The sequence below is a fragment of the Zingiber officinale genome, chromosome 7A (assembly GCF_018446385.1).
Source record: "Zingiber officinale cultivar Zhangliang chromosome 7A, Zo_v1.1, whole genome shotgun sequence".
Classification (NCBI taxonomy): Eukaryota; Viridiplantae; Streptophyta; class Magnoliopsida; order Zingiberales; family Zingiberaceae; genus Zingiber; species Zingiber officinale.
This window is the reverse complement of record NC_055998.1, coordinates 64755960-64828048: the sequence shown is the minus strand read 5'-3', so window position 1 is coordinate 64828048 and position 72089 is coordinate 64755960. Positions and strand designations below refer to the sequence as shown.

The window sequence follows — 72089 nt, the reverse complement described above, 5'->3', positions numbered from 1 at the left end:
CGAAAGATCTATCATATCAGCAAGAGGTCTCATATCTAAACTTACATCTTTCCGCAGCAAGAGGTCTCATATCTAAATGGCAGGCATACCTACGTCTAACATGGTGTACCATTGACTCTTTCCTAACTTGATTTCGATCCTATCCTTATCGTCTACCCTTCCTTTAGTCCACGTCGCTGTCGCTCGTCCCTGGTTTTAGCTATGAACGAAACACATTTGCTGATAGAGAGAGAGTGTGTTGTTAGGAACCACGTTTCTTTATGTGATAACGAGTGGAGCTACGAGTACTAGAGCCAGAGGGCAGGGAGTAGATCTTTCTCCGTTTTGAATAGCCATGAACTACAGTTGCTGCGGTGATAGATGCATGCACTCAATTCTTTCATGACATGGTCAAAAGGAACAACAAGCGAATGGTCTCGCGGGTCTCAGATACCCTAAAGAGGCTGAATTCGTTGCCTATTACAGGGTTCGGCTACAGCATGTGTGCAGATTGAAGAGGGAGAATATCCCTCATCCTAAATCCAATCAGATTTTTGCCTAAGGGGTGTAAGGGATATAGGGATCATTTCCATTCTCACTAGCAAAAGAAATTTGATCTTTCCCTCCGACACTTTCTTTCGATCCCTCAAATACTTTTCACAATCACTCGGCCCAGCAACACTCTCCCGGAAAGAAATTTGTAGTGCGTCCCATCGTTATCACTCTACCACTCTCCCGTATATTAGATTCTCGGTCTCCACGTCGTAGTCTACACGTCTACCGTCGTTACACTCGTAGCACTCCTTGGGTTTCTTTCATTTTGAGCACGTCGCGATGCTCCTTCCTTCATTCACTCTTTTCTCACTTTTCTTAGTTAGACTGAAGCTTGGGTTTTAGGAACCACTCTTTCACGTATGAGTTTGAAGACTCTTTTTAAGGAATGGGACGACTTCAATGGAGTGCTGACTCGGGAGACACTTTTCTTCACCTATAATGAAGCTGCTGCAGCCGAAAGAAATGAGTAGGCTACCCTCTTCCGCTCTTGGACTGTACCTTGATTCAACTACTGCTGCAACTGGAAGGACAAAAGCCACCCTCAATAAGTCGCTCGAGTACATAATTCCGGTTCGGTTCCGAACGAAGACTTCAACATTTATCTTGTGCCGTAAGAGTCTTATGCAGCTGTTAGATCCCGTGCCCTTCCAAAGATCAATCTTTGCTTTTCCTTATGAAAGGAGTTTAGGGCGCCCGTCGAATACAAGACTTTAGAACTCGCTCCTCTCTCTCCCGTACGGTCGCTCCCCTCGTGACACTCGGCCCTAACATTACTGTTCGATCCCGTCGTTGCACTTGGCCCGATCTATTTCGCTTCTCTCTGAATGGCATGCGAGTGAGCTGACCGGTACTTTCACTAATTCAGAACATGAGGAGAGCGAGGGAAGGTTGGATCCACCCGAGCGTGTCGTGTTGTAGCGAGATAAGAGGTGCGTAAGGACGCGAAGGTTTCTTGCTCCCTTAGGAGGGGCTAACTGTGCGAGACGGTTTCAATGGGAAAGCGATCCAATCATTCCATCTCCCTTGGCGTCGCTTTCGCTCGTTCCTTATTTTGCTTAGACGGCTGCGTTTGCTTTCTTTCCGTTGCTGCTCCAGAGTGCGTACTTGAATTTAATTGAATTAAGGTCCCATTTTACGTTACGTTAGATAATATGGATCATAGATCATTCCTCTACATGAGTTCACTTTGATCTTTCATTCAATACGATCTCCACGTCGTTGCACTCGTCCCAATAGTGCTTCGCAATAGTGGAATTTAAGTTAAGTAATTTCCCGCCTCTTAGGTCTCCGGGGCATCTTGAATGAAAGAGAAAAAGCACATTTGGAATAAAACAAGATCCCTTTCGCTTAACACATGCATCAACTTCAAGACATGCATCAACGAACTCATTCTTTGCTTTGTCCCTTTAGCAACGAAGAGAAAAAGAAAGCATTTAGCTTATCCAACTCCAAAAAGAAGATAAAAAGAACTCGATCGAACTTAAGATCTCGTACCGAACGAGAGAAATAAGAAATAGAAGTGCGTAACACATGCAACTCGAACTCAAGAATGATTTAGAATCATAATGCTTTGCGTAAGACATGCATCAACGAACTCATTCTTTGCTTTGTCCCTTTAGCAACGAAATAGAGAAATAAGAAATAGAAGTGCGTAACACATGCAACTCGAACTTCAGAATGATTTTCAAAACGAGTAATAGTAATAAAAGAAGTTAATCGGGGAAGAGATTTTCTTATTACATAGCTTCCGAGAGAAGAGAGGGGAAGAGGGTTTGCAGAAGCCAAATAACAAATGCAATTTGGAGGGCACCAGGCAAAAGTTTGCCGAAGTGATCTTCCGATGTAAGAGAATAGAAGAAGAATAACGAACTCAAGATCCCGAACGAGAGAATGCATTTAAGGGCGAGTGAGAATATCAAATATGAGACGCTACGGGTATAAAATTGCTCGACCATAGCATAGGTGCGAGTGAGTTAGACGAGCGAATTCGCTGTATTTGTCGCGATCTACCCCCGTTATAAAGAATCCCTTCGAAATAAGCACAAGCGAAACGAGACCTAGCTGGGAAACGCTTAGATTGGATAGTTGTACTCATTCTATTTTCTTCTCTATGGGCGTCTTCAGGCTTTATGATTTGACCTCATTCCTTTCTACCTTAGGTTAAGGTTTTTGATTCTTTATTGTTCAGGTTTTTCGATTCTTTATTCAAAGACAATTAATGTTATCTAGTGAAGAAAATAGGTGCTAGCCCTTATATTACAGTTTCCCTGTCTTTGTTTTGTTAGAGTGTATACTAAAAGCCTAGCTTTTGGTATAAACATTTATCTAGAAATAAGAATCACATTGGTCAGATGTCTACATTTATGATAAATGTAGTTGTTCAATTAATTTATATTGTAGATAACATGGTGTGTGGTGTCACACACAGAGGATCATGTTATCAGTACCTTATAAATTATAAACAGTAGCTCACGACCATGATGGAAAGGAACAAACCATTGGAAGGTCGTAGTGTAATTAGGTATTAGTTTATCTTAACTATATAATTACACTAGTACACTTAGAGTGTATTGAGTAGGACCATTAGAGGTCGTTTCTTTTATACTGACTTTATAAAGGAATAAAGACGTCAGTTATTATGGAAGTGTGTGCTCTTAATCCTAATATAATAACAAGCACATATATTTGATATTTATTTCTTTAATTTATCAATGGGTGAGATTTAGTTCGATGAATTAATAAGCCCGATAGGTTGGGAAATGATATCACTTATAATGTGTGTTGTTGATTATAGAAGGAAATTGTGTCCTAGTAATCTAGGTTGAGAATGTCCCCAAGAGGAGCTCATAAGGATTGTCATGTTAAACCCTGCAGGTGGACTTAGTCCGACATGACAATAAGGTTGAGTGATACTACTCTTGGAGCTAGATATTAATTAAGTGAGTTGTCAGTAACTTACTTAATTAGTGGACATTTGTTATCTTAAACACAGGGAGACTGACACACTCATAATAAGAAGGAGCCCAAAATGTAATTTGGGATTGGTGCGGTAGTTCAATAATAGTTCTCTAGTGGAATGAATTATTATTGATAAAATTAAGTTGTGTGTTCGGGGCGAACACGGGATGCTTAATTTTATCGGGAGACCAAAACCAATTCCTCCTCTCGGTCCCTATCGTAGCCTCTTAATTATAGAGTACTATACCCACCTATACCCACCTTCTTACCCATCCCATAAGGGGTCGGCCAAGCTAGCTTGGAGACCAAACTAGGGCCGGCCAAAGTTTGGTTCATGGGTGCTTCAAGGTGGCCGACCCTAGCTTGGGTTCAAGCTTGGTGTGGCCGGCCCAAATTAAAATAAAAAGGTTTTTCATTTTTTAAAAGTTTTCTTATGTGGATAACATGTTTTAAAAGAGAGTTTAAAAATTTAAATCTTTCCTTTTATAAGATTCTACAAAAGATTAAGAGAAGAGCTAAATCTCTTTCCTTATTTGTAGATTAAAAGGTTGATTTTAATTTTGGTAAAAACTTTCCTTTTTAACCATGTTCATGATTTAAAAGAAATTTTAAAAAATTAATAATTCTCTTTTATTAGTTTCTACAAAAGATTAAGAAAAGATTTGATATCTTTCCTTATTTGTAGATTAAAAGAGATTTTAATTTTTAGAGATAATTTTCTTCTTATCCACATGTTTAAAAGAAAGATTTTAATTTATTAAATTTCCTTTTTATAAACCAATCATGAAGGGATTAAATTATTGGAGAAATTTTTATAAATTTCCGAAAATAAATTAGGAAGTTTTAATTCTTGTTGTAATTAAAACTTTCCTTGATTTGGGGCTTGAGGTGGCCGGCCATTGTATTTGAAAAAGAAAATTATTTTTAATTAAATAATTTTTCTTTTCAATGGAAAAAGAATTAAGGAAATTTTTATTAAATTTTCCTTATTTACCAAGACCAAGGATTATAAAAGAGGGGGTAGAGGAGGCTTCAAGGTGAACGACTCTATTCTATTTTTCTTCCTCTTTTCCTTGGTGGTGTGGCCGGCCCTTCCTTCTTCTCTTCTTCTTCTCTTTGTGGCCGAATCTCTTCATGCTTATGGAGTTTTAATTGGTGGCCGGATCTAGCTTGAGGAAGAAGGAGAGAAAGCCTACATCCCTTGGAGCTTGGTTGGTGGAAAAGATCTTCATCTTTTGGAAGCTTTGTGCTTGGCCGAAATTTGAAGAAAGGAGAAGGTGCTTTGGTGGTTTCTCATCTCGGAAGATCGTTGCCCACACAACGTCCGAGGTTAGAAGAGGAATACGGTAGAAGATCAAGAGGTTTTTCTAAAAGGTATAACTAGTATTTTTTCTTTCCGCATCATACTAGTTATTTTTGGAAATAATACTAAATACAAGAGGCATACGATTCTAGAGTTTCGAATTTGTTTTCGATATAGTGTTCTTTTGTTTTTCTTTTCCTTGTGATTTGATTGTTCTTTTCGGTTAAGCTAAAGTTATTTTAGGAAATTAAATATTAGCTTTCCATAAAAGGTTTTGTCTAGTCGGTGGTGGTTGCTCCCATATCCAAGAAGGCCATGTGCCTCGCCACGTCAGTACTGGGAACCAATTATGGAAATTAATATTTAATGGAATTAATAACTTAAGGTGGCTTGGGTCGAACGTGTTAAGTTCCGCAGGAGATCCAAGTCAAAACCTAAAAGAAGAAATAGATTAAGTTTTGGATCAAATGTGTTAAGTTCCGTAGGCGATCCAAAATTTAATTTAAAAAAACACATAGTAGCTAGGAAAAGGTTCAGACCTTTGTACAAAATTTTTATACAGTGGAACCTCTAGATTTTCTGAGTAGCAACCAACACGTTTCTGCTTTCATTCTTGATTAAGATCTTACAGCAACCGAAGCATAAGCTAAGGTGGTATTTCTTTCGCGGGGGCCTCAACTATTGTGAAGCACTATTCTATTGTAGGTGCCTTTTCGTCCTTCAAACTCAGATTGAAGCAAGCAAGACAGAATCATATCTTAAGAGAGAGGAGACCTTCTGAAGAGAGACCGCACTCTTCATTGAGAGAGAAGAGACCTTCTGAAGAGAGACCGCGCATCAGACTTCTTCATTAGACTTGAACTTCCTGAGCTAAGTTAATTGAGAGCACTTCGAAATCATACTTAAAGGCACCATCCGGTGATATCAAGCCCGGCTGTGGAGTGATGAGAAAGAACCCTCCGAGCACGTGAGCGCAGAGCGATCTGTCTCCGTAGCTTTGCTAGGAGCACACTGGTTGGTTGCTTACTTGAGTCAGTAAGAAAATAAGCGCAACTCTCAACGCGACCTTGATTAAGTTCAAATACTCGCTGATGAATACGCCACCCCTTGATCAAAGAAGTTCTCTCTCATTTAGGAGAGGGCTGACCACAGCATAGTTTTGGGGATATATGCAATTATATTTATGTATGGCATTGTTCACAGACATTCTTTATGCTTTGCCTCAGTTCGCTTTTCGCCGTGTCTTTTAACGGTAGATTTGTGTTAAGAATTGACTTAGTCGCCGCAGGGCATTACACCTTTGTGCTATCTCTCCACCTAGCCCGTTGTATCATTCGACTTGTTCGAAAGTCAGGTCTATTGTTCACCGCATTGTATCTGAAGGAGTGTGCTGTGACGCTCCAACGGGTCTATGCTAAGTCAACATTTCTGTAAAACCTTCAGTTATGGTATCTTTATCCCGGGGAGGTCTTCCTACTATCATTCCTTTTCATCATAGGCATCTAATTTGATTAAGAAATGAGCGGTCGGATAGTCTGGTGAAGATATACCTCTCATTTCGCTATGTAGGATTATTAGACTTGCACCTAAGGTCTACATTTAAATGTATCATAGCAAAGCCAGAGAGTCACTCCAGTATGCATAGTTTATGGTTCTTTTTAGATTTGATCTTTAATGATCTCATCAACATGTATATGCCTTGGATTAAAGAGATCGTATTAGTGAAGGGAGCTCACTCATTCCTAACTTGGAAGTCTTTACGACGATAGACGGCTAAAAACCTTCCCTCACGCGAAGGCAAAAGAGTTCACCTCGTTTCGATACGAACTGGCAGCTTTTGCCAGAATCGTTCGTCAGCTAAGGATACTCCTTTCAGGTATTGACTGGAAAGTTAGGGGCGTTATGGCGTACTCAGACCTCTACGCTATGAGGAAAATGATTTGCTCCTAAGTGCTGATATGCATAAGTTTAACACTAATACTAATGATCAAAGATTCTTTTACCATTTCATTATAGTCCTTTCAGCCTTTCCACAGGCAGGATAACGAGTGTCAGCCGGAAAGCGTCGGTTCTTCATCATAGGTAACTATGTCGTTCAGCTTGTACCCATTCCATGATTGGGCTATGCCCGTTTTAAAGCGCTTGCCTCAAGACGGGACATTTGATCAATTAAGGCCTATAGCGAGTCGAATGAGACCATATCGAGTTTTCTCGCTCAGTTCAGCGACAGATCGCTGGCCGGTTCATTTCATTTTTCGGGTTGTAGAACATCTGTTCGGGCCCCTTACTGGAAGTTGGTCAGTGTTAGGCACACTCAGTGCTAGTGTATTTTCAGTGTACCGACCGTTGATCAAGTCGGGAACTAAACTGATTTACTTGACTACTGGGAAGCCCTTGGGTTACTATGGTTCTTGGGCACTATTTAGCCTTTTTTCCATATACTGGTTTGGATGGCGGCTAGGCTTGAGTATCCTAGGTCAAAGAAGCCTTTCAGGAGCTATGCTCTTCTAGGCGATGATATTGTAATCTCTGATGAGAGAGTCGCCCTCAGGTATAAAAGTTTTGTTCATAGGCTGGGTGTCAATATATCAGAGTCAAAGTCTTTAGACTCCTCTATTGGCGCTTTGGAGTTTGCAAAGCAGTTTTGGGTAAATAGGGTCTCAAAGGACCTGACCCCCGTCTCCTTGCTGCGGACTCCTTTCTATCTTTAGTACAGATAAGATAGATCAACCATCTTTAAATACATTTCTCAGGCTGTGCGGGGCGGGCTATAGAGTTCGATCTCGGCTGGCTAAACCTAGCAAAAAGCAAAAAGATGGCAAAGGATGTTAGTCGTCGGCGATCGGGCCCTATCGTATCGTTATCTTCCATTAGAATTTAGAGGTTTGATTTTCATTATCTTAGAGGTTTGATTTTGAACCCTTATCTTAAAGGTCTAATTGTAGAGAAAGTGCTATCGCGGATGAAGCCCAAGCAATTGGAACTTGTACCCGATGAGTACTGTAAGGGTGATAACTATCCTCGTATTATTAATGAGTATACTCTTGTACACAATTGGCTTAAAGAGTGGTTACGCTTAAAGAGTGGTTGGAATGGCTGGTATTAGAATATGTTATTTCTCTTTTGATCCTAGTATTGATGATCTCTCCTCCTATCGTCCACACTTCTTGGAGAAGTCCATTAGATAAAAAGAATGAACTTTCAATTTCTGGTCTTCTTTGGGAATGTTGGGACATGGGAGAAGGTTGGGATCTTCAGCGTCTTCCTCCTTTTAGGACTACGGGAAACTAGAAATGTATACCTGGGTAGACATTTATACGGAGGGACGGATGAGAGATAGTATATGTGACGTAAAAAGGTCACTGCTGCTTTGTTTATAAGTTCATACTTGAACTTACTGAGGTAAGGTAATTGAGAACACTTCGAAATCATACTTGAACTTCCTTTTGATATTTATATTGAATACTTGACTTGCTATTTCCTAACGCTCAAGGTAGGAATGAAAGGGCTCGTTTGGTCCGAGCGAGTTAGACGGGAAGATAGCTAAGTGGGATCGCACTACCAAATATGACGGGAGAGAGAGTGCGACAGTGTCTTTGTTGCTGAGCGAGTGTACAGTATTTGACGCGCGAAGTTTGAAAGTGCCGGGACGAAGGGATCGACCGTGCCGGGAGAGGACAGAGTATAACGACGTAGCGCACCCAGAACTGATTCAACTGCTAACATTCGCTACGGGAAGCTAGAAAACCGGATCGGACTCAGCAAAGAGCAGTCGGAATGAAAGGCACGAAAGTGCGAAGACTGATAAGGGAATTTGAGGAACGAGGGCCGAACGAAGTGACGGGAAGTCTCGACTAGGGCCCTTTCCATCAGCATTGTCGAGTAGTTTTTCATAAAGGGCCCAAAGGAAAAGGCCATGTTAGACTCAATATTCAGTTCGCCATTCACGACAAAATACTGTTGATGGGGGGGAGGGCAGAGTGCTCAAATATTCGACGGGAGAGAGTCTTGTAATAGAGATCTAGTTTTTTCTATGATAAAATATTCGACGAACGAGTGATAACAACGTAGCTCGATTAGAAGTTTGTGCAAACTCTCAAAAGTTGGAATTTGTATTTGGTTTCAGTCTGAACCGCAGCAGATTACAGTATTGCGTGAATGAAGGTACGAGCAAACCGACAAGCCATCAACGTGGCGACGGGGCAAAGAATGCAAGGGGCGAAGCGGCAAGAAAATTCTTATAGCGAGATCCAATTTCAACCGTCTCTTTGAATTTCTCCCTTAGGGTTTCATTTTGAGATATCAATTTTGACTCAAAGCATCGAAGATTTTATTAAAGAAAATAAGTGAGATCAAATGCTATTTTATCTAATGAATTGAAACACATTGAAAATCTAAAATCATTTAGAGTTTGAGAGCATTATGACCATTTGAACAGGAAAACAAAGTTGAAATGCAATTGAATTAAAGAAAGGGAACCCTTCTGAAGCCAAGAAAGAGATTCACACTATTGAAAACCTAATATCAAATCTGAACCCAAAAGCCAGAACACAGCTAGACAAGGGAATCACCAACCTGAAGTAAGGTATCGACCGATCAATTAGTCTATTCAGATTATATATATATATAATGATCACTAGCAAGAGTCGTTAATGGCATTCAAAACGTAGATACGCTTTCTGCGTCGAAATATGCCTATCTGTCGATTAAGGTCGAGCCTATCTTACTCCTCTCTCTAACTCTAACAATGATCTCGATCTCGCTATAGCTAGATCCCACTTCGCTCCTTCCTTTAGTTTCGGTCGATCCCTCGAAGACTTTGATTCCGAACTCGCTCCTTTGGTCGGCCGGTCGAGACTCTTTGTTCTCAGCAACTTAACTTAAGGAAAAGTCAGTGAATGGTGAGAAGCGCTCTTTCGCGGGAGAGTCTGAAGTTCATTCCTATAAGTAAGAGTGAGCGGGACTAGAAAGAGTTTCTTTTCCCCGTTCAAGTGAATGGTTCATTACAATGAGTACTCGGGATCAAACCTTTGAGCTTCTGGCTGCGGCACCTTAAGAAAGGAGAGTGAATGTCCGAGTAAGGACTAGTAAATGGAGGGTGATCAATCTCTTTCTTATTTAGTAAGAAAGATTCTTATGCCTTTAAGAAATCAGATTATGAGTTTACCAACTTTATTGAACGTCTGCCTCAGGCATCCTGGCGCCGCGTGTTTGAACACGTGGGACGGTTGAGAGGATTCGTGATGAGGATCTTTCTTCTTGGCCTTTTCCGGTAGTCGATCTGCAGAAGGAGCTATTTGCTCGTTGGTCTTTGCTAGAAAAGTCATGGTAACCTATTGTTTGTTTCATTTGAAACAGTGTAGTGTAGTGTCCATCAAGACTATGCTGGATCAGTCAGTGATCGGGGTAAGTTTCCTATCTATGTGTCATTGAGCCGGTCAGGGATCCCTACTATAATTCCTCCCCACCACCGGAAGTGTATTCGCAACCGGGGGGCTCGGGGTGATGTCCGACTATACCTTTCTTTAGTATCTGTAGTATTATTAAGTTGGCTGCGCAGATACGCATTGAGTTCTATTGTGACTGTCCCAACTGATATAGCAGGAGTTAAGGAGTAGTAGCCTTATCAAAAGTGCTTTTAGCTCAATAGAACCTCTCTATCTTCCCTGGTTTAGCTCAATAGAACCTCTCTATCTTCCCTGGATCTCACGGGTTCCTTTGAATAAAGGGTTCTCCTGGGTTCCTACCTGGAAGTCCATCCCCAACGATGATGGCCAATTCGCTGGGCGTAAGGCTGTACCTAAGATATTGACCAATATGAGATCCTTTGCCTTCGATATTCGTGTGATTCATGGTTTTCAAGACGGTGTCTTCTCCCCGGCTGTGGACCTCAAGGACGGCCCTTGGACCGCCAGTATACTACACGGGAGACCTATGGTTCTACGAATTCTTTGTGGGACTGGTATTCGATGAGCTGATCCTTCGAGAGTCTTTTCTTGCGACCAGGACGGTTGGCTTGTTCGAGCTGGTAAGAGACCTATATTTGCTATAGGTATGCATATGCGGCAGCGTCTCTTCTTTCCTGTGCATGATTGGGCGATGCGGGTCTTTCCTGTGCATGATTGGGCGATGCGGGTCTTATCCCGCCTACCCTGTGATGGTACCTTTCGAAGGTCCTATACATCGGCTCTCACAGAAGCCTCCACTGGAGGTTGACTCCTTTGACTTGTCTTCTGCGACTGATCGGTGGCCAGTGCCCGTGATTCACGATGTAATAGCGTGTCTCTTTGGGCCGGCTTCATGCATTGTCAATGGCTCGTTAGCGTTGTGTGTCGGCCCCCCATTGGTTGGGAAGTTCCGAACAATCTGTACGTTTTCAACAGGACAGCCATTAGGCTATTACGGCTCTTGGGTTCAGTCTATCACATCATTATCATTATATGGTGCGGCTTGGCTGGCAGCATGGTTGGTTGACAGAGGGAGAACCTCCCCTTTAACGGATTATGCTTTGTTGGGTGATGATATCCTCATTGCCCATAAGTGGCTCAAGAGTCTCGTGAGCTTCTTAAGATGACGTTTCAATCTCTGAGGCTAAATCCCTTCAGTCTCAGACGGGAGCGTTAGAGTTTGCTAAACAGTTATGGGTAGATCGGGTTCAAGTTAACCTGACTCCAGTGTCTGCCAAGGCACTCTTAGGTGCAACGACATTAATATGTCTCTGTCAGCTGGCAGAGAAGTATGGTCTTTCGAGAACATCACTGTTCTCTTTAGCGGGTGCTGGGTACCGAGTCCGTGCGCGGCTTCTTTCGCACCATCTTAGTCGACGGTGGAAGCGTCTGAGGGCGGATAAGTCCTTGACGTATCTTCGACTACCTCTCGATTTGTGGCTTAAGCCTACCAACCCTTATCTAAAGGGCATCATAGTTGAGAAAGTGCGCAGGGTGTCCCAAGCAATTGGTCTTATCCCTCGATAACGAGAACATCTTCTGGGGAGAGGGAGAACGGGATAACTTAGAGTTTACCCAGCTACTGAACTCGCAACGGTTATGGTTGCGGTGGTTGTTTTGGTATTACCCAGCTACTGAACTCGCAACGGTTATGGTTGCGGTGGTTGTTTTGGTATTTTCACGTTCCCCTTGGTGGCGATCCTAGTTTCAAAGATCTTTTCCGACCTCTGATTTCGGTGCATAGTTGGAAAGGGAGCACCTTTGATAAAGATGTGAAAATGTATGGTGTTCTGTGGAAGTGCTGGGATCTTGGAGAGAATTGGTCTATCGAGACTACTCCAGTTGGTTGGAGAGAGTTGTCACCCCTACGTGTCAATTTAGAAGAATGCAGAGCCTCTTGGACTCCCGTACGAGTCTGTTGCTTATGCTTAAGTAGGATCCTCTACTGAACCCTAGAGTGAATGGAAAGATCTTTATACGTTTTCTAGAACGACGTAGGTATCCGTTTGGATAGTAGTCAATTGCCCCAATGGGACGAACTGAACATTACATTAGTGACGGGGCTCTCGCTCGGCCCGGAATGAACGACTGCTGCCCACGGAGCGGTACGAGCGACAACTACTACTACTAGCGACGTCGACGGGCTATAGCTTGACTGAGAAGGTAAGAGTAAATGGCCTAAAGCCAACAAATACTGCTGATGGGTTTTTAAAGTGGTCGAGGAGACATAAACTCTACTAGAGTAGACCTCGACCAAAACCCATCATAGGTATTTAAGAATAAATGAACTTATTTGTACACGACTTATTTGACCAATTTCTTTATATTTAAATAAATTCAAAAGTTTTGTTTTTATCTATTCGAGTTCGATTTGCATGTGTTAAGCATAACGCATCTGATTCTCTTAAAATACTGCTGATGGGTAAAGAAAAACGAATTCAAAGTGCATCAGAGTATTTTACGCGTCAAATTCGAGTATGGATTGTTCACAGCAGCCGGATTGCCGGCCGAGCATGGTCATGCACTATGCATTGTGACCTATGGTGCCCAGCCTAATGGGTCCCGCCCCTACTAGACCCATACTTGAATTCAATTCACGAAGGCGTACTCATTGAGAATTTCTTCGACTCTTATAACCAGTCGAATTCAAAAAGAAGAAAAAAACAAAAAGTTTTGGGCCTCAAAACCCATCAGTAGTCTTTTAATGAAAACTCAAATATCTTTAAATACCTATGATGGGTTTTTAGGTCAGTAGTATTTTGAATTTAAAAAGTGTTTGATTTTGGTTTTGGCTCAATTCAAACTGTATTTTCTTTCTCAAAATATAAGAAATCTGTTAGCAATAGTTAAGTATTAAAAGGAAGAATTGAGTTTTTCTAATTTTTCTTCTCTTAGGCAGCTATTGAATTCGCTCGTCCTCTCTTTCCTGTAAAGGACGTGAATCAGTAGCTGTTGTTGGTCTTTCCGTAACCGGTGCTTGATGAGGACTGCTATTGAATCAGCTGTGGCACTTTCATTTGATCGAAGGCCTTCTTTCGCCCTTTAGGTCTTTATCGCGTCTTGCCGGGCGTCAGGAATATATAGATTCTGTAATTGTCAATATAAGAGAGGAAGGTCTCGAGTTATCGCTACGCCCCCAAGCCATCTGATCCAATAGCTGCTTATCTCTCAGAAGAAGTTTCTTGCTTGCATCCGTTGGACAGTTACTAGATTCTCTCTCAGGGCTGACGCGCCTTGATTCTTGATTGAAGCAGCTAGACAGTAAAATGAACTTGCAAAGAGAAGAACCTATTCGATAACAGCCGATTTGTTCACATGAAGAATAGACCCTTTGCCATAGACCAATTGCCAGAGATTGGCTAGCATGAGGACAGATATGCTAAAGAGAGGTTAGACCTAGTTGATTCTGAGGAATCATCTAGAGACGGGAAGCCAAGCGACGAAGAATCACGGTAGAGAGAGTCTTGTCTTGCACAAGCTAGCAAGCCACTTGGGTGGGAATGGAGCAAAAGAAAGCAAAGCCAGAGCGTAAGGGAAAGCAATTTCTTGGCGTGAGCGGATAAAAAGTGATTTAGTGACCCGGAAGCAGCGTCATTCCCATTTGGTTAGCAGCTGTTTGGGAAGATGTTTGAAGTGAACGGAAGGAATGTCAGGGAACAAGGCGCATAGTCATTTAGTAACCTTCGTGCTACCGATTCGTATTTCTGTATAACAGTGTTGGGGTTGTCTCCCGACATGCTTTCTGTATCCATCCATGTAAGAACACTACAAGAAAAAAGCCTAACAACAACGGTTTTTCACCGTTGTCGTAGCCTTTTTCGGACTGTTGTTAAAGGCCGTGTTGTTAAAAGGGGTGCCCAAAGACAACAGTTTTTAACCGTTGTCTTTGAAGGCAAAGATAACAGTTTTACAACGGTGAAAAATCGTTGTCTTTTCCTTTAAAGACAACAGTTTTTCACCATTGTCTTTGAGCGTCTACCTTTAATAACAGGATCTTCAACAACAGTTTTAAACTATCTACGACAACGGTGAAAAACCGTTGTCTTTTTTAGATAAAAAATAAAAAAAATTAATACACAATTTTCCAATATTATAAATCATTCAAAATACTAAATTTCAAAATAAAATTTAATATACAATTTTCTAACATTCAAAAATAATATCTATAACATTCTGAAGAAATTTCATAAGCAACCAACAAAATTTCATAAGCAACCAACAAAATGATAACACTATTAAAACAAAGGTAGAACAATATAACACGAGATTTTCTAATCTGTTTTGACTGTTGAACTTTTGCTCCTAATCTTTTTCAAGGACCACAGCGCTGCTACGGTGCTCTTCATGTATAAGCTCTGCATATATTTAATCTCCTCCAACTCCGGAACCCTCCCACCTGATTGTGCCGGCTTTGGCACTCCATTTTGTCCGTCGCATTCTGCTGAAATTGACAGGTTGTTGCTGGGGAAGAGGTGGTCGAGCATAGCCACACACTCCTTCACAAGTTTGTATAGGAGATCAGTTGTAAAGAATGGCTGCTGCAGCACCTTTTCGATGAAGGGCTACCTGATAAGTGCTCCTGTTCTCTTGTCATACTTCTTCAGTATTTTCACTAGACCTGAATTCATCACAACAAGATTAATAAACCATCTAAATGAGTGCACAAATTTAAAAAAAAAAAGAACCAGAAGAAAGGACAGAACAGTTAATCAATAACACTCAGATAATTGTAAACTATAATTAGGCTTTGATCATGACTATGCTAACATGAGTTTCCTTGTTAACAAATTGAGAAATAATGGATTGGAGAAATTAACAAACAAGAAAAGTAATATCTAAAACAAATGGGAGAGTTTGATACCTAAATAAAATCAACCTTGTTCAGTCAATGTAAAATCAGTTAAACTACATTGGTAGTAGGCAAATAACATAAAATTTTCTGTTGTGGAAGTTATAATGAGAGTGGATTGATTGTTTCACCAATGAAAAGAGAAATATTACTGTGTGATTTGAAGAATAAATCCAAACATCTATTCTGCTGAATGCTAATTTATCATAACCTAGCAAAACAAATTTACCAAGCTACTCCAACGCCCTTCTTAATCAATCCGATCAATTAGTAAACGCCCTTCTTTTACACTGGATTGTAAAAGAAGAAAGAGGAAGAGATACAATTAGTCAGAGAAGCAAGGGCTACAGGGTCGTCCTCGTATCCAACTGCGTGTTTGCCGCTGAGCTTAGAAGCGAAACAGCCTATCAGACTGACAACCGAGTATGAAGATATGTCAAGAAGTAGCTCTGTTCAGCTGAGCCAACTCCTGAGAAATAACACAGAGAACACGATCACACACATGTGATATGATAGTGTCATAGTTAACAAAATGAAATTGTTTTAACTGAACCCACTAAAGTAAAAAAACTGAACCATTCCATATGCAAACACATGATTTAATCATCATATTTATCAACAGTAAAAGAAAATTTAAGATATTATGCAGCCTTCAAATTGCAGAAGAAAAAATATCCAAGTGTCAGCTATTTCAACTTTTTGCCATCGTTCTTCACCTATACCTTCTTATCTTCTATTTTCTGTTTTCTTTGATTAGATAGTGTTGACTGAAGTGATCTGTCTGCAATCAATTCTTCAAGACACCTACCAAACTTAGCTATTTTATTTTCCTATATGGATTTTCTTTCTGTCAGATCGTTTGGGCAAATCTTGTGTTTACATGATTCATCTGATGTGTTTTTGCCTCCCCGCAATCGGGCACTTCAATTTGTCAAGCTATTTATTTTCTTAAAGGCATAATTGCACCCACTTCCATAATTTTCTAGCTCCCTCACTATCCAACAGTTTCATATACAGATCTAAAAGTGGCAGTACAATTTTAGGCCAAAAACCCCAAGTTCATATACAGATCTATTCGACTCTCGCCCCAAACATTATATACCAGATACAACTGGCGATCTCAGGATCGCCACGCGATGCCATCACCTCGGATCTAACTCCTGATAATAACAATAGCATTCAAGAAAAAAAAAGAGTACTAAATACCCCAAAAGATCGGTATTTGAATCTTCGAGTTCGTGTCCAACGCGGACTTCGATCTAAACCTGCTAAACAAAAAATCGATTCCTCCAGAACGAACAAGAAGAAGGAAGCAGATAATTTAAATTTAGATCTAGGGTTCAAACCCCTCTTAACCGGAGATCCACCAATGCAGGGTCGGCGACTCTAGGAGAAGAGAAATCTCCGGATGGACTCCAGTGATCAGTGGAGAAGAGCCTTAGCCGGCGGTGGACGCTTGGTGCTAGCGCGATCGATTTCCTCGTGGCTCCGGCATCGGGGAAGAGTTAGGGCTCGGCGACGGCAGCTATGGCGTTGATTGAAGCAAGGCATGACTCAATGAGGCTTCAGCTGGCGTTGAGTAACACTTGGCTGGTGGTTATGTATGCGGGGAGAAGAAGTATCGCGGCGTCGATAGGCGGCGAGGATCAGCGTCGGGTTGGGAAGGAGGGGAAAGGGGAATCGGCAGTGGTGACCTAGCCTCACGCGAACAAAAAAACTCTTTGTTCGTGAGTTTTTTTTCGTGAAATTAAAAAAACTATTATTTTTTTGGGATTCAACAAGATTCAAAAGACAACAGTTTAATAAAACTGTTGTATATTATCATGTAAGCAACGCTAAAAGACAACAATTTTTTAAAACCGTTGTCTTTGACATACATTAGACAACAGTTTTTTAAAAATCGTTGTCTTTGACATACATTAGACAACAGTTTTTTAAAAACCGTTGTCATTTAAAAAAAATTATGGTGAACAACAACGGTTTTCAATAAAACCGTTGTTAAATGGCAAAAAGACAACAGTTTCTCGAAAAACTGTTGTCTATTAGGTGTGGTTAAATCTAAAATTTCTTATAGTGGAAAAAGCAATCTCTGAATCTTGAGCCGTGAATAACCCATCGCATCTCTGCCTGTACTTTCATGATTTCTTTCTTCTTATTAAATAACTCCATGCCTAGTGATGTGCAGCTGTCCCTATGACTTTCGCTCTTAGCTGCAGCCTTCTCAGGTATCAACGTTTTTAGCTTCTTTCTTCTGCCCCTATAGCGATGTCTAAGCGGGGGCAGTTGGTATCTTATATAAGATTAAGGCCGCTTTTCAAAGTGCTCTCTCGAAAAAGAATAAGAGAGGAAAGCTGATAGCAGAGAGTGGAGAAGTTCCATACCTTCGTAGTAGGTTGATCGAGTTCAGTCTACTTCTTCTCATCAAGATTGGCTTAGTCTTCAGTGTACTAGGTACAAGATCGAAAAGAATGCATTGGATTCCAATGTAATGTGAGAAAGTGTGCAAGGACCAATCCGAATAAGGATAAAGGGAAGAAGCGGGGGACAAAGAAAAAGATAGGGAATAGATTACCTCATTCAGTCGGATGATATAGCAAGTGTGCCGGGGAAGGATGTGCATTGCCCTTGTCAGAAAAAAAACATTTTCTGTTCAAGGGGGGACTTGGACAAACGATCTGGTCCGACCGCATCTAATGCTATCGTTATATAGGATCACGGCTGCATGACGAAACGATCTGTTCATCCAAAAATCAATATCGTAAGAGAAGAAAAAGTGTGAGAGTCAACTATAGTTTTTCCAACACTTTCCTACAGAAAGGGTAATCCTCCTACGGGCGGCGGGTAAGGATTACAGACATTACATACAGGACTCAACGAGAACTGATTTTGGCCAACAACCAACCACACTTTTCCTTTCGTTATCAAAAAATCAGTCTCTCCCCTTTTTGGGGGTAGCGGAGAATGACAAGAATGAAAGAAAGCAAATAATGAAAATGAAATAAAATAAGAATAAGATGTTCAATAAAATAAGAAGAATATGATAGTCTTCTTATTGCCCCTGCTCGGTAGTGGAGTAGCAGGTTTTTTCGGACCTTTTCTAGGATCAGAAGGAACCGCTATCATGCTAAGAGGAAGAAATATACTACTTTTTGTTGGGGGAATGCTGATTTTTGGCTTGATCTTTTTATTTCGTCTTTTTTGTATGAAAAAGAAGAAAAGGTCTCGCTTTCTACTTGTATTTTTTTATTTATTAATCTTATTCTTAATATCTTTTTATTGCTATCAGCTACGAGTCTACCTTCTTTCTTGGTTCGGTCTCTGCCTTAGTGGTCTTTTTTTGGTTTTTTGTGTTTCGGATGGGGAAAGAATTCCCTATTTTGACCCAGAAAACTCCTCATCGGAGGATGAATTCGGTCTCCAAGTCCTGGCGGAGCCTTGGCCAATTGTTCATAATGTGGCCTTAGAATCCTCCATTAGGAATCGAATTTTGACGCTGGAAAACCAGCATTGCATTTTTCTCCTGGATAAGGATAGGGGGGCCTATTGGGCAGAGATTAAGGAAGCACTGGATCAAGCTTCGTCCCAAAGAGAGTATAACCGATTACTTGAATTCAAAAACCGGGATCTCCAGATCCGGGAGCAGAAACACTCATGTTATTCTTCTTTTCTTTTTATACTTACTAACGAGCCGAGCTTGGCCGAAAAATCCCCCTAGAACCCCGAGCAAATGTTCATCAACTTTATGGATGCGAAACGGACGGAACTTGACAAGCAGGGCCGCGATGTATTAGTGAGGGACCGCCGCGAGCTCCGTTTTTTGGCTCTACTAGGGGACGATCTACGCCGACATGGCCCGAACTCTGAATATATTAAAACAAGATTCTCCGAATGAAAATAACCATCTTTCTCTTTTTGTTGTCAAAGTTTCCCGATGCTTTTTCTCTTTTGTATTATAGATGGGGTCTGCCATGTAGGGATTCAGTAGTATTCCGATCGATCATCAGTCTCATAAAGCTCTATAAAGTGGAGGCGGGCTAGTCCCCGAAAATGCCCGTTCCTTTGTCTTGTCGTTGGGGATCAAAATCTGACTTGCTAGTGGTTTGGGGTTTTGACTTACCTTTCTGTCTATGAAAGAAATGAGGTAGTGTAGTTGGCAAGGCCGGCTTCGGGCAACTAGGTGGTGAGGAACCAGAGCCTGCAGCAGTAGTAGATCCTACAGAGCCGGTTTAAGCATCACTAGAAGAAGCAGTTGATTTGGTTGAAACATGTGATCCGGTCTAATGACTGTAGTCTTACTGTTCCGTGGGCTTTTCATACCTCTATTTCCGTTTCGTACTCTCGTCGATTGATTCAAAGGTTTGCTTGAATAGTCTGCCCATTCGCTCATGGCTCGTTCCGTGCTTATGCACTCTACTCGCTTTTTCCACAACTCGTTCATAAACAAGGGATCCGTCTCATTACTTGAATTTCACTCACATAAGGATTCGTCAAGCTCGTGATGATTTGCATGGAGTAATTCGTAACGGAATGGAAATTAAAAAAAAACACTTTTTAACGCAAGAAAAGTGCCTGGATGTTTATATCTGAAGGTGACTAATTTTTTCTCTTTAGGCCTAGTTGCCTGGATTTGACTTCTTGAAAACATCACAATTTCATTTAAGGAATTTCAAGAATTGAACTAAAGAAGCAAAGAGACAGAAGCCAACCAAGAAGCCTAACTGAAAATGACAACTAGAGCACTCCCCTGAAAGCCTGCCAATGAAACCCTTCCCCTCGTGCTTCTGTAAAGGGAAGCACTTCGTCTCACTACACTTGAAGTACCTTTAGGAAGGGGTGTTTCATTTAAGTTAAAAAAGTGCAATCCAGAATTCTACCGAAGAGCCTATTCCTATAAGGTCGTTTGTCCCCATGGTTTCTAAAGTTGGATGCATTGAATTTCCTTGTTGCATAAGGTAAGCAACATGATCCCTGGCTTGGATAGCTGAGGGCCAGTATCCGTACTACGGCCATATCTTGTTGCTTGATTGGGAATTGGACTCTAGTTCGCAACCGAGAAAAGCAAGAAAGACCGAAAGGGGAGAGCGAGGTCCAATGATCCTATTTTCAAACCGAATGAAAGCAACACCTTACTAAAGAAAGAAGTTAGGAACCCAAACAAAGGAGTTTTTTCACACAATCAGAGGAATGGAATCACCGACTGATGTGACGATGACCGGAACCGCTTCTACAGGTACGAACTGTCTTATTGCGTTGGAGAACTTCCTGCTTGGGAGCGGCTGCTCTCGTACCACCTACAGGTACAGACAACTACTGGTAGATGAACGCTTGAGTTCTATTCCGAAGTTTCATTTTGTTCCGTCAAGGGTTGTTTCAACAGCTGTAACACCCCTAGAAAGCCTAGATAAGAAAGTAAGGATAATGAGAGTTTGAAGGTAGTGAAAAGAAGGTGTAAATATTCTAAGTTGAATATTAAGATGGGAAGGATTTAGATGATTAAAACTTTATGAAAGAAAATAAAGTTGAGAATATAAATCATCTATATTTATAATACATGGAATTAATGTAAACAAAAGGAAGGAATATGAGATAATATATATATGTGTATGAAATATTTATGCATAATGCATAATATGGTGATATATGAATTGTTATGTACAAAAGAATATCAATAATATGTTAGAAGAGAAATAGGATTGAACCTTGGACCTCTTGTAAGGAACATGTATAGGATATCAAAGGGGATAGGAGAATTTATTGATAAGGAGAGAAAGGACTAAGTAGTTAAGAATAAGAAAGGATTCTTTTTACTTAAAAGGAAAAGGAAGTAAAAAGAAGTAAAAATATACATAACCAAGTTTTGATCCTTGGTTCTCTTGTGGATGCATGCATATGTTAACCAAGTGTGATAGGAGAGGATATTGTAAGAGGAGAGATAGGAATTTTAATTAAAGGAAAGAAAAGAGAGAAATTAAAGGAAAGAAAAGAGAGAACTCAAGAAGCATTTCTCTATAATATTCTTATCATTAAAGAGGAGAAATAAATAAGGAGGATGAATCAAGTCAAGTTTTCCTCCCCTCATTTTAGTATAAATAGGCATGGAGGGGTGGCTTCATCCTCAACTCACTCTCCTCCTCTTCTCCTAGAGGTGCCGAGACACTCCCTCTTTTCTTTCTTTCTTTTTGTTGTCGAGCAACACAAGAGGAAGAAGCCTCCTCTTCTTCCTCCTCCTCTCCACCAAAAGACCTAGCCACTTCTTCCTCCATTGGTGCCGAGCAAAGCAAGCAAGGAAGAAAGGTCCACAAGCAAGTTCTCAACTCTAGGAAACTTAAGCAAAGAAGGTAAGCTTTCCCTCACCTGTGGTACAAGGCTTTTATGTGATTTTCGGATTTATAAGGATTAGAAAACCTAGGAAAGAATTTAAGAAAATTCGGCTAAAGAAAAGGTTTTCAAATCTAGGATGATTTAAACAAGACCTCATTTCATGATAAGATTTTCTATGCTATGTAGAAGGATTCTTTTCCATGATTTTATACTGATATGATGTATGATCAGAGGAGTATCTAACCCTAGGATTTAACCAAAAATATTTTAAAGAGGCTAGGAAGATTATTGTCTAACCAAACTAGTGCAAGGTTCCTTCTATGAAATGCTAAGGACCTTTCTATGGTTTTCTTGCTTGGAAATTAATTGGAACCAAAAGAAAACTCACTTGTATGCTTCGGACCAGAAAGGTTAAGGGTTAGAAAGACCTTCAACAATTTAAATAAACATGCTCCTATGATAGGATATAAAGTTTCTTAAAGGATGTTCACATTGCTAGAAACTCATGAACTCTTTTTAGGGTTTTTCGGCCATGATAAAAGGGATAGCTTAGATTAGCCTAAACAAAAATATTAATATGCTCAAGACCTCTGTGATATTATGATATGAAAGTTGATTAATGCTCTCATGTTTAATTGGAATGTAGAAAATTAGTTACATGATATAAGACATGTAAGATCACAAGAGTCCTAGCTTGTTTATGATCCAATTTTGTGTATGATGTTCTTAGTAACTTTTGCCATGATATTTACTTAGGCTTTCCATGCTTTAGGCCACTTAAGAAACCTAGCTTAAGGACTGGTAGGTTTCGGCCATGAAGGAAAATAAAAGAAAAAAAGGAAAGAAACCTAGGAAATGCTATACATAATGAGAAGAAATGAAATTATGGTATGTAATATGACATGATATGTTATAGCATAGGAAATGCTATATATAATGAGAAGAAATGAAATTATGTTATATGCTATGATATGTTATAGCATAGGAAATGCTATACATAATGAGAAGAAATGAAATTATGTTATATGTCATGATATGTTATAGCATAGGAAATGCTATACATAATGAGAAGAAATGAAATTATGTTATGTAATATGCTATGATATGTTATAGCATAGGAAATGCTATACATAATGAGAAGAAATGAAATTATGTTACGTAATATGCCATGATGTGTTATAGCATAGGAAATGCTATACATAATGAGAAGAAATGAAATTATGTTACGTAATATGCCATGATATGTTATAGCATAGGAAATGTTATACATAATGAGAAGAAATGAAATTATGTTACGTAATGATATATTATAGCATAGGAAATGCTATACATAATGAAAAGAAATGAAAAAGGAAATGCATGAAAGATTGTTAGGGACATGATATGATAGTTATGCATGATAAGTTATTTTTGTATGGTTTGTACCAAGGGTGGGCTCCGTAAACGCCCCGGGATCGATGGAGTAAGACTCGGGCCTCGTCAGTAATGGGCCTCTGAATGCCCCAGGTCGATGGAATAAGACTCGGGCCTAATATGTATGCATGGTAGGGTTCAAGACTTGCTACCTTGGACCTACCTATGAAGCGCGCGCATTATGTATGTGGTACAAACCGGGATCCCCTCTAATGATGATATTAATTTCAAGTACTTATAAGTATAAGTTTTCAAATTCATGATGCATTGCCTACATATGTGCTTGAATTATCTGATGATTAGATATAATGTCATGTGATATTATGATATGAATATGAATATGATACCCTTGTATGTCGTATGCTTATGATACCTCGCATGATATTGATATGCAATGATATGAATTCGGTTTTAGTGAGTAGGAAAGAAACTTACTGAGCCATGAGTGCTCATAGCTTACTTTCCTTGTACCGCAGATATGGGGGACGGATATTCGGAACGACGGAGCAGCAGGAGGAGCAGATAGTGATGTGTGTGGTGGTGGCTCGGCAAGAACGATTCGGACAAATTAATATTTTTAGTTATATGATCAATATATGCACATTCGAACTAATCAGAATATGTGATATCATGCTTATTTAATTAAAAGGAATGATTTAAAATTTTCTGCTGTTATAGTATAACTAAAGCATGTACGTAAGTAGTATAAGATCGTAGCGCCGCCCTTGGGTAAGAAGGGTGGGCGTTACAACAGCAATAGCAGGAATAGTAATCGAATCACCGGCAATGCTAGAAGCAGCCGAAGTCGTTGCATTAGTGGCATGAGTAATCTCAACTGGAGTAGGGAAACTAGAAGGAAGTGGTGATAAAACTGCCATAGTAGGAGCTGCCGGCGGAGGAGTCACAGGGGTGACACGCTCCTCAGTACGCACCATAGGGATGAAAACCATATCATCATAAGAAGTGCCATTAGTAGAACCTGGAGACTGGATAGTAGCAAACGGAAATGATAATTCATCAAAGATGACATGCCTGGAGATGAAAACACGGCCTAAAGAGGGATTGACCCCTTCCTCTTTCTACATCCTTTTGGATGTCCGACGGAGTCATCTCCATGAGTTGGAGTTGCTCGGCAGGGGTGCTCGTCCTTACCTTAGTAGCGCTCTTTGGACTAGCATCAGTGGCTATATCACGGATTTCATCCAATGAGTAGCGCTCTTTGGACTAGCATCAGCGGCTATATCACGGATGTCATCCAATTCAAACTCACCCCACACAAGGGGTTGCCCATCCTGCTTGAGAAGGTACCTACAAATGGACGCCCAGTTTCTATGAAATTGAAAATCCAGCGTGCGTCACTCCCATTCATGGAAGACCCGCCTTATTCTCTTCGTTGCTGTGTTTTTTGAGGCATCCCGGTTAAGGATGCCTGCGTGAAGGTTGTAGCCAATTTCGGAATGGCTTTCCTTCACAACAAGAATGGCGCGGCAGTCGAACAGTTCCTTAAGCCGGTCCCTCACCCACTCAGGAATTGCGGTTGGTCTGCCCTCCGCGTGACTGAGTGTTTAAAGTATATACTCTCGGAGAGTAGACACTTTCTTTTTAGTCATGGCGATCGTGTGGCATCTAGTCAACTTCACGGCTGGATTCGGGAACGCTTAATAATAGATCTCTCTGAACTTTTTATCAAGATGAGGTGATCGTAACACAGTATATAAGACTCGTGATTCAGGCAATCCAATCTTGCGCTTTACACACGGAAGATTGGATTAAGTCGATCTATGCTTTCAATACTTACCCTGACCCAGCCACCAGCCACTTAGCTCTAGCTTCGGCCGATCCTTCGTCATATGCTTAGTCAAAACCACTCTTGCTACGATGTGACTTTTGGAGAGAGTCCCTTTTTCGGGATAGGCAGGATATCTTGGTTTGGGAAAAGAGGTTCAAAAGAGGAATGAATGCTCCTCCATCTGTGGTTATTGCTTTGGGATCCTATAATTAATCGCTACTAACTAGAAGAAGTTCCTGGGCTAAGAACACATATGCAATAAAAACAAATTAATTTGCAACTAAGTCTAAAGATTTTTCAATTTTAAAAAAATGTGTACCTCCCCCTAGACTTAACATACTTCTACCCTTTTGATCACATAAGAAAAATGGGGTTCCTTTTAACAAGTCTAAGGTAAATTCTAACTTAAAATTATAAGTTAGAAAATTTTTCAAAAGTTTAAGTAATCAAATTCCAAAAAAAAAAAAATCTTTTAAGTTTTCAAAAAAATTTTTTTTTTAAAATTCTAAGTTAAATTGCAATAGAAAAATTTTCAGATAAAAAAAATCTAAGGCAATATATATATTAATTTTTTTTTATTTAAAAAAATTTCTAAAATTTTCTAAATTTTTGAAAACATGAATATTTTTGAAAATATTTTCTAACCCAAATTGAATAACTCTTTTAAAGCATTAAGTAACTTAAATTAATACTTTTTCAGTTAGTCAATTAAACTTTTCATTTCGATACTTGGCTTCCAGACAGTGGCGAGGCACTAGGCCTTCTTGGTTATTAGAGTAACAACCACTTTCTAGATAAAGCTGCATAAAGATATTACATGTTTAATTTTCTTGCTGAAAATGCAAGTCTAATTTTAATATTTTAAATTAAACAAGTTTTAGGAACCCAGTAGAGGTTCCTACCTACAGGGTTAATTAAGTATTTTCTGGGTACATAGGTTTTTGGTATATTTCTAATTTGATTTTGGTGAAACCTATAGTACCAATTTAATCCTCTATAATTTTTAAAAGCAGAAATATTTGAACCGTTAGACTTTTTTAATCTTTCTATTTCTTCTTTTAATTTTTCATTTTCAAGTTTCAATTTATCAAAATCTTCTATTAAACAAGATTTTGCCAAAATTCTTTTTGTTTCTAAAATTTCATTTTTTAATTTGGTATTTTCATTTTCTAATTTATACATGAATTTAGCCATAGCCTTAATACCAAAGTAAAGCTGATCAGGGGTTAAGAGGCATACCTCACTTACCATATCAGACTTGAAGCCTGAATTTCCCCCTGCTTCGCTGCTTTCATCTAAGGTCGCTCCCCCTTCATCGATGCTGGGTTCTGATGTACTTTACCCTTCGTAGCATGCCATTAGTGCTATGCTGGCATATTCTTGAATCTCGGACTGATGTGCGTAGATTATATACTCTTTTATGCATGTTTTTACGCACATTTACATATTTTGAGCATGCTTGATCTATGCATTTTTATACTTCCAGCTTTCCTTTTAGCATATTTACTCTTTTGGTTCGGAGATCTGCTTTTTGTGCATTTTTTGTACACAGGAGTCGATTTGGTGAAGAATCTACATCTTTGGGCATGCATTGGAGGAAACAAAGGGAGAAAGCACCGGGCCGTGTACCTCACACGGCCCTGCACTGGTATGGAGCTCGGGCCGTGTGGAGTTTGGCACCAACAGAAGAGGAAGATGACATGGCCGTGTGAACCTCGCCGTGTCAAGATTGAAAGCCAACCATAGCGAAGCCTTACATGGCGTGTGGATCTACAGGTCGTGTGAGATTTCCAGAGACCAAGCGGTGGTAGTGTGCACCACTGCAGTAGTGTAGCATTCGAGACCAAGCGGTGTGGCCGTGTGCACCACAGCCGTGTAGCATTTCCAGAGAGCAGAAGAGTTCTGGCCGTGTGAGTCAGGTCGTGCAGCTTTGGCAGAGAGGGAACTGGACATGGCCGTGTGAATCTCACACGGCCGTGTCACGGGGCCGTGTGGCGCCCGATTCCCTCCTCTATTTAAACCCTTCTTCATGAATTGAAAGGGGATCTCTCCCCCTTTGGGAGAAGGCAAGATTTGGTGGTTTCCTCCCATTCTTGGGAGGATTTCTGGGCGATTCTAAGGGAGATCTCGACGATTTCGACTCCAGAGCGAGGATTGGATCCGAAGACGAGACTTCTTCGTAGATAAGTTTTCTCTTTCCCCCTCTTCTTGATTTCTTGGATTGGGGATTTAAGAAATGCTTGTAATCTCTATTTCTTCGGGTTTTCTTCCTCGATTCATGGAGTAGATCTTGTATTCTAGGATTAAGGGAGTATTTGTATGGTGGATTGATGTAATCTCTTATGGATTTGCCATTTTCTTGTTTCAATGACATTGTCTTGCTTGTATCAATTAGATCTTGAATGATTAATGGTGATTTGTGCTTAATTCTCATTCTTGATTGATTGTTTGGATTTCTTGTGGACTTTGTAAAGATAAACTCTCACTCGATCATCCGAGGGATCCACGTGACAGGTGCAAGCCCGTGTAAGGACGTTTGAGAGATAATCTTGAAGAGGAAATGGGAATATTCAAGAGAGTAGGATGGATCTTGTGATTAGTTTCTTGTATCTTGATAGATTAATAAGTTGTGGGCTTCTATGTTGATATCCGAGGAAGGCATAGTAATAGGTGCGCTTCTGTGTAAGGACAACGTAGGTTCATGTCTAATTAATCCTATTTAGATACATTTCTCAGTCCTTAGCCGGTTGTCTATTGCAAGAGAGAACCGGCAACTTTCAACATGTTTGGCAATTGAGGGATAAGAATTGGTGAGCCATTTACATTCAAGAAATCTTACAAAGAAACCGAAACTCCTAGAATCTCCCTTTATCATAACCCAAAACACTAAACTCTTGTTTGTTGATCTTTAAGATTAGATTTGTTTACCTTTACTTTGCTTTTGAAACGATTGGATAGTTGTTTAGCTAATTCACATTGAGACATTTCTAGTGTTTATTCCAGTCCCTGTGGATACGATAATCTTTTATATTACTTGCGACATTTTCGTACACTTGCGGAGCGTAACAAGTTTTTGGCGCCGTTACCGGGGACTGCGCTATACCATTAGGAATTATCAATTGAGTTAGACTAAACATAACATTTGTTTCCTTTCATATTGCATAGTTGTAACTAATCAGTAGATTTCTGTTTTTATTTTCTTGTATAACTTTCACTTTTTGTTAATTCTTTTTGTACAAATTCAATTCTGCATTTTTTATCCTTCTATTTTTCTGTTTGTGTCGAATTGCCATCTGCTATCTTGTTCTTGTGTATGCGAAGATCTAACTTTGCAGAGGAATTCTTTCCTTTTGACCCTGAGATTGATAGAACTTTCCATAAAAGAAGAATTCTGCAAAGGCAAATTGAAGAACAGGAACATTTGAACATGGCGAATAGACCACTTAAGGATTATGCAGCACCCTATGCGAGAGGTTTTCGATCTAGTATTTCAAGACCTTCAGTGAAAGCTAATAACTTTGAGATCAAACCCGCAATCATATCTATGGTGCAGCAGAACCAATTCGGTGGAGGACCTCATGAGGACCCTAATCAACACTTAGAGGTCTTTTATGAAATATGTGGTACCATGAAAATGAATGGAGTTCCTTCAGATGCAGTTAGATTATTGTTATTTGGGTTTTCTCTAAGAGATAGGGCAAAGCAATGGCTGAATTCTTTGGCCCCTAATAGCATCACCACTTGGGAGCAGTGTGAGCAATAGTTTCTTGATAAGTTCTATCCACCAAGCAAAACCGCTCATATGAGGAATTTAATTGCAAGCTTCAAGCAAACTGACTCAGAATCTCTTTTTGAAGCATGGGATAGATATAATAGTATGCTCAGACAATGCCCACATCATGGGTTGGAAAGATGGTTAGTGTTGCATACTTTTTATAATGGTATCAATTATCATACCAAAGTGTCCCTTGATTCAGCTGCTAGAGGGGCACTTATGAACAAAAGCTTAGATGAAGCCGAAAAAATCATTGAAAGTGTAGCACAAAATCATCATCAATGGGCAAATGAAAGAAGTGGTGGCTATTCCTCTGTAAACCCAACAATAAGCATCAGGGAAGTTTGATGTAGATGCAGTCACTCTTTTGTCTACAAAATTGGATGCTCTTACAAAGAAATTTGAGAATATGGGGACTAGTGCTAATATGGTCAATGCTATTAGTACATCTTGTGAAGTATGTGGGAGTTCAGAGCATTCAAATGACTCATGTCCATTGGGAGCTATCACTGCACAAATCAATCAACTTGAACAATGTGATGCAATCATGAGTTACAATCAAAGGCAGAACAACCCATACTCAAATACTTATAACCCTGGATGGAAGAGTCATCCAAATTTTTCTTACAGAAACAATCAAGATCAAGGACCATCCATGGAGGCAAGACCAAATTTTCAAGCTGGGCAACAAAATTTTCAACATCTATCTTCTCAAGGCTTACCAAAGTCAAATGTTGAAAAGATGCTTGAAGAAATTATCTCAAGTCAGAATGAAATGAAGCAAGATATAGCAAAGCTCATCCAGAGAATGGATAATTCTGAAAAGCATCAAAAGATCCAGGATAGTCAAATTGCCCAACTAGCTTCCTCATCATCCAGAGCACCAGGACAACTTCCAGGAAAACCTGATGTGAATCCTATGGAGCATTGCAATAGGATTGAGCTTAGGAGCGGACGGACCTTGGGAGACTCCCAAGTGACTGCTTCAAAAGGGATACAAAAAGAAGAAGAGCTCTCTCCTCCTATATCAAATCAGATTCAAGCTAATGAGGAGAGTACCATTGAGGTTGAAGAAACTCTTCCACTGAACCATCAGAGCAAAGCTGTCCCTTTTCCTCAAAGACTTACAATGCTCAAGAAAGATGAAGAATTTGGCAAGTTTCTAGAAAAAGTTAAGGAAATTTGTGTAGAGGTACCTCTTATCGATGCTATTCTGCAAATGCCTAGATTTGCCAAATTCCTGAAGGATCTCATGTCAAACAAGAGAAGAAGAGGAGAGGTCGAGACCATTGCGCTTAGTGAGGAATGTAGTGCTATTTTTGAGAAGAACACTTCTCCAAAACTGAAGGACCCAGGGAGCTTTTATATCCCTTGCAACATAGGAAAAGAATTTTTTGAAAAAGCTTTCTGTGACTTGGGGGCAAGTGTTAGCCTCATTCCTTACTCAATTTGTAATAAATTAGGTCTCAAAAATATTAAACTTACTACTATGGCACTTCAACTTGTCGATTATTCCTGCAGGTACCCTTTGGGTATTATAGAAGATGTGCCAGTAGAGGTGGATGGGAATGTTATTCCCACAGATTTTGTCGTGTTGGACATGGAAGAGGACCCTAGGATTCCTATCATATTAGGAAGACCTTTCCTTGCTACAGCTGGAGCTATAATTGATGTCAAAAATCATAAGCTTTCTTTGGTAATTGGTAAGGAAAAGTTGGAATATGATTTATCTAATATCTCTAACCATGTCTCGTCTCTTTTAAATGCTTGTAGCAGGTCAAGCATTTATAAACTTGAGGAATGGAATTTCCATTCTCATGGAAGGCCACCAAATGAGGGAGACAATGTGGTGGAAGATGTTGGGAGAAGATCTCCCAACAAAAATGAAAAGTATATCTGTCCTCCAAGGGCGAGGAAAAGAAGCGAATGATAAAGTTTGTTCGAGCTAAAGACCTTAAATAAGCACTTCTTGGGAGGCAACCCAAGGGTTCTTTTAGTTAGTTTTGATCTGCATCTAAATCTCTTTTAGTTTGATGCATTCTTTTGATTTTTGTTTTCAGGTTAGGTGCAAAACGGAGCTCGGCCGTGTGCTATACACGGCCAGGCAAAAGTTGCAGAGAAGGGAAGTGCTTAGGTCGTGTCATCCAGACACGGCCGTGTAGCATCTTCCGAGGAGAAAAGGATCTAGGTCGTGTCTAAAACACGGCCGTGTAAAGAATCCCGAGAGGAAGGATGGAGAGGCCGTGTCCCAGACACGGCCGTGCGAGGAATCCAGAGAAGGAAGAGGGGGGAGGCCGTGTAGATCTACACGGCCCGTGTAGGAGAACTATTAAAGTCTTCTTCCTACCTCACACGGCCAGATCTTGGCCGTGTTCCGCACACCCCCGACTCTCCAAAACATATCTTTCTCTCCCAATTTCTTAAAAACCCCTCTCTAATCTCTCAAGATCTCTTAGATCTGATTCCCCTCCTCTCTAAGACTTGGACTTTTTGTTCTCTTAACCTAAGATCTTTTGTTCTTTGAAGTTTTGTTCTTTGAGTTCCACAACTCTAGATAATTCTTCCCCTATCTAAACTCATCAAGATGTCCAATATTTTGAAGAGACTTCGCAAAGGGGGTGGTGGATCTAGTGGAGACAAAGAGAAGGAGTCATCAAGGGACAAAGGAAAACAACCAGTGAAGGGCAAAGGCAAAAGGACTTCACGCAACGAAGGTAATGACAATGAATTCAATATTGTGTTTAGAAATGATGATCAAGTAACTAGATTTGCAATTCTTGTCAATAGAAAGATAGTGTGTACTAGATATATGGACCCAACTATTCTTGATATGCTTGGAATTAGGGAAGATGTAGATTTGATGATTGGATTTTTGGATTAGAGTGATATTATGTACACACATTTGCCAACATATCCTCGTCTTGTTTTGGAATTTTTAAGTTCATTGGATGTCCATTTTACTAATGAAGATGATTATTCTGGAAAAATCTCTTTTAGATTAATGAATCAAGAATTTCTATGGGCATTTAGTGACTTTAATTCTTGTTTTGGAATAACCACCGGTAGCCCTCGTAGGTTTGATCCAAGGTTTAATTGGAATCATTTTTGGAATGCAATAACTGGGTTAGATCAACCTTATGAGCCTTCAAGAGCTAAGGCCTCCCATATGCAAAACCCCATCTTTAGGTATCTACATAGAGTCATGAGTAAAACTATTTTTGGTAGGGGAGAGAGTGATGGGGTGGTTAAAAAGATAGAGCTTTATGCTTTATGGGCTATGCTTTATAAGGTTGAATTTGATTCTGGTTTTCATTTTGTTCAAACCTTATTAAGATCTGCTAGGGCATCATCGGGATCAATTGTTTTTGGTGGTTTGATTACCCGAATAGCTTATAATTTAAATCTTGATGTTGATGGGTTGGAAATAATTCATGGTAATGACATGATTGACATTGATACATGTCTTGCTATGAAAATGATCGTTCGGGATGAGAATGGTTTCGCGTTTCCTAGGAGGAGTAGTTCTCCTTTACCCCTTCCTTTTCCTGAACGAACTACTATTCGTAACCCGACTAATTGGGTGATTTCTGAGTTAGATTTTGAGGATAACCCTTCTATACCTGGAGACACTGAGCCACATCATGAGCCCTCGTCATCTGGACACACGCAGCCTTCTAGCTTTATGGAGCCTGCTAGGCATTCTTTTGCATATGGCACGGGATCTTCTAGGTTTGATTTTTCGGATTTTCGTACGTCTCTAGAATCACTTCATGAGAAGCATGATTCCCAACGAAAAATGTTGGAGGGGCGCTTCTCTTTATCTGATGATCAGTTTAGGGAGGTACAAAATCATTTTCAGTTTACGAGGAATTTTCAAGGTCAAGTGGCTGAGTTTGTGCAGGATTATGATACTGATCAGGCTAGGATGAGAGATTTTATGCAGAGTATGACGCTTACTAGCGAACAAGTAGATGCTTTATATGAGTATCATAGATCCTTGGGTGAGATTCCAGGTTTTCCTAGTTTTCCTATTGGCCAACCACGTCGTAGACCTCCTTTTCCTCGTCCTCCTCCACCTCCTCCACCATACTGATTTCATCGGGACGATGAAAAGTTTAAGTCTGGGGGGGTGTCATGTATTGTTTAGTTTGGTTTTCAGTTTTTAGTTTTTGAAGTTTTTCATGTTGGTTCTTATTTTCATTGCTTGTTGCTTTATTTTGCTTGTTTTTGAAATAATCATGGCAAAAAAATTTGGGAACATCAAATCTTCACTTATATGCTTTCTTGGATTCAAGTGAAATGTTAGCACGATTATTGTCTTGATTCATGATGTTCGAATGATGCTAGTAGTAAACTTTGTGTAGTTCTTTTTTCTATCTTGGGAAGCATTAATAAGCTAAGAATCTTATGGTGATGAGTTTTAGTTTTGGTTCAACCTTAAGGATTTTATCTTCACTACACTTGTGCTTGACGCTTGAATAGTTGATGTCATTGAAATAGTCATGATTCATCTTGTTTGCTTAGTACTTGGTTTCCATGGTGATTTCTCAACTTTCATTTTGGTTACTGGATGAGGCTCAAATCATTAAAGCTCATTTGGAAAAATCAAAATATCCCAACATGTGTGCTAAAAGTACATTTGTGAATAAGTTTTGCACAATGCAAACACTTATAAAAAAAAGAGAAAAAAATAAATAAAAGAATAATAAGGGATATAAAAAATAGTTGTCATGAGTGGAATCTAGCAAGTCACCCCTTTGAGACCGAGTTAGGTTACTGGGGAAATGACTGTTTAGCTTCTCTTGAGATTGAGCACACCTTTGAGACCTTGGGTTAGTTGAGAAATATGAACCAAGTGAATGGTGAGCAAGTGCCTATCACTGGTTACTTGTCTTTCACTGGAAACACTAGGAATTCAAATTTGATGACGACTTGACTAGGACATGGATTGAAACTTGAAGGGTGTTGAGTTACTTTTACACTGCGCACAAGATTCTTATGCTTGAACCATACTTTACTTGTTTTCATGATCATGCTTGTTAATGAAACTTTTTGATAGAGTTAGGAAAGTGCACTGGGTTTTATGAATGTGTTGTAGAACATATGAATTTAGACTGCAGCATTTTGCTTGAGGACAAGCAAAGGTTTAAGTCTGGGGGTGTGATGTGCGTAGATTATATACTCTTTTATGCATGTTTTTACGCACATTTACATATTTTGAGCATGCTTGATCTATGTATTTTTATACTTCCAGCTTTCCTTTTAGCATATTTACTCTTTTGGTTCGGAGATCTGCTTTTTGTGCATTTTCTGTACACAGGAGTCGATTTGGTGAAGAATCTACATCTTTGGGCATGCATTGGAGGAAACAAAGGGAGAAAGCACCGGGCCGTGTACCTCACACGGCCCTGCACTAGTATGGAGCTCGGGCCGTGTGGAGTTTGGCACCAACAGAAGAGGAAGATGACATGGCCGTGTGAACCTCGCACGGCCGTGTCAAGATTTGAAGCCAACCAGAGCAGAAGCCTTACATGGCCGTGTGGATCTATACGGCCGTGTGAGATTTCCAGAGACCAAGCAGGCTGCGGCCGTGTGCACCACACGGCCGTGTAGCATTTCCAGAGACCAAGCAGGCTGTGGCACCTGCAGGTGTAGCATTCGAGGCGAAGGGTTACGGCGTGTGGAGTCACTGCAGTAGTGCGGCTGGCGGAGAGGCTGGACATGGCCGTGTGAATCTCACACGGCCGTGTCACGGGGCCGTGTGGCGCTCGATTCCCTCCTCTATTTAAACCCTTCTTCATGAATTGAAAGGGGATCTCTCCCCCTTTGGGAGAAGGCAAGATTTTGTGGTTTCCTCCCATTCTTGGGAGGATTTCTGGGCGATTCTAAGGGAGATCTCGACGATTTCGACTCCAGAGCGAGGATTGGATCCGAAGACGAGGCTTCTAAGTAGATAAGTTTTCTCTTTCCCCCTCTTCTTGATTTCTTGGATTGGGGATTTAAGAAATGCTTGTAATCTCTATTTCTTCGGGTTTTCTTCCTCGATTCATGGAGTAGATCTTGTATTCTACGATTAAGGGAGTATTTGTATGGTGGATTGATGTAATCTCTTATGGATTTGCCATTTTCTTGTTTCAATGACATTGTCTTGCTTGTATCAATTAGATCTTGAATGATTAATGGTGATTTGTGCTTAATTCTCATTCTTGATTGATTGTTTGGATTTCTTGTGGACTTTGTAAAGATAAACTCTCACTCAATCATCCGAGGGATCCACGTGACAGGTGCAAGCCCGTGTAAGGACGTTTGAGAGATAATCTTGAAGAGGAAATGGGAATATTCAAGAGAGTAGGATGGATCTTGTGATTAGTTTCTTGTATCTTGATAGATTAATAAGTTGTGGGCTTCTATGTTGATATCCGAGGAAGGCATAATAATAGGTGCGCTTCTGTGTAAGGACAACGTAGGTTCATGTCTAATTAATCCTATTTAGATACATTTCTCAGTTCTTAGCCGGTTGTCTATTGCAAGAGAGAACCGACAACTTTCTACATGTTTGGCAATTGAGGGATAAGAATTGGTGAGCCATTTACATTCAAGAAATCTTACAAAGAAACTGAAACTCCTAGAATCTCCCTTTATCATAACCCAAAACACTAAACTCTTGTTTGTTGATCTTTAAGATTAGATTTGTTTACCTTTACTTTGCTTTTGAAACGATTGAATAGTTGTTTAGCTAATTCGCATTGAGACATTTCTAGTGCTTATTCCAGTCCCTGTGGATACGATAATCTTTTATATTACTTGCGACATTTCCGTACACTTGCGGAGCGTAACACGGACTCAGATAAAGAAGTGTCGTCCCAAGTAGCTTTTAGGTTCTTATGTTTCTTGGGTGTCTTCATTTTGTCCTTCCTTAATTCTGGGCAATCTTCTCTTAAGTGTCCTTCTTTTTGACACTGGTAGCAACGCACTTTTCTTCTATTTCTTAGATTCTTTTTATTCTGCATTTCTTTAAACTTGTTAGATGTAAAAAACTTTTTAAAGTTTCTTACCATATACGCTTCCTGATCCTTTTCAGAATCTGACTCGGGTTCATCCTTTTTGGTTGCGTTCAGCGCAATTATCTGACTTGATTCTTTTGTTGTAGCTGTACACCTGGTTTCATGTAACTCAAGAGTAGAAAATAACTCTTCTAAAGTAGTTACCTCTAGGTCTTTTGAAATGTAGTAGGCATCGACGATTGATGTCCATTTCGGAGTTCGAGGAAACACGTTGAGTGCATAGCGTATGGTGTCCCGGTTTGTTACCGTTTCATCGAGGTTCTTGAGACCAGTAATTAATTCTTTTACCTTCGTATGAAGACTGGCTACCTTCTCACCTTTTTCCAGGCAGATGTTCATCAGTTTGTTCCGGAGGATGTCTCTTCTAGCGAGCTTCGCTTCGGACATGCCTTCGTGGAGTTCCAAGAACTTCTCCCAAAGTTCTTTGGCTGACAAGTAGCTTTCGATGCGGTTGACTTCCTGAGGCGGCAGCACGCTCAGCAGGTGATATTCTGCACGGCTATTCGCAACGAACTAATTCTGCTCCTTTTTTGTCCAAAGGCTCTCTTCTTTTTCTTCTCCATTCTGATTCGTCGGAGCTACAAAACCATACTTCATAATAAACCGAATTTTGAAATCAGTTTTTAGGAATACCTCCATTCGACGTTTCCAGTCTGCGAAGTCCCCCTTGAATTTTGGTGGAACGATGCTTGGTCCGGCCATCTTTGTGCTTCGATTGGCGGTTAGTCCTCCTGAAGAACCTAGCTCTGATACCACTTGTTGGTCCCTTCGGAGGCCGACAAGAGGGGAGGGGTGAATTGCCCTGAAACAAAAAGTCGAACCTTTCTCGGATTTCAACTATATAACAAACACTTGTAATAAATAAAAACAGAGACTAATTAAAAAGAGCAGACACAAAAGATTTACTTGGTTTGCAATCAGGGGATTACTAATCCAAGGAAAGTAAGCGCACTATCTGTCGATCTCCTTCGGGCGGAGTAACCTCTTTACAGCGTTGACAGCACAAATAATGAGAACAGAAATGAAAGCACAGAGAAAACTGATTACAAGTGAGATAAATTATCTGTGCAAACCAGTGCTATATTTATAGCACTGGTCGGGGCGCCCCGAAGGGTTCCGGGCGCCCTGGGGGGGATAAATTCTATCCCCCAATGATCAGATCGAGTCAAATCTTGATCCTGGTCAAAAGTCAACTCCGGGCGCCCGGAAGGGTTCCGGGGGCCCCGGGCTGCTCCGGGCGCCCCGGAGCCAGAAGTCAACAGAAGTTGACTTTTTCCCGATGACGACCTTTGCTCTGGTTCGGTTCGTCTCGTTCCGGGTCTTCAACTCCGGCTCCAATAGCTTGGGTGATCTCGGCCATCGGGAATAGGGCTCACCCGAACCCAAGTTCCGGCCTTCTCCAGGAGCAGCCTTCCTTTACGTTCTTCTCGTCCACCGGTGTACTCTTCCGCGGTCACCTCGTCCCTCGGATGCATCGAGCCCGTTGGCTCTCTCCCGTGCCGTCCTTCTCGCTAGCCGCGTCTTCCGCTCGACTTCCTGTGTTCCTAAGCTCCTGCACACGTAGACACAAGGGTTAAAAACAAACAAGACTTAGCTTAACTTGTTTGATCACATCAAAACACCTCGGGGTTCAACAAATCTGATTTAACAAAGGGATTACATTTACATTGGGAGTTGATGAATTATAATTACCCTAGGTTAGGGATTAATTGCCCTAGGCATTAAGACCTAGGTATAAAAGCTTAACTCAACCCATTTCCCCCACACCCAGCCACTGTGCCAGATATCGCCGTCACTTCTTTCTCTTCACTCTCGTTGGTCTCAGTCGGGCTCTCCACCGAGCTCAGATCCCCGATCGAGAGTCACACTACTCCGGCGGGTTTGCGGAAGCTTGTGAGCAGGCGGGGAGTCCATCGACCACCACATCGGCGGCACAGCTACGACTGAGTTGAGGCTTCGACGGAGGAATGAGCAAGGCAAGTACATGTCGATTTGATGATGTGAGATCCATAAGGTAAATGATAGGAGCCTAGGTGAGTCTGATAGCTTGCTACGAAGTTGTTTTGAGTTGAATGAAGTGTGATTTGGGGTTTCCTGTGGTTCTATGGCTTCGTCTCACGAATTCGTGTTCTGCTAGGTTAAGAACATTCTGATAGTCTCGGTGCTGAGAAGGGAATTTGCTTGTTCATTGTCCTGATTGATTGAATGTGACGCGATTCTAGTTCTTTTCGTGTTCATGCTCTGTTTCGTGATTTTTTTCGAGATTTCGCAACGGATTTCAGTGTTTGCAACTGGGAATGATATAGTTCGGCTTTGTGGTTCTTCTTGTGGTGCTTATGTCTCGACTTAAAGGTTTTGTGGGGTCCTGGTTTTGATTTGGGTTTCCCCAATGTGGAGTTTGAATCGCCTTGAGGTTTCATTGTATTTCTCGCCGGGTACACATGTTTTCTAGAATTCGCTAGTGCATTTGTATGGTTGGAATTCGGTTGTCAGTGGGATTGTTCTGTTTATGGTTTTCGTGGTGTTCGCTTGGCTGTGATTGGGTTGGTTCTGATTATCTCCATGTCGTTGAAGTTGCGAGCTCTCTGTATGCTACCTGTTTGTTTGAATGTTTGGCTGAGAGCTTAAATAGAGATATAAGTTGCGTGTTGAGTTTCTGTAGAGCTCTGGATTTGGTTTTGGTTTCCATGGGGTTGTCGAGTTAATTTTGAGGATGATTTTCTTGCTTCTTGGGATTCCGAAAGCTTCGGATAGACTGTTGATGGCTTAAACCTTGATGATTTATATCTTTTATTCTTCCTGCTGTTATAAATAGTGTTGATCTGCTCTTTGATAGCTGAGGTTTCAGTTTGGTTTTCCATGCGATTTCGTCTTGTTTCCCTGGAGGTTTGATGTTGATCCACCATTGTAGAGGGCTGTGGTGATGGTGTGAAGTTCGGTTATTGGTTTGGTTTTGTGATGGTTTGCGAATTGTGTGGATTCTTTTATAAAGGGTAGTTGACTGATTTAGTTTTGGAGGAATGAAAAATCCTCACGTTGAAGTGAATTTCTTGTGTGAAGCAATAGGATTTAAGCTCTTATATGCTCTTGTTATTGAAATAGCTTGTTACAGTCCCTGGTTAAGCCGCATAATAAGCCACCTTGCTAATTTTTGAAGGGATAGCATGGCGACCGCATATGGCATATGTAGTCTACATATGCAGTTGAAAAAATTTATTTGGTTCATTTGCATTAATATGAACCGAACCAAATTGACTTAAACCCTAAGCTACTATATTTAGTAGCTTGTAGCACGTACCATTTTAATACTGACTAAATATTCACATACCACATGTGTTTTTGCAATAGGTTGACACGTACCACTTGCTATGTTTTTTCAAACCTTGGTTTATATGGTCAGTCACCCATGGTTTCTTCCTATTTTTTTTTATCATTTTGTACTTCAGTGCTTGTTATCTTGTTAAGTATCAGCATCAGTTGGTATTTGGTTTGTCTCCTTGATCTTTCACATTTGTAGTGCTACAAAGTGATCTGATCACTGACCAAGAATGAATATGGCTGAGGAATATTGAGGCATACAAAATCATAGGTAGTAATGAAAATTCTGATTTACCACACTTAAATCCATTAAATTCTTTTGAGTTTGATTTTCTCATTCCCCTCCCTGGTACCACAAAATTTTTGCTTCATTATGAAGAAATGACATTTCTTTCGGTTCATTTTTTTTCCGTACAAAAACAGGCAAATAGATAGACCACAGAGAGGCATTAGCAGAGGAGCTAGCATAGGAGAAGTGTCAAATCGAGCAAGTCTCCTTGGTTCTGGCTTCCTTTCAGAGTTGCAAGAGCCCCAACAACAATAGCCACTACCATCGCGTCTACCACATCAAGTCTTGATGTGGGATCTCCGTTCCTCAAACTTGTGTAACGTCCGCAGCTCCACTAGTACTTCAACTTGAATTTCTATATATATATAAAAAATTATCTTTGTCTTCCTTTTCTTACAAAAAAAAGGGTGAACCTTCTTCCAGATTTGATTCAAAGTCGAAGACAACACCATTAACCAGACTACCTACGGCTCGAAATAGATACCACCCCTTCTCTAGCAAAAAAAAACACAAGGGGAGAAGCTATGATGGAGTCTAGGGACAACCTTGACAAGGCCAACTACAAGGGGTTGCTCAACCTCGTTTTCGGATTCAACGAATCGAACGGCGGCCATGATTTGTAGCTGAAGGTTGCTAACGCTCAACTTCGGTTACATCGCCAGGAACTAGCTGCTAACCGGAAAGAACCACATGGATTTCGAAGGATAACATATACCGAAACCTTAAAATCAGAAAGAAACGAAGAAAACAAGGGGATCTAGCGTTATTATTGCACCTTTAAATCCATTTTCCACTGTCGTCGTCGAGGGAGGAGACGGAATCAGGCAGTCGAAATGAAGATTTGAGACTAGGGTTTCTGATATTTTAAATGAGTATATGTAGAAGATTGAAATAATTTTTATTATAGATATGTTTGTGTAAAGCAGGAATTTATAAACATTATATTTCCGCTGACTTAGACCTGCGCGCTTGAAATGCGCGACTTAGTGGGCCGGACTCAACTCTGCCCACCCAATTGCGCACACAGGGTTGTAAATAAATAAATCATTCGTGAACTATTCCTATATATAAATATCACCAGTAGAGTGTAAAATCTATAAATTTAATATCAAAACTATTATTTTTTTCATTTAAAAGTTGATTCATGAGTTTACTAACGAACATGTTCACGAGTTAACGAGCCCGAATATTGTGAAACTTTAGCTTGATTTGTTTATCTTAACGAGTCTTATTAAATGAGCTCAAATAAATTTTTATCAAATCGAATTTCAAATAGTTCCCGAATGATTTATTTATTTACGACCCTGTGTTCGCAATTGGGTGGGCAGAGTTGAGTCCGGCCCACTAAGTCGCACATTTCAAGCGCGCAGGCCTGAGTCAGCGGAAATATAATGTTTATAAACTCCTGCTTTACACAAACATATCTATAATAAGAATTATTTCAATCTTCTACATATACTCATTTAAAATATCAGAAACCTTAGTCTCAAACCTTCATTTCGTCGGTTGGTCTCTGTCTCCTCCCTCGACGACGACGGTGGAAAATGGATTTAAAGGTGCAATAATAACGCTAGATCCCCTTGTTTTCTTCGTTTCTTTCTGATTTTGAGGTTTCGGTATATATTATCCCTCGAAATCCATGTGGTTCTTTCCGGTTAGCGGCTAGTTCTTGGCGATATAACCGAAGTTGAGCGTTAGCAACCTTCGGCTACAAATCATGGCCACCATTCGATTCGTTGAATCCGAAAACGAGGATGAGCAACCCCTTGTAGTTGGCCTTGTCAAGGTTGTCCCTAGACTCCATCATAGCTTCTCCCCTTGTGTTTTTTTTTTGCTAGAGAAGGGGAGGTATCTATTTCGAGCCGTAGGTAGTCTGGTTAATGGTGTTGTCTTCGACTTTGAATCAAATCTGGAAGAAGGTTCACCCTTTTTTTTGTAAGAAAAGGAAGACAAAGATAATTTTTTATATATATATAGAAATTCAAGTTGAAGTACTAGTGGAGCTGCGGACGTTACACAAGTTTGAGGAACGGAGATCCCACATCAAGACTTGATGTGGTAGACGCGATGGTAGTGGCTATTGTTGTTGGGGCTCTTGCAACTCTGAAAGGAAGCCAGAACCAAGGAGACTTGCTCGATTTCACACTTCTCCTATGCTAGCTCCTCTGCTAATGCCTCTCTGAGGTCTATCTATTTGCCTGTTTTTGTATGGAAAAAAAATGAACCGAAAGAAATGCCATTTCTTCATAATGAAGCAAAGATTTTGTGGTACCAGGGAGGGGAATGAGAAAATCAAACTCAAAAGAATTTAATGGATTTAAGTGTGGTAAATCAGAATTTTCATAACTACCTATGATTTTGTATGCCTCAATATTCCTCAGCCATATTCATTCTTGGTCAGTGATCAGATCACTTTGTAGCACTACAAATGTGAAAGATCAAGGAGACAAACCAAATACCAACTGATGCTGATACTTAACAAGATAACAAGCACTGAAGTACAAAATGATAAAAAAAAAAAATAGGAAGAAACCATGGGTGACTGACCATATAAACAAAGGTTTGAAAAAGCATAGCAAGTGGTACGTGTCAACCTATTGCAAAAACACATGTGATATGTGAATATTTTGTCAGTATTAAAATGGTACGTGCTACAAGCTACTAAATATAGTAGCTTAGGGTTTAAGTCAATTTGGTTCGGTTCATATTAATGCAAATGAACCAAATAAGTTTTTTCAACTGCATATGTAGACTACATATGCCATATGCGGTCGCCATGCTATCCCTTCAAAAATCAGCTAGGTGGCTTATTATGCGGCTCAACCAGGGGCTTTTAAAACTATGGTATAAACCTGCTATTCTAAAAGAATATATAAATACTTGCACCATATGCCTCTCTCTTCTTCATCATGTCCTCCAATGTGTTTATATGCATTTTATCCCACAAACAAGCTGTTTTAGTGCACCATCCTTGTGCCCACTACTTCTTAGGATTAAACCTTAGCACACACACATGCACATGTAACAATATATGCATCATGAGGCAAAGTTATGGAGATAGCAGTTGTAGGCATGTTAATTTCCAGAAATAGGATTGTAAACAAGCCGGGTCGAGCTTTAGGGTATTCAAGCTTATTTGATAAGGTAACCGAATCAAGCCAAGCTGAGTTTAAAATGAACCAAGCCTTTGAAATGATTGTTCAAGCTTTGCTTGGTTTATTTTTTATGAGCTTGAGCTTGTTTTAAGCTTGGCTTGAGTTTGGTTCGTTTAGATGTTATCGAGCTCTCAATTCAAGCATGACTTGAGTTTGGTTCGAGTTTGGTTCATTTAGATGTTATCGAGCTTTCAATTCAGGCTCGTTAATTGTTTGATTAGTTATTAAGTTTGATATTTCAAAGTTATTTATTTTTTTAATTTTATTTTGTTTATTTAGCATATTGATAAAAGTTTTATTAATAAATATGGTTCGTGAACATTGTTTACGAACATTATTCATAAACATTATTCATGAACGTTGTTTACGAATAGTTGAACACATATGTGTTCAAGCTTGTTTGTTTAGTTTAACGAGCTGTTCAAGCTTGTTTATTTAATTGATATTGTGTATATTGAGCAAACATTAATAAACTCTTGCCAAGTTGAACATCAAGCTTGTTCACGAACATTTGGTTCATTTACAGCCCTATCCAGAAGAACCCTCAGTCACATACCTGGGACTATGTTAAATGCATTGTGGGCCTGATTGTGACCTTAACCTGAACTTTAGTTCCGTCTATTTCACATTCTATTTTATTGAGACTACCTTATATGGCTTGTGGTTTTGCTGATAAGACATCATCGCTTGTCTCTATGCTAATGCTAAGCTTATCCTAACATCAACACTCAAATAGTAGGTATTTTTTTGTCACAATTATTCTTAACCTTCAATTCAGTCACCTGTCAAACAGTTCAGACTATTTATCACAGTAGGATTGTCCTTCAGTTAGTAATATTTGATGATTTTCATTCATCCATTGGTCTCTGTTCCTCTACGTAGGAGGAATGTCCAACAACAATCCATTGATGTATCTAGGATGTTTATTTTAGTATAACCTTAATGGTACATTTTCAATTTTTGTTCAATTGAATAGATGTAATTGTAATCCAGAGAAGCTATCATTATTTTTTCTAGTAGTAAAGATCTCATAGAACTTTGTCCACACAGGCAAGCGACAGATTCAACATCAATTCTCAGCTAGAGCATCTTCAAACTAAATATGTTGGAACAGGGCATGCGGACTTAAATAGATTGTAAATTCCCAAATCTTACTTGCAAAGTTGCTATCTATTTGTCATATATAAATTGAATACATAAAAATAATTCAAATATATCTTTCTTGCATCCTTCAGTGAATGGGGTGTGAATATCCAACGCGACAGTTATGCATCATACATTGGCCACTACCCTATCTTGGCCTATTTTTCTGTTGCTGAAAATGAATCCATTGGAAGACAACGCTACAATTTTATGCAAGTGAGGCTAGATCCTGCTTCTTCATCTATTATTTATATTAATAGTCAGCTACCCATTTAAGTTCAATAGAAGTTAGTTATGCATCATAAATGCATGATATCATGTACTTTTGCCTTTTGTTGATGAATAAATGAAACGAATGAATTTTTTTTTATCATAGATTTTGGTTTTGTTTTCTTTCTTTATATTAATTATGTATGTGCCCATCACAGATGTGCACCGTAGAGGAAAAATTATGGTATCCTTTTATCTATAATATATGAAATTGATGTTATGTGACAGATAGCTAAGTGATTCACCATCCACATATGTTCTTGTGATGCTAATTCGTAAGTCGATAAAATTCCTGCTTTTTGTACCTACAAATGAGTTGAACTTCTCTCAAAAGCTATAGACTTTATTTGTCATTTGTTCAGATCATATGGAGGTTCTTGATTGGTTAGGTTGGTGGCTGTAGTTCGAAAACATTACCCTGTATATGTGCAGCTGATTGGCATGACAGAACAACAAAGCTATCATTTCAGTTCTTTGATTTGTGGACTGGTTTATTTTAATAAGATTGAGTAGTTTTCTTCTGTCTTAGCTTATATCAGTAGTGTTGGGTGATTACACATGCCAAGCTAGATCCACTAGTTCTTTGTGTTTTTCGAACAGTGTATTTAAGTGCTGTAATTTGGGCTTCTTTGCCATTTAAATTCCTTTTACAACAAGATGATTACAGCAAGATAACGTGTCTCTTGTGTTAGCTAGAGCCCTAGAGACAATCATTTGATGATTGTATTTTGGACTTATTGTATCATATTCTATATAAATAAAGGTATTTTGATTTTGGTTATTATACTTACTTGTATTGGTGCCAAATAAACTAAGTATAATAATGTCCTTGAGTAGATGGTTCTCACCTATATCAATCGGTTAGTTGAACCGATAGTGAGATGATATAGGGAACACTACTCTTAATCATTCCTAGTCGAGTATTAACATTCAGGGACAATGTTAATGCAATAAGACTAGCATGTAGGTCAAATCGATGACTTGATCTCACAAGTCATGGATATAGAGATATCAAGTTGACACATGGGTATACATTAGAGAATGTATACTGAATGACCCGCCATGAGAAAGTATCATGGATCGTTATATGAGTGTCATATACTTTCTCATGTGGCTATTAGTATGACTACTAGTCCTTACACCTGAAGTCACCATAGATCCCTACATAAGGAGTTATGTACTTTAGTTTCGTCAAACGTCACCCGTAACTGGGTGGACTATAAAGGCGATTACTCGGTATGTAACGAATTATGCAGAGGGATGTGAGTGATGTAGATGAGATCTATCCCTCCTATATGACGGGAGAGACATCGGTATTCCTGATAGAGTGAGACCACGAAGTGCATGGCCATGCCCAAATGAGTCAATATGAGATATTGAGCTCATTTGATTTAGTGAGTCTACTTGGAGTTCAGGATTTAGATTGATCAGAGGATGACACGGTCTATGCCTCACATTGATCAATCTAGATGTCTAGGATAGAAGGACACTTGTCATATATTGTGAGGAGTCACAATTAGTAGTCACAAGGTGATGTTGGATCTCGACATTCTTGTAACTTGGGTAGTAATGATGTGTTGCTAGATACCGCTCATTACTTATGCTCCTAAATGGGTTTAGGGCATTGCCAACGTTACAAGAACCTATAGGGTCACACACTTAGGACAATTAGATGGAGATTAGGTTCATATGATGAACCATGAGGACTTGATTCATTTGATGGATCCAATTGGATTAAGAGTAATCCAAATTGGGCTAATTGAGTTAGACTCAAGTTGATTCATGTATTCAATGAGTCTAATTTAGATTCTGACTCATTAAATCAACTTAATTTAATGAATTAGATTCATTATATTAAGTTGGCTTGAATCAAATGGTTAGATTAGATCAACCATGGAAGAGATTTGGTCAAGTTTAACTTGACTTGAGAGGAAGATTAAAAGTCAAGTTTGACTTGACTTTATGCCATCTCATTGGTGAGTTGGCATTGATGTGGACCAATGATGATGCACCACATCATCATGGTTACCACCTCATGGGAGTTACTAGTGAGTGTCACCTCATGGAGGTTATATTCCCTCTTTGATGACAACTTAATGCATTAATGAGGGGGTTACATTTGGGAAATGTGGTCGGCCACAATTTGAATGAAAATGGATTTATTTTCATTCAAGTGATGATTATTGCATCTTCTTCCTCTCAAGCTCTCCCTCTCCTCTTCTTGCCGTGGCTGATCAAGGGTGCTAGCACACCTTTGTTTAGTTTCTCTCCACCTAATTAGTTCGTGTGGATACTTCTAGAGGAGTGCCTATTTTGACACTCTCGAGATTCGGCACCGTTTGGACGAGCGGGAACGCGAAGGGCACGCTTCAAAGGTAAAAGCTCTCAACACATAGATCTAGGAGTAGATCTAAAGTTTTTGAAACTCGTACTTGTATTTCATTCGGTTTTTTCCTTGCACGGATCTACGGCTTTGGGTGATTCGGGGTTTCCGCGACGCGAAAAGCGATTTTTGCGGCCCGAAAAACCCAACATCTTGTTGCAGAAAATGTTGTTGCCTTGTGGTCTTCCTCCAGAGAGAGAAGAAGATTGAAGTCCTGTGTTACTTGTGGCTGCTTCCTTGTATTTTTATTTATATTGCTGTGTAGAACTCTGTATGCGTGTTGAACTGAGATCATCTGTAATGGATTTGAAGTTTGCTGGCTATAGATGGTAAACACTTGTTTAACTATTTTTCGGTTTCTTTGTTTTTCCGTGGGTTATTTAGTAGAGGTTCAAAATTGTTGGTTTCTTGCCTTCCGAAATGATCTGTTTATCGATTGAATGTCTGAAACTTGTGTTGCTTTAAGTTCACTCTTGAATATATAACAGATAGGGGGTTTTCTTTGGTTGGTTATAAGAAAACTTGTCAGAAATAGTAAAGTTAAAAAGGAGAAAAATAGAAAGAAGAAAGGGCCATGATTCACAACCAAACCGCGAGCAGCTGTGAACTCGTGGTTAAGGGTGTCAATTTGGATGGGTCGGATTGGGTCGGGTTAAGTTATTTTTTTTCAAATCCAACCTGAACTCGATCCGAATACGAGTTCAATCCAAAACACCTACATCTGAACTCAAACTCGACCAACCCGATCAACTCGAGCCCGACCCAGATAATTCGAAAATCTGATTTAAAACGACTTTTAGGGTTATTTTTCATATAAGTTTTTACTTTTATCTCAATACTCTATCATTATCATATAAATGTGATATTAATATATATAAAAATATCTTAATTTTTAAAATAAAATTCAATTTCACCTTAAAAAATCCCACTAAACCTTATATTTAGGTCAACCCAGGACCCGACTCCATCCGAAAAAAAATACTCAATAATTTAAGGTGCAGATTGCATAATTTTTTCATAATTCAAGCTCCGATTTACACTGCCGCCGATCGTCGTACCACAACATGCAACTCAACCCGACGAGCACCTCCATGACGGCTGCCTCCACCTTGTTAACGTCGGCGTAGTGTAGCGTCTGCAGCAGCAGTGCCCGTGGCCGCGTGCAGAACCTCTGCTCCCGGTCCATGTTGCACTCCTCCTGCCACCGCTCCTCCATTCATGCGTTAGGAGCGCGGCTGATGCCTATGTGCTGACTATCTTGCCGATCGGAAGGGGCGAATGAGAATGAAGCGCTCTTTCTTTAGCATTCTATAACCTAGTCTCAGATCGTAAAATAGACAGATTGCTTTTTCCTTCCATAGATAAGGATTCTCTGTCTTCGGCTATTAGCTATTCATTGGCTGGCAATGGTGGCGTTCACTAAAAGATTGTATGTCATCCCAAACTACTATCTCTCTTTTCTTTTGACAGGAAGGAAGCCGCTTAGAGACTTGAATTTGAAAGCTCTCCGCTTCTACCATATTGATTATCCCTCTCGCATCGGTTCCGCATAAGATGATGAGCCCATGCGAAAACTTTCTCTTTTATTGGCGCCCGATAGGTAGGCTATTTTTGTGAGTCGAAAGCCTACCAACGCATAAAGGGACGAGCAGAGCGACGTGGAGAGCGAGAGCCCGAACGGGGGAGGCGAGAACGTCTTGATCGACCACTGTTCTGAATAGTTAGAAACACTTTTCAAAAAAAGATCAACGAGAATCTCATCATCTCTTAGGTGGGCCACGACCGAACCTTCCTCCTTCCTTTACTCTCTCTCTTGAGCGCTTTCTGGTGAAATGAACCAATGAACCATTGAGTGAGATTTATTCGAGTTTCAAAGGCTTTCTTTCGGGGAGAACTCTCATCCTATCCTCATCTCTGTCCCTCTTTTTGGGAGCTAGTTCAATGGCTGCTCGATTGCTTTCCCTGTCGCCCGGTGTGGGATCGCTTGAAAGAAAAGAGACGATTTCAGGGGAAGAAGAAGATGCTGAGTTTTCAGGGTTACCCACTTCAACTCTCTTTAATAAAGCTCTTTCCCGGTGTCCCCTACTGATCTGACTCCAAGAGCGAAAACTGCGCTTAGGCCTACAACGTTTAGGCGTGAACCAGAGCTAATGATTATGATTGGAGATCTTCTACCTAGATAGTAAATTGCTTCCCCAGACCAAGAGCTTGACCAGACTCATTCCGTCTAATGAGACCTAGAGGTTATAGATTATCTACTTAACAAACCCCGTCGTGACCTCGGTCCTACCCATATGAAAGAATTGAATCAGTAACTGCCATGGAGAGCTAACAGGCAAGAAGATTCCCAGCTAATCCGTGAGTAGTGGTCAAAGAGAGCGCGGAGTAGGCAATAGGAAAAGTCTCACCTTATTCAAGCGAGAAAACAGATTAAGAAAGAAAAAAAGTCAATGATAAGAGTCAATTCCAAGAGAAAGAGACTGAGTGATAGGTCTTCATATAGTCTTTGATGTTCTAGGCATTGTGCATATTATAATGCCGGCTGAGAAAGATTCTTCGTAGCAACTTAAACCATTCACTTTCACAGCTTAGGCAGCTTCATAATAGGTTAAATAGGGTCTTAAATAGTCCCGGTAGAGCTGCTCTTCATCTCCTTCTCAATAAGTTCATGGGCCGACTGATAGTTGGAGTGGCTCGTACTAAACTATTCTTTTCCCTCCGGAAATGAAGCAGCCGTTCTAGGTGGCAGTTCTTGTTGGCGGAGCTCCTCTTCAGAGTCAAATCAGTCCCAGGAGACCTCCGGAGGAGCTACATAGAAGGAGCACAGGAGTGAGGTCACTATCGACGAACGATGATCCTTTCCAAGTCGAATATCTGGTACGAATGACGAAGGCTTCCAAGGCCTAAAGCAAAGCTAGACAAACAAAGCGGTTAGCCCGAAAGAGAGTGACTGAACTTCTCTGTCGAAGGAGAGTGAACTTATCCGTCGAAGGAGAGTTCCATAGGTGCTAGGCGAGCATTCACAAATCTCAGCTCTCTCTTGGGAAAGTGACTCTTTCTCAGATTTAGATGTCAGAGCCAGTGGCAGCAATCAATCAAGGTCCGAGCTAACGACGGGGGAAATCGATGCTATGATATGAGCTTCATAGAAGTGTAGACTTTTGAGTGACCGAGGGTCAAGGTAAGCAAGAGTGAAGTAAGCAGCGGGAGAGCATAATAGATCAACTGGGGAGTGACTCCAGGGGTTCAAAAAATGGAGCTAGGCCAGTTCCCGTGAATCCTTAAATGGGGAAGGGGAAAGTCAGACGGGGTTCAAGACTGTTGTATAAGTTGCCAGTTCCCGCCGTAGTAGTAGTAGGCTGTTTCGCCAACAGGACCTGTGAAGCTTGTTTCGGAGTGGGCTAAGACTTGCCAACTGAGCCTGGTGTAAGGAGGTAGCGAGAGGTAGCGAGCACTAAGATTGACTGCTACGATCATGTCGACTGACAGGCCGCTTCTTGCCCAGTCACCCCGAACTGGGGGTTTCTTTCGGTAGTCTGCCGGAGAACCTGGGGCCTTGTTGAGGTCCACCTCCTCATGCCTAAAGAAAGAAAAAGCCCCGAAGAGGAAGGTTGCTTTCCAAAAGAGAAAGAGAAGGTACGAGCGACAGCGACGTGACCTGGCCCTGACTCCGGGTGAAGATGCATTCTTTTATCTAACTGAAAACCACGGAAGCGGAAGAATCTCGGATCTCGGAGTAGTGGCAAGCATCAGAAAGAGCCAGCTTTAGAATGAGGGTATGAAAATCTACATCGTACCTGTCGGTGCTCACTTTTGATCCCCACCTACTAGTCAGACAATGTTAGTTAGAGCCCTAGAGCCAATCATTTGATGATTGTATGGACTCATTGTATCATATTCTTGTATATTAATAAAGGCATTTGTTTGGTTATTATACTTATTTATATTAGTGCCAAATAGACTAAGTATAATAGCGTCCTTGAGTAGAGGGTTCATACCTATATCAATCGATTAGTTGAATCGATAGTGAGATGATATAGGGAACACTACTCTAAATCATTCCTAGTCGAGTATTAACATTCAGGGACAATGTTAATGCAATAAGACTAGCATGTAGGTCAGCTCGATGACTTGATCTCACAAGTCATGGATATAGAGATATCAAGCTGACACATGGGTATACATTGGAGAATGTATACTGAATGACCCGCCATGAGAAAGTATCATGGATCGTTATATGAGTGTCATATACTTTCTCATGTGGCTATTAGTATGAATATTAGTCCTTAGACCCGAAGTCACCATGGATCCCTACATAAGAAGTTATGTACTTTATTTTCGTCAAACGTCACCCGTAACTGGGTGGACTATAAAGACGATTACTGGGTATATAACGAATTATGTAGAGGGATGTGAGTGATGTAGATGGGATCTATCCCTCCCATATGACGGGAGCGACATCGGTATTCTTGATAGAGTGAGACCACTAAGTGCATGGCCATGCCCAAATGAGTCAACATTAGATGTTGAGCTCATTTGATCGAGTGAGTCTACTTGGAGTTCAAGATTTAGATTGATTAGAGGATGACACGGTCTATGCCTCACATTGATCAATCTAGATGTCTAGGATAGAAGGACAATGTCACATATTGTGAGGAGTCACAATTAGTAGTCACAAGGTGATGTTGGATCTCAACATTCTTGTAACTTGGGTAGTAATGATGTATTGCTAGATGTCGCTCATTGCTTATGTTTCTAAAGGAGTTTAGGAACATTGCCAACGTTACAAGAACCTATTGGGTTACACACAAAGAACAAGTGGATGGAGATTAGGTTCATATGATGAACCAAGAGGATTAGATTCATTTGATGAATTAAATTGGATTAAGAGTAATCCAAATTGGGCTAGCTTGAGTTAGACTCAAGTTGATTCATGTGTTCAATGAGTCTAATTTAGTTTATGATTCATTGAATCAATTTAATTAAATGAATTAGATTCATTATATTAAATTGGCTTGAATTAAATGGTTTGATTAGATCAACCATGAGAGAGAGATTAAGTCAAGTTTGACTTGACTTGAGAGGAAGAAGAAGAGTCAAGTTTGACTTGACTTTGCCACATCATATGTGTGACTTGGCATTAAGTGGCCAATGATGATGTGCCACATCATCATAGTTAATACATGATTATGCCACCTAATGGAAGTTACACTTCCTTCTTTGTTTTAATGTGGCCGGCCACATTAATGAGAGTAATTACTCTCATTGTGGCCGGCCACTCAAAATGAAGGGAATTGATGTTTTTCATTTTAATGGTTATTAACTCCTTCTTCCTCCTTGGGTGGTCTCTCTTCTCTCCATGGTGCTGTTGCCGTGAGGTTCCAAGAGTGGAGAGGATGATTTGAGTTCCCAAAAAGTAGAAAGGGTAAATGAAGGTCACATAGAAGAATGTTCTTGGTTTTTATCCTCTCTTCTTTGATCTCCTTTCTTCTTCCATTCCATCCGAGAGCCCTAGAAAGTGCGAGCACACTTGGGGTCTCTCTTCTCCATCCTTTGAGTGTGAGAGATACTCCTTGTTCATGTGGATATCATTAGAGGAGTGTCTACGTTGACACTCTCGAGATCCGGCGTACCGTTGGACGAGCGAGATTTGCAAGGGCACGCTTCAAGGGTAAAATTCTTAACATGTAGATCTAGGAGTAGATCTAAAATTTTGAAACTCGTACTTGTAATTTTGTTCGGTTTTCCTTGCACGGATCTACAGCTTTGGGTGATTCGGGGTTTCCGCGACGCGAAAAGCGGTTTTCGCGGCCCGAAAAACCCAACAGACAAAGCATTCTGACAAGGGTCCGGAGGAGGTTTTCGGCTTTCGGGCACTGGTTCCTCTGCTCCATTCATTCTCATTCAAACTAAACAAGAACTTCTTATCTTAATCTGTTAAGACAAGAAAAAGAAAAGAAACGAACACCTTTTCATGAACGATTTGCATCCGCTGATGAAATACTTATGCTGGGCTCTTCTCATGTGTACTCCCTCTATATTCTCACCCGGCCTTCAATGCTTTGAAACCCGCTAAGACCCCCTTTCAAACATACTCTTTGCGATTCAATCTTTCTCTTATGGTTGAGGTTGACTTAATGAAGGATGCCTCAGTAGGAGGAGAGAGACTGACTAACTATCATATAAGAAGCAAGAAGGCAATGAGCCGGGGGCTGAGGCCTTCTTTCAAATTCTTCTTCCTACTTATACTAACTCTTATGACGATCCTGACAAGCCAACAAAGAGACCAGGTTCCTATTCTTTTCAATAGACGAGTGAGGTTCCTGCCTTATCTTGTTTGGCTCGCTCTTATAGTTCGCACCGTTAAAGTGGATAAAAGAAAGATACTCGGGCATGAGAAAGTCAAACTGGGGAAGAGACGTATAAAGAGAGCAGCTTTTTTCTTACCATAGGCAAGATGCAACCTATCTACCTTCGCTCGCTACCTGGACTAGGAAGACATCAGGCTTTAGTTACCTCGCTTCATCTTCAAATTGGATCCGACATTGCCCCGGGCTAAACTCCCTGCTTTACCTTCTCACGCAGATTCATGGTAATGAATGTTTGAATGATGAATTCTCATTCCGGCTTTGCTCGGTTAGCTAATGGAAAACATGGGATCGATCGAGTTTCTGAACGTTTGGGCTTACGAGCGAATCAATCTGTCCCCTACCCTCTTTATTATAGAGTAGTACTCAATATCAAGTCTCTCCCCACTGGCCTTCGCTCTACTCTATGCACTAGTCTCAGACGACCACTAGCTAGCAGACAGCGAAAATAGCGTTCTTTCTCCTCCCTACAACTTCTTTTTCTTTCTACTCCTCTAAGACTTCTATTCAAACATGATGGATGTCGAAACCAGCAACTTGTTTTGAGATTAGGTGGAAGTTGAAAGAGCTGCTCTTTCGCTTGACTTCTTTCTTCCACATGGGCCAGCCCTCCTCGCTTGTATGCCTTGTGGCAATTCGAACTAGACTGAGAATTTCTTATATAAAGAAAGTTGCTTCTGTCTTCTTGTGTGAGACTTAAAAGACCTCGAGACTTACAAGATGGGTCCTTTAGGTAAAGTGACTTAATAGTACCACAATCTACTATGACTTAACCAATCTGTAGATGCAGATAATTGGTTAGGATTGAGAATGATTAGTTGGGCTAAGGCGCTTGCGTTGTGGTCAGTAAGAAGACCGCTGCTGCAAGGGCTCAGCTCAACGCTTTCTTTCTCACATTCTACATGATTTTTTTTGTCAGCTCTTTTTTAAGACACTAATGAGTTCTAATTACATAGATGAGATGCCTGCTCCCTTACTTGAAGAACATGATTTCCATTTATTAATTTAAATAAAACATTTCGATCAACTAATTGCGTTCGTAAGTAATCACTGAACGTGCGTTGCGAATGGACTCATTGCAATCAATTCTGAGATCGCTTCGCTAGGGAAGGTACGAGCATCGCGACGTGGCGAAGTCACCGGGCCCTTGATCTCGTATAGTTCGGTGCAACATCTGAACTTCTCACTTTCGAGATTGGGATCTGAACTTCTCACTTTCCAGATTGGATGGCTTGCTATTGGCTTGCTTCGCGGAGTCACTTGGAGCTAACGAAGCAAAAAAAAAAGACTCCTTCTTATGAAAGAGAGGGCCGAGGGCAGGGCCAATAATAAAAGTAGTCTTTTCCCTAATAAAGATGATGTTTGTTTTGAATAAGAAATTTGAGCAAGAAAATACTGCTTCTGCTGACGTATCTAAAGATAGCTCTCCCGTATTAAAGAAAATCAGTGCCAGTAGCTCCCGCTTATTCCTCTACAGGGGTCCCAGCCGATGACATTCAATCAAGGAGCGGAGCCTCTAAGCCCCTTGTAGGCAGCAGATAGATCTGAATGGCGCCCGGTTGCTTTAGTACAATAAGATGTTCCGGTTGCTTGTGCGGATTGGCTGACTTGGATTCTTGATTAGTTGCAATGTATATTCATATTTGAATTCTTTTCTTCTGGAATTCAAGCTCAAAAGTGAACTCAGGAAAAGTGCTGATGTGGATATCTCCTTCTCCGGCTCAACCCGGGAAAAAGGATGTGCAGTCCCCTGCCTGACGGCCATGTCGCCAAATCCGATCCTTTTTTGTGACTATGAGGCTCATGTGGTAGAGTGAGAATGGGACGAGGGCCGGGCAGTAGCCGGCAATTTAGATTATTCATATGAGTCCGGCTTCGGGATCCCGTGCTGGATGACGTGACCGTAGAGTGAGAGTACGACTCGCGAGAGCTCGCCTCCGTGCCTAGAGACCCCGAACGATGGATAGAGTTTCTCAAAGACGATGAGGTCATGTAAATTCATAAAGAAGAGGGAAGGGACAAAACACATAATCGTTAAGAGGACGACCAGACAAAGGAACCGCCGAAGAGGGGAGGGCCGGCCGAATAGAAGAAGGGTACGAAACTCTAGGCCGAGCTACCTCCAGCTCCAGAGACGACTCCTCAGTGCTATATCCCTAATGAGGGCATGTTGACGCCCTTCAGATAAAAACTCTTATAGCTCAGATAAAAACGAAAACTCTTATTCAAAACTCTTATCTTATAGCAGAGTGGATGGCAAGAATGGTTTGGTTCTCGGAAATGGAGGTACGAGTGATGGTCCCGAGGAGTTTTTTGTCTTTACTTGACTTTAGTGCAGCGAGGGCGCTCGAGCTCTTCCCCTTTATTATTTATTAAGTGAGAGAGGATGTAGGGTTGCGAACCAAAGAATCCCTACCTTGAACCTGTGCTTGAACCCATAGGTCGGAATGCCTTACGAGCCAAGAAATTAACAGACTGATGAAGCAACTACTGTATTTGAACCCCTCCACTTTATTACAATTGGTTTTGGAAAGGTGCTAGCATCGCGACGTGAGCGACAGCGACGTTGACGGGTTTGATGTCATCTGTCCCGGGCACCAGCAACTAGAAGTAATGAGAACAAGGCTAGGCACCACTAGAAGTAATGAGAACGAGGCTAGGCACCAGTAGTTTTGATCCTGGAATTGTCATTGGGTTCAACTCCAATTCATCAATGATGACGTGCGAGAGCAAACTCTAACTCAAGAGCAAACTCTAACTCATTAGTAGCACTCAGCCCAAGCAGCAGTAGTGAATGGACTTGCATACATCAGTATCTTATCTGAATGGCATTGCATAGGGGACCCAAAAGTAGATGTATATAGTCTCTAGTCCCGAGTTCGCTCTCACAGATGCGCTATCAACTCACAGATGGAATTCAATGCTGCCCCATGAAACTCAGTTAGTAAATGCTACGAAGAGAAAAGACTCTTGAAAGCTATGCAGCTAAGAGATCAAAGGCATATCTTCAGTCCCCTGCCCGTCCGAGTTCAAATAGGAATGACCGGCTGGTCGTTCTCACTCCTTCCTTAACAACATCTCCTATCAGGAGGCGTAGCATACTTTTCTTATGCTTAAGTTTCAGCTTCTGCAGTTCCCCTCTCTGGAGCGGAAGGGCAAGGTTCGGAACTCCCAGACTCAAACACTGAGGGTCGGGATCCTTAAGCAGACTAAGTCGGCACTATATAAATTCATTGTCTTGCAATAAGTAAGCGAACTAGCTCTCTCTTCACGTCGCTGGCGGTTCCTCCGCTCGTCCCTTCACGCCGCTCTTAGCTCAAATCCCTTCCCGTCGTGCCCTCGGATTATGTCGAGTAAGGCCTATCTATTATACTAAAGCGGACCCATCAGCATTGTGAATGGCTATTCAAAAGTACTCGACGATCTGACCCTATCGGTCGTGTTAGTCGTCCCTCTCCCCTTTGGGTCGAGCACTTTCGTCCCTATAGCTTTCGACTAAGCTTTGCTCCTTCCTATCTTTTATACCCTATAGCTACACCGCTCCGTGGTCTCTTCAGGGTACTCGCAACAATGAGTATATAATCCCGTACTTGAGACTCCTCTCTTTGGAGCCAGCTGCTCTTTCGTAGGTTCCGTACGAGTCCTTTCTTGTGCTTGAGTGGGAGCGGGAGAACAAACACTTCTTATTTCTAGCTCGTAGCTCACGTCCTTCCTCCCTTCTTTTCCTCTCGTTGAGGGAGTGAGACCCGAAGAAGCAGGGGCAGCGGGTAAGGAATTGACTTAAGGGACGACTGAGTTAGAGCAGAACCGGAACCTTAACCGAAGAAGCAGAAACTTAATTCATGGCAGTAGTTATGAAAAACCACTCGAAATCTGCCAGAACGAAGAGTACGTGAAAGGGACGTATATAATTGTGTTGCTGGTCCCCTGAATATAATATAAGTAAGTTGGTAGATTCTTTCGTAGTTTCTTTTTTGAATCTGAAATTAATATAGTATAGTATAAATTCTAATTACTATAAGAGGGGGGGCTATTTACGACTCAATATTAAGTTCGCCATGAACTTGACCCAAACTTATGATGCTGCGGTGCGGAGCCTCGAACTCAGTATCTAAATCTAACTGCTCTCTCAACTTAAGAGCCAGCAACGGGTTCAATTCCCCATCAGCAGTATTTTCTCGTTCTCACTCGGCCCTCTTAGTCTTCGTGCCTCTCCTTATTATAGTAGTCCCGTAAAAGCGTACACCCTAAGACACCTAAGGGACGTTAAGTGCTCGCTTTACTGGTCCGAGTGAGAAAATATTCGACGGGACGACCGAACTCGTTGGATGGCTCTCGCGATAGCGAGAGAGACGAGATACCGCTGAATAGGGCTCTCGGCTCCCGTACGAATCCCAGTCTGAGGTAGGGAAAAATGACATATAATAGTAGGTGCCCCGGAGAGGTTCAGAGAGGATAGGAGCCGACCATAGGGATAGGAAGGAGGACTCATTCTTTTCTTTCTTTTTGCGAGTAGTTCGTGAGGAGGGATAGGAAGGAGGACTCCTAAAACCCCTTACTTAAAGATAGCTCCAGCGAGAGAAAAGCCCTTACTTAAAGATAGCTCCATAGATTTGATATGATTCCCGGTAGACTCCCTTAATTCGGGTATTCGTTCTAGGAAAGATACAGAGTTACTTAATGAGGGTATTCGTTCACTTAATGAGGGTACTATCTTAATATTTAGCGAGCCCTACGGCCCTGTCCTTCTTGTTGAGCTACGAGCGTATTCTTATAAGTGTTCTCCCGCGTATAGGGTCACCTATCTCTTTCCTAGAAGGCTTCTTTCTGGGCACTTCAATCTGCTCTGCTTAGATTAAACTCTCTGTCCTTTACTTGAATGCTTGGGCATTCTGTCCTTGAATCGTTTTTCATCCTTAATAAAGGGTGCCTGGTCTCACGTCATTGGGTGCCTGGTCTCACGTCATTGGTCTGCTAAGGCAGCGGGTCGGCTTTCGGTGCGTAGCGTAGCTGGTCTGCTAAGGCTGCTTTCTTCTTTCTTTTTTTTCGGTAGTAGCAAGGGGCGGAGCTGATCCTGGATAGTTTCTTCCGGAAGCATTTCTTTTGTCTTTAGGATGTGCTGCTTCGAGTTCACCGGAAGCGAGTTCACCTTCACCGGAAGCATTTCTTTAGCTGCTTCGAGTATCATCACTAGTTCTTGTTTGCCCATTCCTTTTCTTGTTTGCCCATTCCTTCTCATACAGTAATGTGTCTTACTGGAAAAGAGTGAGTTCAGCCGGTGTCCGATGCTCTCTTCTTTTGGTTTCTGTCTCACTCCTTTATCTTGTAGCTCCCGGGGCAAAAATCATAATACATAACTTCCTTCAAGTCGCTGCACTGCTTCGCACCTTTCTTTGACACTAGATATCGTAACTTGTCTGCTAAACTAGTCTAGTTCCCAAAGCCTATCGCCTATCATTTCATTGAATCGGTGCCTTCTCCACTATCGCCTATCATCTCACAATTGGAATTATACTACTCTGCTGCATTGGCTTTCGTTCTGTGCCTATCTAGGAGATCCAGGGATGAAGCCTTCCGGATCATGAGGAGCGAACGAACACTTGACCATGAGGAAGTTCGATGGAAAGAGAGGAGGAATCAAGCTCATCCATGCATACGTACGTCCAGCTTTTCAGAGTCTAGCATTCAAATTAGAAGACCTGGCTCAAAGCATCCGTGACATGACGGGTAGGTTCTAATGAGAGGCTGGAGCTAGGGTGAGTGATAATGAGATAGGCTGGAGCTACTGTGAAAGGGGATCTAAAGATAGGCTAGTGCGAGAGGGCCTCGATCCGGGTCGCACATCGGGTGTTGGTTCCATCGGGTGCTGGTTTTCCATTTGACAAAAGCATTGGCTTCTGGTTCCATTTCATTCGAGGTCTTGTATTGATCCTTCATTATTTCCTTTATTGAATTAGCTTTAACCGGAACACACCTTGAATTAGCTTTACATTAGCTTTAACCGGAACACACCTTGAATTAGCTTTACATTAGCTTTAACCGAAACACACCTTGAATTAGCTAGCGTGGCGCTTCAAGAAAGACCGGTGACTTGCGTTACCCGAGTTTCACACTTCATTGAGCACGGGTACGAGTTTCACACTCCTTGGATTCGCTAGAGTTGCTGGTCAGGGCCCTTCGGGTAAGCGACTTAATCCGGAAAAAAGAATCTCTTGACTGGTAAGCAACTTAATCTGGAAAAAGAATCTCTTGACTTAATCCGGTAATCTCTTCTACTTCTAAAAGAATTGCTGGTTCGGCGCCCAGTAATCTCTTCTACTTCTAAAAGAACTGCTGGTTCGGCGCTTTATTCACCTCTTTCCCTGGTATGGTATCCAAAAGAGTACAAAAGAGTATTTGTACTACTCGTACTCGACTACTCGGGATCAGATCAACTTGACTCTTTACTAAGAGCCCTTCCACTTGACTCTAACCTTGACTCTATGGAAATAGCCCGTCCACTTGACTTTGACTCTGAAAATAGCCCTTCCACTTGACTCTATGGAAATAGCCCGTCCTGCGGAACTCTAACCTTGACTCTAGAATCCTTGCATTCAAAAGCTAGTGCTATGCCCGTTTTCCCGTTGGAGAAGCTAGTGCTATGCCTGTTGGAGGAAAGGAAGGCTCCTCTGTACGCAAGAGAGGAAGCTTCAGTCAGCATCGGATAGGGCGATGCGGGGGAACCGCTCTGCTTATCTTTATCTGAGCACCTAGGTTAGGTTGGTAATTCAATCTCGCATATTTAGGTTGGTAATTCAATCTCGCATATTTAGAATGTGTTCGTTCCCTGGTGTTGAGTGTTCGCGGGAAAGGACCGGTTGGGAATGGCATCGACTTGGAGCCGAAAGCAGATGAGGGCTGAATCGCATTCAAGTTAGGTAGGTTCAAGTACGCTACCGAAGCATATATTAGGTATTAGGCCGGAGGTGTCTCAAGTGAGCTTCTGAGTGAGGGGCCTCAGCTTTCTTAGGAGTCTGAATTCAAATTCATGGGTGTCCTTGCCAAAGCCCAGTCTTCGAATGGGTGTCCTTTCCAAAGCCCAGTCTTTCCAGTCTTCTTAGCTTTTCCAAAGCTGATGTTCTTCCTAGAGCTGATGTTCGGCATAGCGAATGAATGGAGAGTCTCCGCCTAGTATGATGCTACTGTTGGGCTCCCACCTCTTTTCATTCAGATTCATCGCACTCAAAGCAGCTATAAGTTCGCGTAGAAGGCCAGGAAAAAAGAGAAAGATAAGAGCAAGAGCCAGAAAGAGAAGAGCCCTGCAAGCGAAAGAGCGCAAGTCTTATCGTATTGAATTACTAGTCTAGTAGGCAATTCCTTTATTCCAGGAGGGTAGGATTCTTTGAGAATGAATTGTATTATCTTATATCTTATTCTATTATTCTATTCCTCGTCCTCGACTACTTTCTTATTCCTCGACTACAGGAGCCGTGAACCAGTGAGTGAGCCCTTCATTCAGTCTGAGATCGATCTGGCTCTACGTGTACAGACAAGTGAAGTAAGTGAAGTAAGCTATGCCTAGAAGAGAAGTAAGCTATGCCTATTTAACCGAAGCCCCTTATCTTATCTTATCTTATCTTATCTTATCTTATCGTATCGCATGGAAAGCAGAGTCAAGCCCCTTATCGTATCGCATGGAAAGCAGATGTATAGCTGCCCCTTTAAGTCAAGCTTTCTTTCCCTATCAAGTCAAGCCCAGTCATCTTTCCCTCCAAATAGGTAAATAGGCTAGGCAAGCAGAGTCAAGTCAAGCGCTTTCTGTCCCTTCGTCTCAGTCCTCAACTGATGAGGTAGGTCAGGTCATTCACCATGAGGTCATTCAAGTAAGAAAGAGGAGACACACACGATGAGGTCATTCAGAGAATCTTGAAAGTGCACTTTGAACTCAGATGCGCAAGTGAGGAGCTGAAGCGACGTGCTCAGCTACGTGTTCAATGGTATCGAAAGAGAGCTCTAGTCTCCCTCCAGTCTCAGTATATGTCCCCCCAGTCTAAGTAGATCAAGAGTCGAATAGCCGGGTCTCATTCTCTCGATGCATTCCTACACGAGTTTCTCTTTCTAGAGCTAGAGAGTGCGCGACGGAAGGAAAAGAGTTCTTAAAGAAGAGAGTGCGCGACGGAAGGAAAAGAGTTCTTAAAGAATTAGCCCACCGAAGGCTTAACTACTAACTACTTAATTAACTTAATGGGTCTGGGTCAGAGAAAGAGTGATTCAAAAGCCTTGCGCCTAAAGCTAAAGGTAGGGGCTGGCTGAGACAAATTCCATATTCAATTGAAATAGAAGTAGTGCACTTAGTTCACTTGAACAGATAGACTAGAAACGAAAAAACAAAATATTAGATTCAAGACTCAGCCATCAGGATAGACCGGAATAGGATCTAAATAGAGGATCTACCTGACTCTTACTAGGAAATAGGAAATACCTCACTTCACTAGGAAATACCTCAACCTCACTTCACTAGGATTAGGATCTACCTCACTTCACTAGGCTCACTAGGCTCATTTCACTAGGATTAGGATCTACCTCACTAGGACTCACTCTGCCATCAGGAAATAGGAAATACCTCACTCTGCTAGAAGTAGAAGGCCAGGAAATGGTAGAAGTAGAAAAAGAAAGGTGTGACATTGCAATGGTAGAAAAAAAGCTCTTTTTACAAGATTCCCAAGTAAGGGAAGAGAAGAGGCGAAAGAAGGCTTAGTCCAGTAGAATTGACCCTAGAGAATGGAACCCTACTAGTTCCGTTCTTGAAGTCTCTTCTATAAGTTAAGTCTCTTCTATAAGTTAAGTCTCTTCTATTCAGGAAACTGAGCTGAGCTAGGAAAACTGAGCTAAAAAGACATTTTTCGAGTGACGAGTGAGCGCATTTGAGCATGGAAGTTAGCAAAATACTGCTGATGGGGGGTGCCTTGCCATTCATTTAAGTATATAAGTTCCTTGATAGCCCTATTCTCGCTTAGCTACTTGACTTGCGCTGCACGGAAAGCACTGCTTAAAAGGCTACTATTCCAGGTGGAGCTCCGATAACAACAACGTGAGCAACGAGCTCTTCTCAGTTCCGTACCCTCCGAGTTCATGGAACCAACTTAATATTTAGTAGTCAATTGCCCCAAAGGAAATGTTAGACGGGTCTCTTCGCCCCTACCCTTACGTTCAGCTCTTCGCCCCTTCCCAGAAAAGCAACTACTACCTAAACTGATTCAGATCTCTTTCTTACTAGAGCGAGATTATCAGGAAGACGGGTCGCTGCAAAGAAACCGGCAAAAGAAGCAAGGTCGAAGGAAAAGAACCCGCCTAGAGAGGGAGAAATGGTTCATTTGTTCTATCAGTCGGCAATAAGCCAAAGACTGACTTTCACCAATCATGCAACGGATGCACAAGCGCTTTCCTATTGCGAAAACCTTTAAGCTTCATACCGTACGCGCATAATCAGTCTTTGACTGGGTTATCCCAATCGTCCTCCATGATATGAGTTCAATCTTCAAACCCCTGACGAATTCCGCTTTCCATAAGGTTTGAAAGAGGCATCCACTGGTAAGGTGTGCCAAATGCCTCACTTCCCCAATGTCCCTAGACTTCACACTAACTAAGAGTGTCCTTTCCGGGCACAGAGTCAGTATTCGGACCAGATGACCACACGGGTCTCAACCTGAAAGCTAAGCGGTTTTTTTTAATACTTTTTGTACGCGTTCGGAGTCATTAATTCAACGCACAGATGCTCCCCGTGCCCCTGCTATTATCAGAGTCTCTGGCCGGACGTCCCTTCTCTGCTACGATCTTCCGGAGAAGACCAGTAAAGGCACTTTGTGCCGATGTAGGCGATAATGGCACTTTCCTCCTCTGGTGCAGAAAAGAAGTCACTTAAGGACGGTGAATTAGCGACGACGTACCGAAGCCAATCCTTCATCCAGTTCCTGAGCAAAGACCACTCCTTGAAGTCCCGGACTCCTTCTGTTGGAAATAATGAATCAGGAGCTCTTGAAGAAGGAAGGGCTCACTCCGCCCTAATGGAGAGTCATTGTCACCCTTGGGCAAGAACCCGAAAAGAGATCTTCTGGCAAGGCAAGGCCACCACGGATCCTTACTAAGCTCTGGTAGAGAACCTTCGTAATGAAAGGATCTGATTTAGATATTGCCATCAGACCATATGGATTCAGGTAAGCAAGCAAAGAACGAAGGAGCAGACATGGCAGATAAATCCACGCGTCCACCCTTGACGCAAAAGCGCTTAGAAAACTAAAGAAGAGATTTGTGAGTTGAGAATCAACTTAAGCAACTTGCGCATCAGCGATGACAACATCATCACCGTCAACGAAAGTGGCTTTTGGCAGTTGCTACCGGGGGTTGAGATGGATCTGCTATAGCTACTCGATCGGATCATCTGCTGTCTCTGTAAGACTCCATTTCGATCAGAAAGAGCTTAAACTGGGACGCCGGATCATCATCAGGGCTTATCGGGCATGGGAAGTGGGAGACAAGCGACTGAACTAGGCGATTTTAGGCATTGAGGATGAGTCCAGCGCTATCTACAATCTAAAGGTGCTTTCACGATTTCCCAGAAAGAATGGTGATCTGGGCTGACCGACCAAGAGTGGAGTGGGCGGTCGCTTTGCTTTAGCACTTGAGTTCGTAACAAGGCTCGAAGACCACATTAAGAGGAGGGTGCTACCTCTACTCGATGCTCATATGGAACCTGAGAGGGCTGGAGCGAAAGTGTGATCAATTTGGGACCGGGAGGAAGGGGCAGAGCGGAACCCTCCGGATCAGTAAGACAAAGATAGCGCAGTCTATTCTTTTCCTACCCGTAGAGTGAATGGCCAACTCACCCACCATCAGCAGTATTTTGTAGTCAATTAAAGGAGTCTAAATTGCCAGAGCAAATATGACCAGTATAATTACGTGAATGGCTTTGGGAAATACCATGCACTCGTAGGGGCAGAATCAATTATGAAATTCAAATGGGATTGAAAACTAATTTGTAAAATTACACCAACCGCCACTCTTTAGGGAAAAAAGAAGAATGGTCTCAACCACATCGAAATGCTTATCTTCTTCCTTTATATATGATTAGAAACATCTTCTATCTCAGATAGTCCTCCAGCCTTATCCAAACTCCTCCCATGTCTGAAATCAGATTCTGTAGATTCTTCGGATAATGTTTCCGAATCGGCTAGCTCATGCAATCAATATATCATCACTCCCATGCATACAATAGCTACGAGCTGCTATAAGCGCTGTTGCGCGAGTGTAGAACAAAAACCCTGACTTGTGCTTTAGCAGGGCTCTAGCTCTTTCTATATGTTGTTATAAAGATCCGTAAGTCAGAGTCAGAACCTATCCAGCTGAGCACGATCTAGGCTACAAAGGCACTTCCGCTCAGAAGGTGGCCAAGCTCACTTCGCGGCAACGACATCCATCCAACGAGATGTGCTTCGGGAAATTGACCAGAGGTGATAACCGTCCGCAAACGTCTGCATGCACCCTGCTAGATTAAAGATATATGTATGGTTTAAGGGAGGGGAGTCAACAAGGGAGCACCCCCAATCTCGATCTACCACCGGTTTGATGTCGTGGTCTTTCCACTCATCTAAGTCAGCACCATAACCCAGTCTTATGGAAAAAGCTTGTAAGGTCAAACGGTTAAGCTATGATGGGTTCGTCGGGCTTTGAGCCCATTCCGAAGCGTTCTGCTCATTTAGTTTTTTATAAGGTTCCTTCGGTGAATCTCGAGGGACGAGCGATAGCGACGTGGCAGCGCTCAGCCTAATGTTATTTACGTTGACCCCTGTCCCGCTGCTGTGGAATTGTCTCCCTTCACCCTTGAAAGCACTAGGGGAAAGGAGAAGCTATGAGGTGCTCCACGGGACTGCTTTCTTCAGTCTTCGTCCTACATCCCAAACAAGAGGGTCAAGCTATGGCCATGCTAGCCTCAAACGTCCCTCTTCCGATCATGCCACTGCTCGAAGCTCTTCCCTTTGCCCCGTGCTGTCTCCTTGCCCCCACCCAATAGGTCGAAAAAGGCCCGTCGTTATCACATAAAATCGGCCCAAACAATACAAAAAAAGACATACAAATACAAGACTCTCTCTCCCCAGCACCTTCAGTGATGGTCTTTCCCAAAGCCATTAACGTATTAAGCTGGAGTGAATGTGAGGATTAGTCGTAAATGGCCTTTGGGGCCACGTGAATCGTTCATGGATTAGTCGTAAATGGCCTTTGGGGCCATTTACCTCCTTTAGTCGAACTTCATATTTATATTTAGTCTAACATAGCTAGGGCAAATATGACCAGTATAATTACGTGAATGGCTTTGGGCCATAAAATACTGCTGATGGGGCTCTCCTCGCCTTTAGGGCATCCTTACGAAAGATCTATCATATCAGCAAGAGGTCTCATATCTAAACTTACATCTTTCCGCAGCAAGAGGTCTCATATCTAAATGGCAGGCATACCTACGTCTAACATGGTGTACCATTGACTCTTTCCTAACTTGATTTCGATCCTATCCTTATCGTCTACCCTTCCTTTAGTCCACGTCGCTGTCGCTCGTCCCTGGTTTTAGCTATGAACGAAACACATTTACTGATAGAGAGAGAATGTGTTGTTAGGAACCACGTTTCTTTATGGGATAACGAGTGGAGCTACGAGTACTAGAGCCAGAGGGCAGGGAGTAGATCTTTCTCCGTTTTGAATAGCCATGAACTACAGTTGCTGCGGTGATAGATGCATGCACTCAATTCTTTCATGACATGGTCAAAAGGAACAACAAGCGAATGGTCTCGCGGGTCTCAGATACCCTAAAGAGGCTGAATTCGTTGCCTATTACAGGGTTCGGCTACAGCATGTGTGCAGATTGAAGAGGGAGAATATCCCTCATCCTAAATCCAATCAGATTTTTGCCTAAGGGGTGTAAGGGATATAGGGATCATTTCCATTCTCACTAGCAAAAGAAATTTGATCTTTCCCTCCGACACTTTCTTTCGATCCCTCAAATACTTTTCACTATCACTCGGCCCAGCAACACTCTCCCGGAAAGAAATTTGTAGTGCGTCGTTATCACTCTACCACTCTCCCGTATATTAGATTCTCGGTCTCCACGTCTACCGTCGTTACACTCGTACCGCTCCTTGGGTTTCTTTCATTTCGAGCACGTCGCGATGCTCCTTCCTTCATTCACTCTTTTCTCACTTTTCTTAGTTAGACTGAAGCTTGGGTTTTAGGAACCGCTCTTTCACGTACGAGTTTGAAGACTCTTTTTAAGGAATGGGATGACTTCAATGGAGTGCTGACTCAGGAGACACTTTTCTTCACCTATAATGAAGCTGCTGCAGCCGAAAGAAATGAGTAGGTTACCCTCTTCCGCTCTTGGACTGTACCTTGATTCAACTACTGCTGCAACTGGAAGGACAAAAGCCACCCTCAATAAGTCGCTCGAGTACATAATTCCGGTTCGGTTCCGAACGAAGACTTCAACATTTATCTTGTGCCGTAAGAGTCTTATGCAGCTGTTAGATCCCGTGCCCTTCCAAAGATCAATCTTTGCTTTTCCTTATGAAAGGAGTTTAGGGCGCCCGTCGAATACAAGACTTTAGAACTCGCTCCTCTCTCTCCCGTACGGTCGCTCCCCTCGTGACACTCGGCCCTAACATTACTGTTCGATCCCGTCGTTGCACTTGGCCCGATCTATTTCGCTTCTCTCTGAATGGCATGCGAGTGAGCTGACCGGTACTTTCACTAATTCAGAACATGAGGAGAGCGAGGGAAGGTTGGATCCACCCGAGCGTGTCGTGTTGTAGCGAGATAAGAGGTGCGTAAGGACGCGAAGGTTTCTTGCTCCCTTAGGAGGGGCTAACTGTGCGAGACGGTTTCAATGGGAAAGCGATCCAATCATTCCATCCCCCTTGGCGTCGCTTTCGCTCGTTCCTTATTTTGCTTAGACGGCTGCGTTTGCTTTCTTTCCGTTGCTGCTCCAGAGTGCGTACTTGAATTTAATTGAATTAAGGTCCCATTTTACGTTACGTTAGATAATATGGATCATAGATCATTCCTCTACATGAGTTCACTTTGATCTTTCATTCAATACGATCTCCACGTCGTTGCACTCGTCCCAATAGTGCTTCGCAATAGTGGAATTTAAGTTAAGTAATTTCCCGCCTCTTAGGTCTCCGGGGCATCTTGAATGAAAGAGAAAAAGCACATTTGGAATAAAACAAGATCCCTTTCGCTTAACACATGCATCAACTTCAAGACATGCATCAACGAACTCATTCTTTGCTTTGTCCCTTTAGCAACGAAGAGAAAAAGAAAGCATTTAGCTTATCCAACTCCAAAAAGAAGATAAAAAGAACTCGATCGAACTTAAGATCTCGTACCGAACGAGAGAAATAAGAAATAGAAGTGCGTAACACATGCAACTCGAACTCAAGAATGATTTAGAATCATAATGCTTTGCGTAAGACATGCATCAACGAACTCATTCTTTGCTTTGTCCCTTTAGCAACGAAATAGAGAAATAAGAAATAGAAGTGCGTAACACATGCAACTCGAACTTCAGAATGATTTTCAAAACGAGTAATAGTAATAAAAGAAGTTAATCGGGGAAGAGATTTTCTTATTACATAGCTTCCGAGAGAACAGAGGGGAAGAGGGTTTGCAGAAGCCAAATAACAAATGCAATTTGGAGGGCACCAGGAAAAAGTTTGCTGAAGTGAGCTTCCGATGTAAGAGAATAGAAGAAGAATAACGAACTCAAGATCCCGAACGAGAGAATGCATTTAAGGGCGAGTGAGAATATCAAATATGAGACGCTACGGGTATAAAATAGCTCGACCATAGCATAGGTGCGAGTGAGTTAGACGAGCGAATTCACTGTATTTGACGCGATCGACCCCCGTTATAAAGAATCCCTTCGAAATAAGCACAAGCGAAACGAGACCTAGCTAGGAAACGCATAGATTGGATAGTTGTACTCATTCTATTTTCTTCTCTATGGGCGTCTTCAGGCTTTATGATTTGACCTCATTCCTTTCTACCTCATGTTAAGGTTTTTGATTCTTTATTGTTTAGGTTTTTCAATTCTTTATTCAAAGACAATTAATGTTATCTAGTGAAGAAAATAGGTGCTAACCCTTATATTACAGTTTCCCTGTCTTCGTTTCTGCTTTCATTCTTGATTAAGATCTTATAGCAACCGGAGCATAAGCTAAGGTGGTATTTCTTTCGCGGGGGCCTCAACTATTGTGAAGCACTATTCTATTGTAGGTGCCTTTTCGTCCTTCAAACTCAGATTGAAGCAAGCAAGACAGAATCATATCTTGAGAGAGAGGAGACCTTCTGAAGAGAGACCGCGCATCAGACTTCTTCATTAGACTTGAACTTCCTGAGCTAAGTTAATTGAGAGCACTTCGAAATCATACTTAAAGGCACCATCCGGTGATATCAAGCCCGGCTGTGGAGTGATGAGAAAGAACCCTCCGAGCATGTGGTGTCACGCCCCAGGTAGTCCCTGTCCGAAGAAATTTCGGCAACATCTCCCCTGTACGGCGGACAATATGAATCTCAGTATACATATATCTATACCTCGGCCACACTCGGCCGGAACAATACACACAAATAGTAAACAATCCACGCAGTTATATTCGACTTTTCTACACAGATATAATATGAACAATCCACACAGTTATATAAAGAAAAGATGATATAGAAATCAACGAAGATATACGTACACATCCTACTCCACTACAACGAAGAAATCAAAATCCACGAAGTAATGAAAATATATCCGCAGCGGAAAAACCAAAAGTAGTAAACCCAAGTGGTGGATATAAAGTCCACAATACAAACCCACATCACAAGTATACGTATAAAAGCGAATACAGAAAACGATATCTAGAAATACTCGCGACAAAGGGGCTAGCGACTGGCATCTCTCCTGACGGCCTCAACCTGAAAAATAGTAACAACGGGGTGAGTTCAAAGAACTCAGCAGGTAAACCAATAGACATGTACAGCAATATATATCCACCAGTAACATCCTATGGTACAGTACACTAAACCATAGAGCCTCTGATGCAGTCTCTAACGGTATAACCTCAGTACGACCTCCTAACGATAAAGCAGATATGCATGGTGAAATAAAGTGTAATAACCGACAATAAGCATAAAGTACAGTCTATAGCAAGAATAATAAGAAAATGCATAACGAAATAATTGTACTCACTGAGGGCTTGGGCGAATGGTTGTGGACATACAGATAAAGATAGTCGAGCAAATCGCATGTATCCACAGCATGTCAATCATATGCAATCACCCATGCACCATCCAATATGCAACAATCACAATAAATGCAATCAGCATATGATGCAATATGACATGGTCACCCACGGCGATCGAATCTCACCACAATGGTAAGACCGGTGGGTAGGTGCTGACACGTGCACTCTGCGTCACTACCCACAGTGGCCGAGTGGGCGGGATCTTGTCGTACACCTATCATCCTACCTCGAACATAGTGAGGGAGCGGATGCTCTCAACTCCGTGCGTGATGGCGGGAGAGATCGGCGGTACCCGGTGTCGTGCTACATGAGCACCCCGGCGGTGCACCACCGAGCAACCTGCCATACACACCCTGCGTGCTGTGCCACTACCCATGCAGTGGTCACGCTGTGTGCAGGCCCTCATGTAGCCGGCCGACGAGCTCAACAATAATGGAGTCGTCAATCGCCCAGCATGCAATCATGCGATATGATGCGTGCGGCTACAATATGTCATACCTGAACATATCCTCCTCCATATATATGTGTGTCAAAAGGTACACACATAAATAACCCTGATAGAAGCAGCATAAATCCAAGAACACATATATAACAACGATATAAGCAATATGAATCCAACATCACATATCCAATATGTATAACAACTAATCCAGTATAGTAAAGCACTATAAATATCCATATCCACGAACACATATACACATGGTAAGAAGTAAAAGTATACCAGCCTAATGTATAGCAGATAACGGTAGAAGCATGTATCAAGTAGCAACCAAACCTAAATCCAGGGGAAGTGTTGAACTACCAATCACTAGTAACAGTCTACAGGTGTCGAATAACCTATAACCAGGGAAGTGCTAAATCTACCAATCACTAGTAAGTATATATAAACTTCGTATCAAAAGACACTATCAAGAGATAAGTCGAAGGGTACGCCTCAAATAGAAGGTACTATCACGCCAAATCCAAAGTCGAGACGCCTGTCTCGAATCAGGGTCTATGTCAAACAATATATATATTTTATTTAGCTAAATCCAAATGAATAGCTAAATAAAATTCTAACTACTAAATCAGGGCAAAACTCTAATCAACACAATCTCGACCTACCTAATAAATCTAACGGTCAATTAAGGTTAGTTACCAAATCCCTAATCACCAATTAGATTAGTTATCTAATACCTAAATTAAATCCAATAGTCGATTAGGGTTAATTGTCTTAACCTTAATCCTTCCATTAGATTAATCTTAAGCAATTAGATTTAACCACAAACAACCACTAATCATACCTAATTCGTCATGTATCAATTACTCCTCAACATACCTCAATTGAGCTGCTGTTGATTGCTAGAACCAGAGAAGCTACTGGTTGAAGTGTTGTCGATACAGTGAGAGGTAATCTCCTTGCTGGATCAGAGAAACCACAGCAACTCTCCTGGAATTCCTCCTCACTCAATCGGTTCAAGGTGAGATCCAGAGCACCACAGAACAGAACCTCATCACCTACTGGAATCAACCGGATCAATAAGGAATCAAGAAAAGACCACAGATCAACAAGAATTGGAGAACTATAATCCAGAATAACTAATTCTAACAAGAACTCACCTCTAATCGCGATCTCAATCAACAACAGGGGGGTCCACTGATCCGATGTTTTCCTCCTAGTCCAGAACTGGAAGACGATCACAATTCCATCAAGGATCAAAACAGGAACAAGCCCTAACCTCCAAGATCGGCAACAACCAGAGAGAGAAAAGAAGGAATTAGTCGCTCACCTTCGAAACCCTAATTGCCCCCTTCACACCGGCGATCTAGTTGGAGCCAAATCGGTCCAGTGGCATCGAATACACCCAATCCCCTCCAAGATCTGGTGAACGGCTGTGGAAGAAGGTGCACAGCCGCCAACGATCCGCTCCCCTGGTGGCGCCGTTGTCGGAAAAGAGACCGCCGAGCACAGAGGAGAGGCGATCGACCACAATATCTGCCGAAGCAGAACCCCTCAACCAGATCCGGCTTGTCTTCCTCGGCACCGTCGAGCTCCGGTGACTCCACTGGTTTTTCGTCGAGCTCCGGTGACGAGTCTCCTCTGGCCTCGGCGACGATTGATCGCGAGAGAGGGAGCAGAGAAGGAAGTGAGGGAGATCGGGATCGCGTCGGGAGAGAGGGGAGGAGAGGAAATAGAATCGGGTTCGGCGTTTTGGGGGAGAAGGAATATATAAGAAGAGACCTTCTGAAGAGAGACCGCGCATCAGACTTCTTCATTAGACTTGAACTTCCTGAGCTAAGTTAATTGAGAGCACTTCGAAATCATACTTAAAGGCACCATCCGGTGATATCAAGCCCGGCTGTGGAGTGATGAGAAAGAACCCTCCGAGCACGTGAGCGCAGAGCGATCTGTCTCCGTAGCTTTGCTAGGAGCACACTGGTTGGTTGCTTACTTGAGTCAGTAAGAAAATAAGCGCAACTCTCAACGCGACCTTGATTAAGTTCAAATACTCGCTGATGAATACGCCACCCCTTGATCAAAGAAGTTCTCTCTCATTTAGGAGAGGGCTGACCACAGCATAGTTTTGGGGATATATGCAATTATATTTATGTATGGCATTGTTCACAGACATTCTTTATGCTTTGCCTCAGTTCGCTTTTCGCCGTGTCTTTTAACGGTAGATTTGTGTTAAGAATTGACTTAGTCGCCGCAGGGCATTACACCTTTGTGCTATCTCTCCACCTAGCCCGTTGTATCATTCGACTTGTTCGAAAGTCAGGTCTATTGTTCACCGCATTGTATCTGAAGGAGTGTGCTGTGACGCTCCAACGGGTCTATGCTAAGTCAACATTTCTGTAAAACCTTCAGTTATGGTATCTTTATCCCGGGGAGGTCTTCCTACTATCATTCCTTTTCATCATAGGCATCTAATTTGATTAAGAAATGAGCGGTCGGATAGTCTGGTGAAGATATACCTCTCATTTCGCTATGTAGGATTATTAGACTTGCACCTAAGGTCTACATTTAAATGTATCATAGCAAAGCCAGAGAGTCACTCCAGTATGCATAGTTTATGGTTCTTTTTAGATTTGATCTTTAATGATCTCATCAACATGTATATGCCTTGGATTAAAGAGATCGTATTAGTGAAGGGAGCTCACTCATTCCTAACTTGGAAGTCTTTACGACGATAGACGGCTAAAAACCTTCCCTCACGCGAAGGCAAAAGAGTTCACCTCGTTTCGATACGAACTGGCAGCTTTTGCCAGAATCGTTCGTCAGCTAAGGATACTCCTTTCAGGTATTGACTGGAAAGTCAGGGGCGTTATGGCGTACTCAGACCTCTACGCTATGAGGAAAACGATTTGCTCCTAAGTGCTGATATGCATAAGTTTAACACTAATACTAATGATCAAAGAT

At 41.5% G+C, this 72089-nt stretch overlaps 1 protein-coding gene and 1 non-coding gene across 2 annotated transcripts; one reads left to right on the top strand and one right to left on the bottom strand.

The window, feature by feature from the left end:
- Positions 1-28414: 28414 nt before the first annotated feature.
- On the bottom strand, positions 28415-28520 carry LOC122003250. Its single transcript, XR_006117900.1, has one exon. It is a non-coding gene; the product is annotated as a small nucleolar RNA R71 (small nucleolar RNA).
- An 8885-nt stretch (positions 28521-37405) lies between these two features.
- On the top strand, positions 37406-43665 carry LOC122001451 (uncharacterized protein At4g14342-like). Its single transcript, XM_042556196.1, has 3 exons — positions 37406-37429; positions 43266-43351; positions 43451-43665. The coding sequence occupies exons 1-3, from the start codon at positions 37421-37423 to the stop codon at positions 43632-43634; spliced, it is 279 nt and encodes a 92-aa protein (XP_042412130.1). The 5' UTR covers positions 37406-37420; the 3' UTR covers positions 43635-43665.
- The last annotated feature ends 28424 nt before the right edge of the window (positions 43666-72089 follow it).

Bases quoted from the DNA above. Each gene is read 5' to 3' on its own strand.
- LOC122001451 (XM_042556196.1), top strand. The intron at 43,352-43,450 runs GTAAATTCCCAA...TGCATCCTTCAG, and splicing joins CATGCGGACTTAAATAGATT to TGAATGGGGTGTGAATATCC.